Source organism: Zingiber officinale, chromosome 7A, assembly GCF_018446385.1.
Source record: "Zingiber officinale cultivar Zhangliang chromosome 7A, Zo_v1.1, whole genome shotgun sequence".
NCBI classification, from domain to species: Eukaryota; Viridiplantae; Streptophyta; class Magnoliopsida; order Zingiberales; family Zingiberaceae; genus Zingiber; species Zingiber officinale.
In genome coordinates this window covers 43,222,002-43,294,090 of record NC_055998.1, presented here as the reverse complement: position 1 = coordinate 43,294,090, position 72,089 = coordinate 43,222,002, and the positions used below count along the sequence as shown (strand labels likewise).

At 36.3% G+C, this 72,089-nt stretch overlaps 1 protein-coding gene across 1 annotated transcript; it reads left to right on the top strand.

The window, feature by feature from the left end:
• Positions 1-29,599: 29,599 nt before the first annotated feature.
• LOC122001356 (LRR receptor kinase BAK1-like) lies at positions 29,600-63,384 on the top strand. The gene is made up of 11 exons (XM_042556065.1): positions 29,600-29,995; positions 54,293-54,425; positions 54,501-54,572; positions 59,547-59,690; positions 60,513-60,584; positions 60,673-60,744; positions 60,831-60,943; positions 61,345-61,479; positions 61,549-61,890; positions 62,042-62,436; positions 62,798-63,384. Exons 1-11 carry the CDS (start codon positions 29,902-29,904, stop codon positions 63,110-63,112), a joined length of 1,887 nt encoding a protein of 628 aa, XP_042411999.1. The 5' UTR covers positions 29,600-29,901; the 3' UTR covers positions 63,113-63,384.
• The last annotated feature ends 8,705 nt before the right edge of the window (positions 63,385-72,089 follow it).

Below are 72,089 nucleotides of genomic sequence, written 5' to 3'. Positions count from 1 at the left end.
GAAAGTTTTAAACACAAAATTAAAACTTCCTAATTTGTTTCCGAAAATTTTTAAAATAAAAATTTCTCTTTAAAAATTCTCTTCATGGTTGGTTATAAAAGGAAACTTTTATAAATTAAAATCTCTCTATTAAAACATGTGGATGATTACAATAAGAAAAGTTTTATCCAAAATTAAAATCTTCCTTTCAATCTACAAATAAGGAAAGATATCAAACTTTTTCCTTAATCCTTTGTAGAAAGCTATAAAAGGAATGATTTAATTTTAAAACTATGGCTTCCACATAAGGAAAGATTTTAAAATAAACTCCTTTTATTTTTTATGTGGTCGGCCACCTAAGCTTGGGCTCCAAGCTAGGGCCCGCCACCACTTGGTCCATCCAAGGCTTATCTTGGCCGACCCTTGCTTGGGCTCCAAGCGTGGCTTGGCCGACCACCTAAGGATGGGTAAAAAGGTGGGTACATGTGGATATAAGACTTTATAAATAAGAGGCTACGATAGGAACCGAGAGGAAGAAGTGGTTTTGGTCTCCCGATGAACTTGAGCTTCCCGTGTTCTCCCCGAACACCCAACTCGAGTTCATTAATAATATCTCATTCCACTAAAGAGTTATTATTGAACTACCGCACCAATCCCATATTACTATATGGACTCTTTCTTATTATGAGTGTGTTAATCTCCCTGTCTTTAAGATATCGAATGCCCACTAATTAAATGAGTTACTGACAATTCACTTAATTAATATCTAACTCCAAGAGTAGTACCACTCAACCTTATTGTCATGTCGGACTAAGTCCACCTGCAGGGTTTACATGACAATCCTTATGAGCTCCTCTTGGGGACATTATCAACCTAGATTACTAGGACACGGTTTCATTCTATAATCAACAACACACCATATAAATAATTTCATTTCCCAACTTATCGGGTCTATTGATTTATCGAACTAAATCGCACCCTTTGATAAATTAAAGAAATGAATATTGAGTATATGTGCTCGTTATTATATCATGATTAAGAGCACACACTTCCATAATAACAAAGGTCTTATTCTTTTATGCAGTCAGTATAAAAAGAACTTACCTTAAATGGTCCTGCTCAATACACTCAGAGTGTACTAGTGTAATTTTATAGTCAAGATAAACTAATACCAAATTACACTACGACTATTCCAATGGTTTGTTCCTATCCATCTTAGTCGTGAGCTACTGTTTATAATTTATAAGGAACTGATAACATGATCTTCTGTGTATGACACCACACACTATGTTATCTATAATATAAATTAATTGAACAACTACACTTAGCATATAAATGTAGACATTTGACCAATGTGATTCTTTATTTCAAAATAAATGTTTACAAAAAACTAGGCTTTTAGTATATACTCTAACAATCTCCCACTTATAGTAAAAGACTATGTTGCCATATACCCTGCCAAACATCTGATTCCCAACCCCTCAACATGCCCATCAAAAGCTCTTGCCTTAAGGGCTTTAGTGAAAGGATCTTCTGGTTATCATCTGATGCAATCTAGGCAGCAACAACTTCTCCTCGTTATACGATGTCTCGTATTGGGTGGTACTTACGCTCTATGTATTTACTTACCTTATGGGCTCGTGGTTCCTTCGAGTTTGCTACTGCACCAATAATTTTGGACAAATAAGGAATCACATCTAAATTCATCATGAAGTTATTGAGTCATTCAGCTTCTACGGCTATCTCCAAGACTGCCACATACTCAGCTTCTATGGTGTAGTCTGAAAAAGCATCTATGCTTAACACTCCTCCATTGTTATGGCTTTACCTCCTGAAGTAAACACAAAACCCCAAGGCTAACTTACTATTTGTCCCTTATCTGATTGGAAATCAGAATCCGTGTAACCCACAGGGAGCAGATTATCTGCTTGGTATACCAGTATATAATCTCTAGTCCTTCTCAGGTACTTTAATATATGATTTACAGCAGTCCAATGTCCCTGTCTTAGATTACTTTGATATCTGCTAATCATGCCCACGACAAAATAGATATCCAATCTCGTGCACATCATAGCATACACTAGGCTTCCTACAACTGAAGCATAAGGAACTGCCTTCATCTCTTCTATCTCTTTTGATGTCTTCGGAGACATCTCCTTAGATAAAGATACTCCATGCCTAAAGGGTAGAAAACTTTTCTTGGAGTCTTGCATGCTAAAATGAGCTAGTATTGTATCGATATATGAAGCTTGGGATAAACACAATATTCTTTTTTTGTGATCCCTTATTACTTTGATCCCAAGAATATGTGCGCATTCTCCTAAGTCCTTCATATCGAATTGCTTGGACAACCATACCTTTACTTCTGACAACACTTTGATATTGTTTCCAACTGACAAAATGTCATCTACGTATAGTACAAGAAATACCACCACATTTCCATCACACTTCTTGTATACACAAGACTCATCCGGACATTGAATAAATCCATATGACTGGATTACCTCATTAAACCGGATGTTCCAAGACCTTGAAGCTTGCTTCAGTTCATAAATAGACCGATTGAGCTTACATACTAGATGCTCTTTGCCTTTTGCAATAAACCCTTCTGGTTGCTTCATATGGATGTTTTTTTCAAGACTTCCATTAAGGAAAGCTGTCTTGACATCCATTTGGCAAACCTCATAATCCATATGAGAAGCAATAGATAAGAGTATCTGGATAAACTTAAGCATAGCTACTGGTGAAAATGTTTCCTCATAATCGATTCCCTCTTTCTAAGTATACCCCTTCGCAACAAGGCTTGCTTTGAAGGTTTCCACCTTTCTGTCTGCCCCTCTTTTCCTTTTGTAGATCCATTTATATCCAATAGCTTTTACACTATTTGATGGTTCTACTAGCTCCCAGACTTTGTTAGAATACATAGATTCTATTTCTGAATTCATTGATCTTTACCAAGATGCTGCATCTTTATCTTGGAGTGCTTCGTCATATGTTCGGGGATCAGGTTCATGTTTACCTGGGATCAATTCCGACAACTCTCCCAAAAATATGAATCTTTCAAGTTGCCTAACAACCCTCCCACTACGACGAGACACTGTCTATTGTTGTGTAGTGATATGTGTTGCAGTTTCTTGTGATATTTCATCTTGCACTGTTGGTACTAAAGTAGGCATGCCCTTTCTCATTTCTTCTAGAACAATTTCACTCATGGGCTTATGGTTTATTACATAATCTTCCTCTAAAAATCGAGCATTGGTACTAACAATGATATTCTGATTTTTAGGATTATAAAACAAACCACCTTTCGTTCCCTTAGGATATCCTACAAACAGATAAACTTCTGTACGTGATTCCAACTTGTTAGTATCTCCCTTCAGCACATGTGTTGGACTACCCCATATCCGAATATGACTCAGACTAGACTTATGTCCATTCCACAATTCCATGGGAGTAAAGGGTACTGATTTAGAAGGTACTATATTCAGAATGTACACTGTTGTTTTCAAAGCATATCCCCAAAATGAATTTGGTATCTGAATAACTCGTCATCGATCTAACCATTTCCATAAGAGTTCTATTCCTTCGTTCTGCCACACCATTCTGTTGGGGGTGTACTAGGTGCAGATAATTGGGATTGAATCCCAACCTCTGGTAAGTAATTCCTAAACTCTCCAAAGAGGTATTCGCCACCACGATCAGACCGTAGTGTCTTAATACTTTTACCATGACGTTTCTCCACATCAGCCTTGTACTCTTTGAACTTATCAAAGCATTCAAACTTGCAGTGCATCAAGTAAATGTACCCATATCTCGAATAGTCATCTATAAAATAGATGAAATATTCGAAACTGTTGGTGCAGGAAGCATCCGACGATCGAACTCGTGTTTTGATAATGGCAAAGAATTCAAAGTTAAGATGTTTTGTATCTAACATGTTGAATGAGTATTTCAGGAAAGTCCTAACTGCGGTTAGGCAAAGGGATAAACCCTAGGGGGTGGTAACCTTAGGTCATAGGGGGTGGTAACCCTATGCGGAAAGTCTTGGCAGGTCGATGACTTCAGGCAAAAAGTCCTAGGGGGTGGTAATCCTAGGTGGAAAGTCCTGGTGTCGCGAACCAGGTGAAAGACTGGACTAGCCAGGAAGCGGATGTCCAGCAGAAAGTCCGGAAGCGTCGAGTGCTGAGCAAAAGTCCAGTCGATCTGGAGGATCGCACTGGCAACAGGTAAATCTCCTGAGTGGAGTAGGTGAGGACGCGTTCCCCGTAGAGGGAACAGTAGGCGTCGGGTCGACCTAGGGTTTCCGGGCGGAAACCCGAAGTCAGACTCGGACAGTCCAGAGACTGTCATTATCACTTCTATTATGTTTTATGTGCTAACTTTGTGCTGCAGGGTATATTTGGGATTAATGTATCTTGCAGGGACCAAAGTGCAAAGATTAACCTCGGATAAACAGTGTCCGAGGCGCCTCCATGGAGCTTGGAGGCGCCTCGGGTGCAAAACCTAAGCTGGCTGTGAAGCAAGCTTCAAGGCGCCTTGAACAAGTTGATGAAGGCGCCTTGGAGAGGTTGGAGGCGCCTTGAACAGGATAGAATTCGACTAGGTCGGTTCTGATCCACGCGAGTGATGCGGCCAGCCTGGAGGCGCCTTGGAGGGGTTTAAGGCGCCTTGAACACTGTTTATAAAGGGGATTCGACCAGCAGCTTGAAAATACAACATTCAAGTCTTCCTTCTGCATTTAGCTGCTAACGAACTCGTCCCGAAGTGCTGTAACTCGACACCGACAACCCGAAGCTTCAACTTAGTATTTTCCATTGTCGGTATAAGATTATTTACTGCATTACTTGTAAATCATCTTTGTATACTTTCGAACTTATAGTTGTTGCCCACTGGAAGCGATCAAGGATCGCGGGCCTTCGAGTAGGAGTCGCCTTAGGCTCCGAACGAAGTAAAATCGACCTATGTCTTTTGTGTTGATTTCTTTATCTATTCCGCTGCGTTTTGTTTGTTTTTATTCTGATACAAATGAAACTTCCGCGAGCGCTATTCACCCCCCCTCTAGCGCGATCTCGATCCAATAATTGGTATCAGAGCGGGGTCATTTTGAATCGGTGCAACCACCATTCAAGACAATTTTCTCGTGGAATTTTTAGATTTTTTCGGAGTCGATTAGAATTTAGCCTCATAGCTATATTCTAATTCTTTTTCTCGAATCGATTTTTTGCTCGGAGTTGGTGCAACACCACTCGAGTTCGTGATTCTTTTATATACTTCCCGCACTACTAATCCAGGACCAAGTCCTGGGATTTTCTTGTCATTTTTTTTCTTCATAGTTATTTTAAAATGGCTCTACAAGAAGGCTACAGTACAGCCCGACCCCCACTCTTCACCGGAGAAGACTTTGGTTACTGGAAGGGCAGAATGGAAAACTTTCTGAAGATCCAGTTCGAGACGTGGATGATCGTCAAGACTGGTTTGGATCTGCCAACAGATAAAGATGGAAATCCTACTCCTTACGAGGATTGGGAACCAGCACTGATCAAGAAAGTGGAAGCAAATGCCAGAGCAACTTGTACCCTCCAGTGCGGACTAACAAAGGAGGAGCTAAACCGTGTCGGTCCGTTCTCAAGCGCCAAGGAGCTATGGGAGAAGCTGATCGAGCTTCATGAAGGAACCACCGATACCAAAGTAAGTAAGCGTGATTTATTATTCAATAAATTGTATAATCTAAAAATGCAGGAAGGTGAAACGGCAAGTTCACTACACGCGCGCATTCAAGACATCCTCAATTCTCTCCACAGAATCGGACAAAAGGTAGAGAATCGGGACGTCATAAGGTACGCACTAAATTCGTTTCCGAGGAGCACATTGTGGGCATCAATGGTAGATGCCTACAAAGTCTCCAAGGACTTATCTGCTTTAAAGTTAGATGAATTATTTAGTGAATTTGAACTTCATGAACAAACTAATGCACAGCCATCCGAGAAAGGTGTAGTTTTGCTTGCAGGGACAAGTAGAACGCGTGAATCGAGATCCTGACAAAAAATCGAACCGGAATCAGAAGAAGAACCCGACTCAGAAGACGAACTGACCAGCGAACTCGTGAACCTCGTGAAGAGGCTCTACAAGAAGAAGAAAGGCTTCAATAAGAAAGATCTGAAGAAGGCAGTTCAATTCAAGGAGGCCCAACCTAGTCCGAAAACAAAATTTGAAGTTACCTGTTATGGGTGCAACCAGAAAGGGCATATCAAAGCCAATTGTCCCAACCAAAAGGAGGCCAAAAAGCAAAGAAGAAAGAAGGCCTTGAAAGCAACGTGGGACGAATCTTCTTCGGAGGACGACGACAACGAACTCGATCAGACAAGTTTGCTCACATTGATGGCCCGAGACCAAATCATCGAATCTGAGAGCAGTCGGAGGCCGAGTCCGAGCGAAGTTGATGAAGGCGCCTTGGAGAGGTTGGAGGCGCCTTGAACAGGATAGAATTCGACCAGGTCGGTTCTGATCCACGCGGGTGATGCGGCCAGCTTGGAGGCGCCTTGGAGGGGTTTAAGGCGCCTTGAACACTGTTTATAAAGGGGATTCGACCAGCAGCTTGAAAATACAACATTCAAGTCTTCCTTCTGCATTTAGCTGCTAACGAACTCGTCCCGAAGTGCTGCAACTCGACACCGACAACCCGAAGCTTCAACTTAGTATTTTTGTCATGCACTAGGTAGTCCCTATCCGAAGAAATTTCGACAGCATCTCCCCTGTACGAGTGACAATATGAATCTCAGTATACATATATCTATACCTCGGCCACACTCGGCCGGAGCAATACACACAAATAGTAAATAATTCACGCAGTTATATTCAACATTTCTACACAGATATAATATGAACAATCCACGCAGTTATATAAAGAAAAGATGATATAGAAATCAACGAAGATATACGTACACATCCTACTCCACTACAACGAAGAAACGAAATCCACGAAGTAATGAAATATTCGCAGCGGAAAACAAAGTAACAAACCCGAATGTTCGATATAAAGTCCATAATACAAACTCACATCACAAGTATACGTATAAAAGCAAATACAGAAAACGATATCTAGAAATCCTCGCGACAAAGGGGCTAGCGACTGGAATATCTCCCGACGGCCTCAACCTGAAAAATAGTAACAACAGGGTGAGTTCAAAGAACTCAGCAGGTAGTCCAATAGATATGTGCAGCAACATATAACCACCAGTAACATCCTATGGTACAGTACACTAGACCATAGAGCCTACAGTACAGTCTCCTAATAGTATAACCTACGGTACGGTCTCCTAACAGTATAACAGATATGCATAGCTAAAATAAACTGTAATAACCAGCAATAGGCATAAAGTACAGTCTATAGCAAGAATAATAAGAAAATGCATAACTGAAATAAACTGTACTCACCTGCGAGGCTTGGGCAACTGACTGTCAGCATACAGAGATAAAAATAGTCAGAGCAAAAGTATGTATCCTGTATGCATGTCAATCATATGCAATCACCAAAATGTATCAATCATAAAGAATGCAATCCGTGCATATGATGCAATATGACATGGTCACCCCTGTCAACCAGTCAGCCATCTCACACACAATGGTGAGACCGAGTGGGTAGGGCTGTGACACCATGCACTCTGCCATCACTGCCCCTAAAGAGTGACCGAGTGGACGAGATGCTGTCGGAGTACACCTATCCTCCTACCTCAAACATAGTGAGGGAGCGCAATACTCTCATCTCCCGGTACGCGATGACGGAGAGAGATCCCGGCTGCAACCCCGCTGTATCGTGCTACCCATGAGCACCCCGGCAGTGCACCACAGAGCAACCTGCCATACACACCCTGAGTGCTGTGTCACTACCCATGCAGTGGTCACGCTGTGTGCAGGCCCTCATGTAGCCGGCCGACGAGCTCAACAATAATGGAGTCGTCAATCACCCAGCATGCAATCATGCAATATGGTGCGTGCGGCTACAGTATGCCATACCTGAACATATCCTCCTCCGTAGGTGCCAAAAGGTAAACGCATATATAACAGAGATATAAGCAACATAAATCCAACAACATATAACAAGTACCTACAGCAACTAATCAAGTGTAGATAAGCATCATAAATATCCATCTCTATGAACATATACACATGGCAAAGGATAAAAGCATCCAGTTCTAAAGTAAAGCAACTAACAGAAGAAGCATGTGATAGGTATCAACTAAGCTACGACTAGGGAAGAGATAAATCTACCATCTACCACTAGTAATTATATATAAACTATACATATCACAAGACAGTATCAAAAGATAAGTCAAAGGGTACCCGCCTCATATAGAAGGTACAGTATCACGCCAAATCCAACGTCGAGACGCCTGTCTCGAATCAAAGTCCTGTATCAAACAATATATATATTTTATTTAGCTAAATCCAAATGAATAGCTAAATAAAATCCTTAAACTAAATTAGGGCAAAACCCTAATCCATACAATCTCAACCTACCTAATTAAATCTAACGGTCAATTAGGGTTAGTTATCTAATCCCTAATCACCAATAGATTAGTAATCCTAACCTAAATTAAATCCAATAGTTGATTAGGGTTAATTACCCTAACCCCAATCATTCCTAATCCAATACATGAATCTACTTCATCAACATTAAACCTAATTCCTCTAGAACATGTATCAATTAATACACAGTACCTCAAGCTCAGCCAACAAGAGTGCTGCCGAAAGGAGGTCCTGCTGAATGAGCTACTGGATCAATGAGCAACCCACAACACAATTTCCAATCCTCGGAACAGATCCTCACTGGAAACTATCTCGACAATCAGATCAAGTTGAGGAGATCACTGATCGAATACAAACCTCCTAGACTCTGCCCGACAACTCAAGAACAACCTCACGGAACCCCTCCAATCTGTGACCTAATTCAGCCACAAAAAGAATGAGGATCAAGATCTGATAGGGTAAAAAATCTAGCACCAAAGATCCAAAGGCAAAGCTCCGGCGATGGATCTAAGGCATGGATTGAAACAAGAACGCAACAGAAGGTTCGATTGCTTACCTTTGAAGCCCTAATCGCCCCTTTCACGCCGGCGGTCGGGTGGCACGGCTCGATCCAGATCCGGCCAGTGAAGAGGTGGATCGCACTATGAGCAGCGCGAGGAGAGAAGAACGGAGGTCGATCGGTTGGGTGTCGGCGAATCTTGCTCCTCACCGTGCCCTAGCCACCTCGCCTTGACGCTTAGCCGCAGAACTCACCGGATCAGGACCCCTGATCGAATCCAGCTCCTCGGCACCGTCGAGCTCCGATGGTGAGTCTCCTTCGGCCTCGGCGCCGAGTGATCCACGAGAGAGGGAGAGCACAGAGACGGAAGGGAGATCGGGGAAGGAAGGAGAGGAGGAAGGCTCGGGTGATCGGCGTCGGGTTTGGGGAAACGACACTTGGGAAGGGAATTTAAAGAAAAGAAAATGATTTATAATTAAAAACATTTCCTCACTTAAATGGGTATCCCAAATAGGCCTTATCTGTACCCAGAATTGATCCCCTCAAAACTCGTCGTACGAGCTCTGAAAAATTCCCAGAAAATTTCTAAAAATTCCGAAAAAATATTATAAGGCTATTTATGAAATAACCCTATTTATTTAAATTTTCCGAGATCTCACAATTTTCCATTGTCGGTATAAGATTATTTACTGCATTACTTGTAAATCATCTTTGTATACTTTCGAACTTATAGTTGTTGCCCACCGAAAGCGATCAAGGATCGCGGGCCTTCGAGTAGGAGTCACCTTAGGCTCTGAACGAAGTAAAATCGACCTATGTCTTTTGTGTTGATTTCTTTATCTATTCCGCTGCGTTTTGTTTGTTTTTATTCCGATACGGACGAAACTTCCGCGAGCGCTATTCACCCCCCCCTCTAGCGCGATCTCGATCCAACAGAAACTACCTCTTGCCTGGATAGTTATAGGACTACACAAATCAGAATGAACTAGTTCCAACACATCTTTGGCTCTATATCCCTTGGCCTTAAAAGGTCTCTTGGTCATTTTTCCTTTCAAGCAAGATTCGCAAGTTGGAAAGTTTTCCAACACTAATGAACCCAAGAGTCCTTTGAATCCTACTCAAGTTAATATGATTAAGCCTTAGATGCCAAAGATATGTTTGGTTCATTTCCGAAGATTCCTTTCTCTTATTAGAATTAGAAGATGTGCTATTAATTTCCATTTATTGCATCATGGGAGTTATTGGATTTAGAGTATACAAATTGCCAACGAACGTACCAGAACAAAGAACTGTAGGAGGATCGGCTGCCGGCTTGAAGGGGGGTTGGATAGTTAGGCCACCCCCAAATCAATTTCTTCTCTACAAGAAGGTTAGTACGCAGCGGAATATACTAAATAAAACAATGAAAACACTCAAGGAAAAATACAAACGCTAACAAGCTCGATGTAACGTGGTTCGGAGATTGCTTACTCCTACTCCACGACGTGTCCTTGAGGTGGACGAGCCCTTGATCCTTCGGTGGATCTGTCCCCGAAAATCTCCGGCTAGAGCTTCTCCTTCTCGGTGGAGCAAATCTCTCACAAAGAATCTCTCCCTCTTTACAAGATGAAGTTTAGGTTTAGGAGGAAGAGAGTGAACTTTGGAAGCTTTGGGCAGAGACTAGAAGTTATTCAATGTGCATGAGTAACCTCCTTCATGTCCCAAAGCTCCCCTTAAATAAGTGGAGAGAGCTGATCAACAAATCAACTCAACCCCGACACCAGTCGACTGGTCCAAGCACCAGTCGACTGGTGTACCATTAGACCCAGCCAACGACTCTCTGCAGAAACCCAATTTCTGCCAACGGCTATGTACCAGTTGACTGGTCCCATGACCAGTCGACTGGTCCCTGTAGTCGACAAGCACAGAATCATTCTGTGCATTTTGTGAAATAGGATCAGTCGACTGGTCCAATGACCAGTCGACTGGTCCCAGTACATTCTCACACACTCATCCTCGAAGTTGCCTTTGAAGTCCTCTTCCTCGGCCTTTGATAACGATGTCAAGTCTGTCACACCCGTAAATCAAATTAACAATGTATTTTCCACTGAACCCCTTTACTACACAATCATGTTGTAATAACGAGCCCAGGATTGATCCTCGAGGAACAAACGGTAGGATGTAATCTAGGATTGTATTTTATTCCTATTTTTGGGATTTTTAACATGAAAATGGGGGTTTAAGCTTGAATCTAAATCTAACAAAAGTAAAGCACAACAAATAAGAAATTAATCTAAAGTAATAATGAAACCTAAGTAGATGCCAATGATCAAATCATAACGCATTGTCACCCTACGTCATAATTAAACCATCAACACACTTAAACTAAATATGAAATTACGAGACGCAATTAAATCTAATCTTAAGCATAGAATAAAAGAACAAGACATAAAATAAATCTGATCTAAAGCATCAAATAAACCCTAGCTTAAAACTTAAACATTAAACAATTAACCAAGCATCAAATAAACTTCAACAAGGAAAGAAATACTAGATTACTTGCTAAAACAACTTAACAAACATCAAGAAATCTATGACAAGCTATAAATAGTAACAAAATGAACTAAAAAGGGTAAACCAATCCATTTCACAATCAATCTAACAAGCAACACTCTCTTGTCGTCACACAAGAGGCCGGAGACGAGAACACCCAACTCTGGACCTCAATGAAGAACTTCAGCTGCGTATCAGTTCAAGGTAAGCTCAAGAATGCCGGCGAACCACCTCCAGTGAGCTAGAACAACCCTAAACCCACTAAAGTGCCGAAAATGCTGGAAATCTACAACCCGGAGCTCTTTGAATCTGGATGAAGGTGCGGATGACGATTTGCTGTCGGATGGAGCTCAGGAACACTGGAAAACCACCTCCAAATGTTGCTGATGAGAATCAGAGTCGTCGATTGGAGGAACATCTCCAACTCTGGCAAAAATAGAGGCTTGCCGAGAGAAGACTTCCGCCGGAGGGAACACCCGCCGATGGATCCAGATGATCGGGATGACGATGTCGTGAAGCTCTACAATGAGGTTGAAGCTTGAAAGAGTTGATCGGAGAAGGAAAGGGGTCAGAAATCCTGGGAGAAACCGCGCGACGTGAAGCTCAATGAAGGGGATCGACAACCAGAGCTACTGTAGCTTCTGGGTTTAAATCAGATCTGAGATCCAAACCGACGGCTGAAATTGATTTGGAGCTTGATCAACGGTGGAAAGTCACCTAAAATCCGATCCGGAGGTACTGATCTTGATCTAGGGTCTGGATCTACTCTCCCTTAGGTCGGATGGACCAGATCTTCACTCTGGATCTACTCTCCCTTAGGTCGGATGGTTCAGATCTATCAAATCTTTGATGAATGGCCCATAATGCTCCGCAGCTTGATCTTCTCGTTTAACTCCGGTTTGAGCACAAATTTAGTTCAAATAGATCCAAATCCAAGATCCTTTGATGCTTACAAAATAAGAATCAAATATTAGCATCAAATAACACCAAAAATAAGATAATTTGTAATTAGGTCCAAAAATAAATGCAATGCATAAAATGTGATGTAACCATGATTTAAACCTATGAAATCAACATCAAACCATGCATATATGAATCAAAATAATACAGTAAAATCATGGTTATCAGCCTTCGTCCCTCAGATGCACCCGAGCCCGTGGCTCCTCTCCGTGCCATCCTTCACGTTGCCTTGAAGTCCACTTCCCTCGGCTCCACTCCATTGCTCCTCGTCCAGCGGTCCCTCGGATGTTTTCCACGCCATCCTTCACCGACTCAAGGATCCGAGCCCTTGGATTAGCTTTCCAATCTTGGTCGAACCAAGTTCCTCATGTGTTTCACCAAGTCCTGCAAGACTCAAACACAAATTAAACACATATGAAAGTCTAACTTAAATTCTTGACACACACATCAAAACCTAGGTCGATTGCACCAACAATCTCCCCCTTTTTGATGTGTGACAATATGTTTAAGTTAGGCACAAATAATAACTTTGAAAATTATAAGCAATATGTAAACATAAAGCATCAAAACCAAGCTCCCCCTTAATATATGCTCTCAACCGTAATTTTTAAGTTTCGCACACAAGTAGATTTCTAACTTAAACCTACCCATTTCTCCCCCTTTGACACCATCAAAAAGATTGTACCAAACAATCATACACTATATGGCATCAATTCCAATCAAATATTAACCAATAAATTGATTTCAAATACCATCAAAATGCTGGAAGGCTGGTACCAGTCGACTGGTACCTGACACAGTCGACTGGTACACTCTAAAACTGAATTTCAGCCTTTTTCAGTCAACTTCAAAAATTCATAAGAAATTCTAGAAAATTCGAGAAACCATGAAATTTGGATAACACATTTCTTGAAATATTCTTTAACTAGGAAAAATATGTTTTCATGAAAACTCAAAGTATTTTTGAAATATTGACCAAATCTCAAAAACCTTGAAAACATGTAATTATGTATCAATTTACAACCTAGTTTTGCAATCATATGTTTCAATATAGTAGTACCATAGTAAATAAAACATAGAATTGTTTTCAAAACATTTGAAATGTCCAACTATGATCTATGGACAAGATGTCCATTAATTAAACATTTGCTTTCCTCATAGTTGGCCTATGATCACTAAACTTTGATATATTTCATAACTCATCAAAATATCATAAGCATAAGTGAATTATTTGTATCATCCTAATATCTCACATTTATGGTTAGAAAATAATGCAAGTCATTATGAGATAAAGGTAACCTCTACTTAGCCCTTTTTAATCATAAATCTCTATCAAGGCTAAGTGCTCCCCCTTAAGGTCTTAAATCAACCATTTTTCAAGGATTTGAATAATTATTTCTATGGTTGACTTGACCTAAAATCCTCTAACCCTTGAGGATTGATTTTGGCACTCAATAGAAATTCTTTCTAATTGGGTTAACCAAATATTCCTTGGGGATCCATTTTCTATCTATGATCTTGGTTTTTGATTGCCCCTAGCAAGTAGACAATGGTAGGTCTTTTCATTGTTGGGTTCATTGTATCCTAACCCATTTTTCTTAAAACTTGTCCTTTGGCTCCCAATGATCATGTTTAGGGTTTTAGAGTCAATTTCAAATTTTCTAAGGGCATTGGTAAGGTATTCTATCTTTTCCCTTAATTTCTTATTTTCTTCTTCTAAACATGAATCATTTGAACTAGAAGAGGAAGAAGCATGCAAATCATTATCCTTAATAGACATGAATTCTAATTTCTCCTTAAGCATGAAAATATCATTTTTCAAAGATTTGTTTTTCCTTTTGACCTTAAACAAATCATCATTTGTACTTTGAATAATTTTAATTAAAACATGAGGAGGAAGATTGTATACCTCACTTATCGAGACGTCCGAATCTGATGTTTGACCTCCCCCTTCACTTGAGCTCCCTTCTTCATCTTCACTTGAGCTCTTTCCCTCTTCATTTTCGGATGAGGTGGAGGCTACATCATCAATTTCCATTAGAGCAAAATTGACTATATGGTGCTCTTCTTCCTCCGATGAAGATGGATCATCCCATGTTGCCTTTAGATTTTTTACCTTCTTCCCCTTTTCTTTTGTCTTCTTCTCTTCCTTCTTCTTTCCTTCTTTCTTCTTCAAGAGAGAACAATCATCTCTTATGTGTCCTTCTCCTTGACAATTGTAGCAAATGATCTTCCTTGTCCTACTTATGCATCTTGAACTTTTCCTAGCACGAGATTTGTTAGATGAAAAATTCTTAAATGCTCTTCTCATTTGTCTTACCATTTATGCCTCCTGATCGCTATCCATTGAGACACTTGACTCCTCAGAATCGAAAGATGATGGAGATGGAGATTTCTTCTTCTTCCCCTTTCCCTTGTTTGGCACAAGGGCTACTCCTCTTGATCTATTTGCTTCTTCTTCTAATCCTTCAACTCTTGTTTCGTGAAGCTCCATTGTTGAGAAGAATTCATCTACAGAGCTTTTCTCTAGATCCTTTGAAATGTAGAATGAATCTACAATGGAACTCCATGTCAAGGTTCTTGGGAAAGCATTGATAGCTTTCATTATGATGTCCCGGTTGGAGAGTTTCTCACCTACACTTGTTAGTCCATTTAAAATTTCTTTAATTTTAGCATGAGGTGTAGATACCTTATCTCCCTTCTCAAGCTTTACATTATTGAGTTGAGTTCGGAGGAGGTATCTTCTTGCCAATTTAGCCTCCGATGTGCCTTCATGAAGCTCCACTAGCTTTTCCCATAACTCCTTGGCGCTTGAGTAGGTTCCAACCCTTGTTACTTCTTGTTGGGGAAGGGTGTTTAGTAGATGATGTATGGCTTTAGAATTCGCTAAATGTTCTTCCCTTTGCTTCTTGCTCCACCTTGTTTTCTCAAGTATCTTATTGTCTTGATCCCTAGGCACTTCGAAACCATTTTCCATGATTAGCATTATGTCAAAATCGGTTTCGAAAAATACCTCCATCCTCTTCTTCCACCAAGAGAAGTACCCTTCGAATTTAGGTGGATGAATGTTTGAGCCGGCCATTTTGATGAAGTGCTCTTCTTGGCGATTAGTCTGTTGAAGGGCAACCTTGCTCTGATACCACTTATAGGAGGATCGGCTGCCGACTTGAAGGAGGGTTGGATAGCTAGGCCACCCCTAAATCGATTTCTTCTCTACAAGAAGGTTAGTACGCAGTGGAATATACTAAACAAAACAATGAAAGCACTCAAGGAAAAATATAAACGCTAACAAGCTCAATGTAACGTGGTTCGGAGATTGCTTGCTCCTACTCCACGATGTGTCCTTAAGGTGGACGAGCCCTTGATCCTTCGGTGGATCAGTCCCTGGCAATCTCCGGCTAGAGCTTCTCCTTCTCGGTGGAGCAAACCTCTCACAAAGAATCTCTCCCTCTTTACAAGATGAAGTTTAGGTTTAGGAGGAAGAGAGTGAACTTTGGAAGCTTTGGGCAGAGACTAGAAGTTATTCAATGTGCATGAGTAACCTCCTTCATACCCCAAAGCTCTCCTTAAATAAGTGGATAGAGTTGATCAACAAATCAACTCAACCCCGACACCAGTCGACTAGTGTGTCGTTAGACCCAGCCAACGGCTCTCTGCAGAAACTCAATTTCTGCCAACGACTATGTACCAGTCGACTGGTCCCTATAGTCGACAAGCACAGAATCATTCTGTGCATTCTGTGAAATAGGATTAGTCGACTGGTCCCAGTACATTCTCACACACTCATCCTCGGAGTCACCTTTGATGTCCTCTTCCTCGGCCTTCGTCCCTTAGATGCACCCGAGCCCGCGGCTCCTCTCCGTGCCATCCTTCATGTTGCCTTGAAGTCCACTTCCCTCGGCTCCACTCCATTGCTCCTCGTTCGGCGGTCCCTTGAATGTTTTCCACACCATCCTTCACTGACTCAAGGATCCGAGCCCTTGGATGACCTTTCCAATCTTGGTCGATCTTGGTCGCACCAGGTTCCTCATGTGTTTCACCAAGTCCTGCAAGACTCAAACACATATCAAACACATATGAAAGCCTAATTTAAATTCTTGATGCACACATCAAAACCTAGGTCGATTGCGCCAACAAGAACTTCCCTATTTATCTTGAGAACACCTTTGCTATCATAAATAGACAGAATATCTATCCTTGTATTGTTTAGAAACTGAAATCAAGTTCTTTCTAAAACTTGATACGTAAAGATAATTTCTTAAAACGAATATTTTATTCCTATAAACATCTCCCATTGCAACAGCTGCTACTTCTATAGCATTGCCCATGTAAACAGTGATTTCTCCTTCGTGTAGTTGTCAGGTTTCCTGGAACCCCTGCAATGATTTGCAGACATGATCAGTGGTTATCATATCTACATGCCAGGTACCGGTAGATAACACCACTAAACATGTTCCAACTACTATACCTATATTGTTATCTTCCTACGAGGACAACCCACCTACAAATGTCCAGACTGCTTGTAAATGAAGCACTTGCCTTCCAGCTTCTTCATTCCTGCTTTAGTCCAGTACCTAGAGATCATACAGTCTTTCCTGTCAGCCCAATTCTAGTGTCCGAAGAGTTCCTTGAGATTGTACATCATGTCATGGCCAGTAGACATGGTCTGATGCTGATGTTGCAGCACATTTGATATAAAAGCCAAATGTAACTCCGCGTCATCTCATCTGCCTTGACCCATTTCTTATGATACTCAATCTCCTCTTCACTAGAATCACTATTAGGCATATTAGGGCAGACCTCTAACAATACAAACTTATAGCCTTCAGCAGTTAGGGCAATGTCCAGGTTTCTTTTCCAATCTATGTAATTGGGACCAGTAAGTTTGTTCTCTTTCAGTATAATAGCCAGTGGGTTGAAAGTTATCCTAAGAATCATTAAAAAAAAAATTTTGGTCAAGACTCTAAATTTAGAATAATATTGATTCCTCAAACAATATTATTTAAATTTACCAACACCTCAAAACACCGTGAATTTTGCATGTCACGTTAGTGTGGACGTATACAAATTCAAACATTTGTAAGAAGAGGTTTTACCCATTAATTTTATTATCTTGTCATCCTAACTTTATGATAAATAAAATTAATAGTTGGTATTCCTTTGGTCACACAAATAATAGCAGTGACTTCGTTGGGGAGGATACTATTAAATGTGTCTAAGTGTGTACCATTACTTGATATTTAGTCCATTAAATAGGATTGTGCCCCTTCAGTTGGAGAAGATCACACGCTCCTAAATAATGTCCTATAACCATCCATAAAGGAAGTTTGATCTAGTGATCTGTAAACAAACTAATTCGTTGTGGAGGGAGGCACTCAGAGCCAACACGCAAGTTTATTGCATTACTTATAAACCAGTAATGGAGACCATAGAATTTATTTACTAATCCCTCTCCCACTTAGTTATTTAAGGTGAGGAATTTTAACATGCACACACACATCATAGCAAATAAAGCAATAAATATGGAAAAACAATTTTTCAACTATTATGGCCTTTTCTATCACTGCCCTCCATGTGCTGCCAACCCTAGCTACTGCTATCTTTAGCCACCGCAATCGGATCTAGTTGTCGCATCTATCTTGCTTCTTTTTCCGTTGTGCCTCTGGTCCACAAATAGTACCATGCCTCACAAGGATACGATCCACGACAAAAATAGAATTTTACATATATTGATCCTATATTCCACAAAGGAATGTACATGTAATCTAGATCGAAACAAAAATGTAAAATCCTAAAACTAATATATAGCTCCCACTGTATTTAATATATACAATCATGCACACACATAAAATGCTCTCGACATGTCCGAGGGTCCAATCACACACAATCACATTAGGGCCATAATAGTTGGATCTAGGATGCCTGCAACCACAGAGTTAAATCTATTTGCACATCCTACTATTATCCTTCCTAAAATATATATAATATGTGCATATAATTAAACTGAAAACCAAGCACACAGAGGCAAACCCTAGCTCTGATACCAATTGTTGGTTGCTACTCGGAATATCGTATCGGTTCCCCTATACAAAAATTTTGTACAAGTCCTTAACCTTTCCTAACAACCTATTGTGTTCTTTAGAAATTAAATTAGGAATTGCAAACAGAACTTAACATTATTGATTCCAAATTCAATTTATCTATTCTTAAAGGTTTAGACTTGGATCGCAAACGATGCTTAATATTATTAATTCAAATCCACCTATGTTACAAATTTGATTAAATATTTATTTCAGAGATCGGCTTTCAGGTTAAACATGGCGAGGCACTAGGCCTTCTTAGTTATGGGAGCATCCACCACTTCCTAGACAAAGCCTTTCAACAAAATTCAATATTTAATCTCCTTATAGTAACCCTAGGTTTAACCAATAAGAACAATCGAATCACAAGATCAAAAAAATAAAAGAAACATAAATTCAAATCATAAATCTGAAACCTAGAAACGTTAGCCTCTTGTGTTTGGTATTTCATAATCCATACAAAGAAAACTAGTATGATGCGGAACAAGACAACTAGTTATACTTTTCTTTGTAGCTAATAAACCTCACGATCTTCTATCGTATTCCTCTTCTTATCTTAAATGTCGTGTGGGCGTCGATCTACCGAGATGAGAATCCACCCAAGCCTCCTTCTTCTCCTTGCAAGTTTTAACCACGAACAATCTCCTAGAGATGAAGAACTTCGGCCACCAACCAAGCTCCAAGGGATACTAAGAAACAAAGCCTCCTTTCTCTACTTCTTCTCCAACCAAAGTTCGCCCACCAACAAGCTCCTTGAGAGTTGATGCTGCCGGCCACCAAAGAAGAAGAAAAGGAGGAGAGGAAGAAGATGAGGGTGGGCCACCACTAAAGAATTGAGGAGAGGAATAATAGATATGTTGTTGTGAGATGAGACACCTCTACTCTCTCTTTTATATTCCTTGGTCTTGGCAAATAAGGAAAGTTTTAATTAAAACTTCCTTAATTTCCTTGCCAATGAAAGGAAAATTTAATTAAAAAAATTCCTTTTATTCTATTAATGTGGCAGGCCCCTACAACTCCTCCAAATAAGGAAAGTTTTAAACACAAAATTAAAACTTCCTAATTTGTTTCCGAAAATTTTTAAAATAAAATTTTCTCTTTAAAAATTCCCTTCATGGTTGGTTATAAAAGAAAACTTTTATAAATTAAAATCTCTCTATTAAAACATATGGATGATTACAATAAGGAAAGTTTTATCCAAAATTAAAATCTTCCTTTCAATCTACAAATAAGAAAAGATATCAAACCTTTTCCTTAATCCTTTGTAAAAAGTTATAAAAGGAAAGATTTAATTTTAAAACTCTCTTTTAAAATCATGGCTTCCACATAAGGAAAGATTTTAAAATAAACTCCTTTTATTTTTTATATGGCCAGCCACCCAAGCTTGGGTCGGCCGCCACTTGGTCCATCCAAGACTTTATAAATAAGAGGCTACGATAGGAACCGAGAGGAGGAATTGGTTTTGGTTTCCCAATGAACTTGAGCTTCCCATGTTCGCCCCAAACACCCAACTCGAGTTCATCAATAATATCGCATTCCACTAAAGAGTTATTATTGAACTACTGCACCAATCCCATATTACTATATGGGCTCCTTCTTATCATGAGCGTGTTAATCTCCCTGTGTTTAAGATATCGAATGTCCACTAATTAAATGAGTTACTGACAACTCACTTAATTAATATCTAACTCCAAGAGTAGTACCGCTTAACCTTATTGTCATGTCAGACTAAGTCCACCTGCAGGGTTTACATGACAATTCTTATAAGCTCCTCTTGGGGACATTATCAACCTAGATTACTAGAATACAGTTTCATTCTATAATCAACAACACACCATATAAATAATACTATTTCTCAACTTATCGGGCTTATTGATTTATCAAACTAAATCACACCCTTTGATATATTAAAGAAATGAATATTGAGTATATGTGCTTGTTATTATATCATGATTAAGAGCATACACTTCCATAATAACAAAGGTCTTGTTCTTTTATGTAGTCGGTATAAAAAGAACTTACCTTAAATGATCCTGCTCAATACACTTAGAGTGTACTAGTATAATTTTATAGTCAAGATAAACTAATATCAAATTACACTACGACTATTCCAATGATTTGTTCCTATCCATCTTAGTCATGAGCTACTGTTTATAATTTATAAGGAACAGATAATATGATCTTCTGTGTGTGACACCACACACCATGTTATCTACAATATAAATTAATTGAACAACTACACTTAGTATATAAATATAGACATTTGACCAATGTGATTTTTTATTTCAAAATAAATGTTTACAAAAAGCTAGGCTTTTAGTATACACTCTAACATATATGTCTCTCAATTCTCACATCTCACCAAAGTTTACTTTTAAAGCTTGACTTTGCTGTATGATCATTTATTATCAGGCTATTAGTCTCTTAGATGCATTGATCTTATAACTCGCTCTATGTGTTATGCTTTACCTATGTTCCTTTATTAGTTGTTGTCAACATTGCCCTTAATGCTCTTTGTTTTGCAGCCCCTCAAATGCCTCATTTAATCCTCACTAATCTCTACAAATTTCAAGCCACCTAACTGCCCAGGTTCTAAAAAGTTGGGGGTGCTAGACCAAATTGTTGTCAACATGACCCTTAATACTTTTTTTCTTTTTTATTTATTCAACAATCTATCATTAAATTGGATAAATACTAAATTATTTTATTGGTATAGTTAACACCAATGATCAAACTTATATTTTGATGAATGACAAATGGTTAAAATTAGGTTCTGGGTGATCTAATGTTCTTACCAAGTATACAAGACTTGACAGATCTGGATGACCTGACATCAGGCTAAAATCTGGCTAGGTCTGTTGGACCTGATAGCTTGTGGGAAGCCTAGATAGATCTGGAGGACTTGATATCTAGCGGTATGTTCGGCTGGATCGGCGAGACCTGGCAGCTGACTGAAGTCCAATTGGGTATGCAGACTTGACAACTGGTGGGAAGACCTAGTGGGTCAAAGGAGAGTCAAGAGATTTTGCATGGTAAGTGAGGTAAGTCACAGGAGGTGAGTAATCTAGTGAGAACGAGTCCCAATTAGGGACTTTAGGTGCTAGTCTAGCTTAGATCTATTTTAAAAGTATAAGATGAGACCAAGGCTAGGTCTTCGTCTAGAGGAAAGGATGTAATTAATAATGCTTATAATTGTGCTAACTCTAGTTGTAGGTTCTATTATTTTCTGTGCACTAATATGTCTTTACAAGAGTTAGAAGTAAAAAAAAAAGTCTTAGATACTATTCACCCAAGACACCTTGGATTAGTTTGGGGATGCCTTAAACAACTAGCCGAAGCCTCAACATTGGAGGCACGGAGGTGCCTCAGTGGCAGGGAGGCTCCTCAATGCTAGAGATGCGGAGTCACCTCAAGAGGAAGAAGGTGCCTCCCTACGCAGATAAGGACTACGACCGATAATAATAAAGTCTCGACAAACCAAGGTGCCTCTACTAGGAAGGAGGCGCCTCTGTACGAATAAGAGTTATTATCTTCGGTGAAGATCAGATCAACCGTAGGCGCCTCCAAGGGAAGGAGGCACCTCGGATCATTTATAAAAAGAAGGTCATGAGCAACCCTAAAGATATCTCTTCTACGAGCTACTACGATCAATCTGCAACCCCGACTACACTGTACTGCTATTGTGCTACTGCTTCATGACATCTGACAGCTGCTAGAAAATTGACACCAACTCACGTAGATTTCATTCTCTGAAGTGTTGGTAACGATTTTATTATTATATATTTTTCATACTTACAAAAGGAAAGTGTAAGGTGTTACACTTTCCTCATCTTTGTATTCAGATCACTCTTCTGGCTATTTCAAAAGAGAATCTAGTGGATTACCCATCGATATGGTATGAGGAATCGTGGATCTTAGAATAAGAGTTGCCAAAGACTCTGAACTAAGTAACCAACCGAGTTTTTTTGTTACTCTTTCATACTTACTTTTTCCACTGTACTACTTTTAAAGTTGTTAAAAATACTCTGTTTTTAAAACACACGTGATTCATCCCCCCCCCCTCCTCCCCCTCCACCTCCCTCATGCATCACGTGCCTACAATTCTATATATTCAACCTGTTAATATCTAACTTATTTCTTTTTTTTGTATAACTCTTAAAAAGAAGAGAGAAACTAAATATTATAGTTAGTAACATGAATATAAACTTTAAAATTAATACTTTACTTTAATTGAAGACTTAAAGTTTAAAATTTACTCCTTCAAATGTATTTCAATTTATTTCACACTTAGATAAACTTGTAGTTAAACAAAGTATCCTCAATATCACAATTAGTAAGTTGGGTGTGTGAGCACTGTATGTACTCCACCATGAACATGGACCAAATGTATCATCATTTTTTTTACATGTTTTTACTACCAATGTTTTATCAAATAATTCAGTCTTGTCTCTATATTTAACAAATTCCTTATTAATAATTGTATCTTGTAGATCAAACCCATTGGCAAGAAAAATTTCTATGCATTCAAAAATCCCCGTCACGACCTCCTCTTTTAGAGCAATAAAACTATCTTTATAGTAAAAATAGAGATTCAATAAAAAGATAGTGGTATACAATGTTGTATCAAGTTTATCCTTCATTTTTGACTCAATAATTACTATGATAAGCTGATAATTTGGTTCTATGTTATTCAGGACCATCTTGATATCTTCTTTAGCTTGAAGAAGCTTCCCATATAAAACTTCATAGATGACTTTCTATCTCCATCTACCGGTCAAAGAACTCTTACCAAAGGAGCAAATATTTTTAAACAAAATGTCACTCCATCCAAAAACTCATGCTCATCACAGTAGAGTAAGTCAATTTCCTTTTATTTATTTTTGAGCATTTATATTTCTTCCACATATCACTTGTAAACATGACCCTTAAACTAGATTTTTTTTAATCAAACTTTGACATGTGAGGAAATTTTATGCAAACCTGGTAACTCCTGGCTGGACTATGTCTCTCTTCTTCATGAAACTTCTCATCAATGACAAAGTCTTATGGTGAGCATTAATGAAAATAGTAAAAGATTTGGCTTGCTCAATAACCTTTTTATATCGTAGAAGCTTGCCAATATTTGCAAGTATGTGATGAACAGTGTGAGTTGCATATGAACTCCAAAAGATCCCAAGTTATTTTTCTCTCATCAATTTAGCTATAGTCATATTATTGGTGGCATTGTTAATTACAATCTGAACAATTTTCTAAGCTCCTACTTATTCAACACACTTGCCAATATACTTAAAAATAAATTCAGTTGTATGTACACAGGGCCGGCTCAAGGCATAGGCCATTAAGGCCTATGCCTAGGGCCCCTATTATATTGGGGCCCACCAAATTTCATATATATATATAAAGTAGTTTATTAAATATTTAAAATTATGCGTAAAATAAATTTAGTTGAGATTTCTTTTTATTGATAAATTTAATTGTTTTTTGCTAGTCAAATTATATTTAGTCAGTAATTTTAAATTTTTTAAATTTAATCAATAATTTTTAATTTTTAATAGATTAAAATCTAGATCGTTTTTATTTTTTTTCTCTGGTTTTCACCGTTGATCTTTATTAGTTAACTATTTTTCATTAAATAAATTTTCTTAATACTTTATCAAAATTAAAATTAATAAAAAGATATAATTTGATTTATGAAGCTCCCTCTAATATCCTACTAGGATAGAACTCTTGTGCAGTTAAACCTTCTAGCTGTCTAGGCTCTGATACCACTTGTAGGATCGAAAAAATTTAGATATCTCCATAGTTGCATGATATTTCCCACTTTGGACTTAAACCCTCATGGTTTAGCACTTGTGCTCTCCCCAAAAGGCCTCATACCAATAGAATTATCTTTTTTTTTTATAAACCCATGATATTTTCCATGTATTTTACAATGTGAGACTATATTTGTAACCTTACAAATCCAACACTCGAACATATTCTCTCGGTTACATACAATAATTTTATTGTTGTGTCAAGACTTTCTTTCCTCAAAATTGATTGATATTTTTTTAATTAGCAATAAAAATGTATATTAATAATATTATAATAATTTATTACTCGTTTCCAAATTAGTTAACATAAATATTTTTATTTTTAAAATTTTACTAATAAAGAAGTGATGTTTGATGCAAAATAAAGTTATTGATACATGATTTGTCACTACTTTCAATTGTATAAATTATTATTGACAATATATAAAATTATTCTTTTAAATTTTACTAATAAAATGAAATATCACCCTCGGGACATGGTTGAGTTGGCTAATGTACAATGGAAAAGAGGTTGAATCTCGGTAAAGTCGAAAAAATGCTCTTCTCACAATAGTCAACTACAGCTTCTTGATTTACCTCCTTATATAATCGTAAAATTGGCCGTGTTAAACTGCTAGGGTGGCAACTTTTACTTTTTACTATAACTAATAAAATTAAACATCGCTAATAATAGTTATTTTAAAAATATTAAGGTCTTATTTTTTCTGCCTAGGGCCTTAAGAAGGGTTGAGACGGCCCTGTATGTACATCATCTGAAAACTCTTTAGACTCTAAAAATATAGTACTCTCCTTGCAATTAATATACAAATTTAAGATGCATCTTCTTTTTTATCACTCCATGCATCTGTCATGATCAAACACTCATTCTTTACCTATTCTTCTTTATGTTTCTTCAACAGTTACTTTGTTCTTTCAACTTCAGCTTTCAATAGTGGCTCCCTATATTGATATATTGAGTCATGTCTCCTTAATTGCTAAAGTTATTATTATCAACAATATTGAATGAGATTTCATTTTCATAAACTGGTCTCCCAACATATTGTTAAATTTGTTGAGTTCTCTATTTGAAAAGTGTCTCATTTCTAGTTTTTTGGTGAAGCACTTTACTCCTACTTGAACCTACATTTTCTGGAGCAATTACCGATGCATATATATCCATGGGACCAATTGGAAGAAGTTTTTTAATTCCATCTATCCCTTTAATTTCATGACCTTTTTCTTCATTTGAAGAAACAGTCACATCTACTCTACAATTTTGTTCTTCCATTATTTTGTTCTTTTTTCTGTTCCTCCTTTTTAAAATAGTCCGTTTGCACTTATTTCTATCTTCTTAAGATACTTTTAGACAACTAGATATATTTTCAACTTTTTTTTCTATGTGCTTCTTGATCCTATTCACTCCCCTTAATATCGTTTATCTCCACAACTTGTATTTAATTTTGTCAAGGTTTTTAAGATTAATCAATATTCCAGACTCTCATCCAATGTCATTTGACTTTCTCCTAAGAATCTCAGATTTGGGTTGAGCGACGAATGTTGTCAAAATAGTTTGCTTGCCATTGTGATAACCTGAAAAGTGATTTAAGAATAACTTTAGGAACTTTATAATCATTAACAAGTCTGAAAAAATATATATATAATAATTAAGATATAATTATATAACAAGTCTGAGAAATAAAAAAAATATTTTATATATTTAAATCTGATTTATATAAATTAATTAAATTTGTTATATTTTTTATTTTAAATATATTTGTATATATTTAAATTTGATTAACTGATTTATATAAATTAATAAAATTTATTAGATTTTTTATTTTAAATATATTTTTTATATATTTAAAATATGATTTATTAGATTTTTTAAATTTTAAATATATTTTAATCTAATTTATATAAATTAATAAAATTTATTAGATTTTTCTAATTTAAAATATATTTTAATATTTTTATATATTTAAATTTGATTAATATGAATTAATAAGATTTATTAAATTTTTATATTAAATTTATTTTTTATATATTTATTTTTTCATGAAATAATAAAATTTATTAAAAATCTTTTAAATATATTTTTATATATTTAAATTTGATTTTCATGAATTAATAAAATTTATTAGATTTTTTATTTTAAATATATTTTAAGATATTTTATTGGGATAATTTAATTAGACTTTCTGAAAGTTTATTAGAACTATTTTATTTAAATTATGAGTTGATTAATTAATTAAATGTATACATAAGTTGAACTTAAGGAAAATTACGAGAAATGCTCAGTACCGTTACTGGTGGCTTGCCTCGTGATTGCGACACCTCCGGTGCCGTCAAAGGCGTCCCATGGTGATTCGAATGATTGAAGAAGAAACAAAGAAATTAACTGAAAGAAATTAACAAGATTATCTCAAATGATTGAAGAGGAAGAGATGATCGAAGAAGTAGAATCCGCGGTGGTGAGATGAGAGGCAGACGAAGATTCAAAGAGAGTTTAATTTGGGCTTTAATTTATATGGATGGTTGGACTGCTTAAGCTAGCAACCTATTATCATTTCGATGTAGTTAACAACCACTTAGTGATGAGGTGGTACCTAAGCGACCACCTAATATGAAATTTAGAACACTGTGAACTGGTCTCCTTAAGACGATTTAGTAGCTAAGGCATGAGGTACTATCAACTTGAGGTCTAAGGTTTGAATCTCGACATAGCCGAGGTAAATGTCTTCTTCATGCGCCAGCCACTATTCCAAGGACTAGTAACCATCTATAATTTACTTCCTCCATATTGACTTTGGGATATATTGACAGTACACCTTTTACCCACTAGAAGACTTTTAACTGTCCATTTGAGTGTGCTAAGTTATGCTCTAGCAAGGATGGAGCCACGTTTTGGTTTGATGGGGTAGCTGCCCTACTTCAATTTTGTGTAAATATCTTTAGAGATGTATAAATTATAAAAATATTAGAATCTTTCCATACTAAAAAAATAAAAATAAAGACAATATTTAAAATTTAAATGATTTTCTATAAGTTAATTATTCTTCCTTCATATCTCTCCTTGCAACCTTTGTCCCCACTCCCCATTTACATATTTTCTTGTCCCACTCCTCATTTACATATTTTCTTGTGAGCACAAATACTAGGATTGGTTTTTCATTCTCTAAGTGTTGGATGATAACAATTTTTATCCACTTGATATAAGGGGCCTACAACATCACTTTAGTGCTTCTCACATGTGATGCCTTAGTTACATCATGCAACTACTTTAATCTCCATGACCTTTCAAATCATAAACTCTCCCTACTCCATGTATGTCTAAATCCCAGCACAATTATTTATATATATATATATATATATATATATATATATATATATATATATATATATATACCCACAAAATCTAAAAATAGAATATTTTACACAAACATCAAAATCAAAATCAAAATCGAACACATTGGATATAGTTGTGCAAACCATCGAAATATAATCATGACTTGAGTCTAAATAGTCAAAATCTAAACGTATTACATCAGACAATATTGAAAAATGTGATATGAGATTCGTCATGATAAAATTAAATATTATAAAATGCAAGTTGAGTGTTTCAGTTGGCTTTAGAAAGCAATAAATTATATCTTGATCTATCTATCTGATAAGGGTCATAGTTTAATAAGGGTTGTAGTTTAATTTGTAGAAAGGTCGCTATCAAATGTTATTTATGACAAAAGATCTAAAACATAGAGTAGAAGACTTTTAAGCACAATATTGCTATGTTTCTCTTAGAAATGATTGTTCATTTCCATGGTCTTCTTTTATTCATCTTTCTCTCTCTAATTCTAGTTGTTTAGAGAATTTAGTGAACTATTCGGTAAAATCTAGATTTATTTATAGTTTAATAAATATAAACGTGCATGATTTTTCTTCACAGATTTTTGTTTAGGATAATTTGTCATTTGCTCATTGCATAATTTTTGTGACTAACCAAAAAGCATTTTGGATTTTTTTTTTAGAAAAAGCTATTTGTCTTTGTAGACTTAAGGTAGACGAGAGTAACCTTTTAAAATTTTTTATATCATTTATTCAAAATATATAATTTTTTTTTATAAAATATTTGATGAGTTATCATGATTTAAGTAAAGTACCTAAATCCATGTTTATAGTGGTAGACCTACATAACAGGCCCATCAAATACCAATATGTGGTAGTTCTATTTCTATTGCGTTTTCATTTTTAAAATTTCCTAAAAATAAAATAATTATCATACAAGGCAAAATGCACTCATTTTACGTAAATACAATCAAACACGAGGGCGATAACAAAAGGAATTGTGCACCGTGAGATCCTTCAGTAATAAAATTTAAAATTTAATTACAATGTATTACTAAAATTTTTTTCTTTATACTAATAAATTTGGAAATATTGACTATTAGGATGGATTTTATATCTATTTTTTATTTATTCTTTATTCTTACAGTTAATAGAAAGTTATTTTATAAAATTAAATTAATCGTCTATTCAACATTATGACTTATTTATTTATTTATAAACAGAATTGTTATATGCAAATTTTCCGCTGACAGATTTGGTATGGAAATCTCTCAATTTCAAAGAACGTGTGCTCATTATTTTTAGAAAGTGACGTAGGCATGGTCACACAAACGAGGGATGTGCACTTCAATTAATATAAAATATTTACAAACTTTAAATTTTTATACTGCAATTTATAAAATAACTAACTACAAATCAAAGATAAGAAAAATGATTCGAAGAGTGACAGTGGTAAATCGGTACACTAGGTGAGTAAATTGCCCTAATAATAAAAGCTAAAAAGAAAAGTGACCGCACTGATGACGCCAAATATACCCCGGAGACCGGGACCCACCCCTTACTTTAATCATCTATTCCACCCTCTTGCACTTTTGTTTACTCTCCGTGTGGGTACCCACCCAAACACCCACCGCTATGCTTTTAGGTTCCTCGAGCGAGCATAGATCCGAAAAGGTTTGACTTGATCTAGTTTGACTACGCACCGGATCAGTATACGGGAAATGGGACAGGGACAGGAAACTCCGACTCACAACGCAATTGTGGCCGTTGGATGGCGTCAAGTTGGTCCAGATGTTGATGTTGATGGCTTTGTATTGAGCCAAATCCGTTCTTCCTGCTCGCTACGAGACAGCAACCCCGTCCAGGTTGTGCCTTACCGAGCAAAGAGAAAGCTCCAAAACTGATCAAAAGTAAAAGCGAAGCGGGGAAGGGGGAAGCAGATAAGCGCTCGTCGTCGGGGTCTTGGATTCAATCCCATCCCGTTTCCTAGTTGCATTGATATCCTGTGCACGGTTGCCTCCACCACCGCGTCCCGCTTCCATTTTTGGTGTCCGGCGGAGTTCTGTCGAGGAATGCCGGAGGATGGTTGTTAGTTGAGAGGTCCTTGCATCTGGAGCTGTTCCTTCTGGAGTTCGGGATGGGTTTCCAGTTCAGGTTGCTGTAAGAAGGCACGGGACGGTTTGAGGTGAAAATGGTGAGAGTGGTGTGGGAGCTAATGCTGCCGGGGTTCTTTTGGTTTATCCTGACGTTCGACACCTTCTCGACGGTTCTCTCCAACATGGAAGGTATGGAGCGATCTTTCCTTGTAGACTCGTGCCGGTACTGGGTGTTTTTGAAATTTGGGGTTTTGTGAGAGTGATAAAATTCTGGATTATTTTTTTTTTTTGGTTTCCCCGAGCTCCTTTTCTCCCGGAAGTTTTAACCACTGGAACATACGAGTTACGCCGCAGGCTCAGCAGGATTTGGAAATGGATATTAATGGTTGGACGGCTATCTAAATACTGCTAGCCTTAGTTGATAGTTCTCGTAAAACTTAAGCCGCATGATTCTAAGAACCGTATAAGAATTCACATATAGAAAATGCAAGAACATAGAACTTGATTGAAGAACCATCATTGTCTTTAGCGTCGTCTAGAAATAATCCCTGTGAAAGAAGATGCAGCGGAAAGAAAAGGAAAGTTTTCCAAGGAGCTTAGGGGTGATAACGCCAAAAAGTTTTAGGTCAATGGGGAACCAAAAGCTTTGTCAAGATTATTCCTAAACCCTTGGGGACGAACCCTATATATAGTGGATATCTATTATCAGTCCATAGATAATAATAGATGCAGGACTATAAGTTCATATATATACTGAATATCTATTATCAGCATATAGATGATAATAGATGCGGGACTAAAGGTTCTATACATATGAGATCCACATCCAATTACTCGAAACCCACTAGACATAATTTAGATCACTTTAAAGTGTTCGGATGATATTCACATGTGCAACTTACAAATAAACCCACCTAATAATCCAAGAATCTCCCACTTGGGCTATATGTGAGTTGTATGTAAAATACAAGTAAAACTTTAGTTGATATCAAACTTGATTGGTATAAAATATCCTTATAAACAATCTGGTTCATTAACTTCATTGGTATAGGACTAAAAAGATCATAACTACTGTATATGATCGTAACAAGCCCCAACAGTAATCACAATACCAATGTCATTAATGACATAGACCAAGATGTAGATGTGTAGAGTGAAAATTACATGAAATGTAATCAGTACATGCCAATTTTCAACTAGTCCTAAGATGACCTCAAAAGAGGTCAGATCATATTTGCAAAATACTTTATGCTAAACTGCAATAGCAAATCATAATTTAAATTATATGATTCCAAAAGGAATCTATATCTTATTTACCGACACTAAATGCTAAATAACAACAGTAAATAATGATATCATAGTCACAGTGCCAAACAAACATATAAATTCCCATTAATGTTTTGAACTTTAAGTACGTACAATAATGAAAACAAATGTTTGTCTTTATTAATCAACATAGAGCAATAAATACAGACTCCTACTAGATGAGTTATTCTTCCATAAGAAGGACTCTTATATCCATAACATGCACATGAAACACCTTAGGCACTAAGTCTTTGGTGAGTGGATCGACCAACATGAAATCTGTGCTGATGTGCTCTACCATAATCTGACGACTCTGAACTCTTTCTTTAACCGTTAGACACTTGATGTCGATGTGTTTAGACTTTGATCAAGTACGATTTTTCTTGGCATAAAGTTCTGCGGCTTTATTATCACAGTAAATCCTCAATGGCCTGTCAATGCCATCAACGATCTGCAATGCTGTGATGAAGTTCCGCGGCTAAATCCCGTGATTAGATGCTTCATAGCATGCTATCAACTCTGCCTCCATAGTAGAAGTGACTATTAACGTCTACTTGATACTCTTCCAAGATATAGCCCCTCCAGCAAACATGAAGATATAGCCCGAAGTGGACCTCCTGCTATCCAAGCATCTAGCAAAATCAGAGTCTGAATATCCAATCACCTCCAAGTGATCTGATCTCCAATACGTGAGCATATGTTCTTTAGTTCTTTGCAAATACCGCATCACTCTCTTTACCACTTTTCAGTGTGACGGTCTTGGATTACTAACATATTTGCCTAACATTGCCACTATAAATGCTATATCTAGTCGAGTACAAACTTGTACATACATGAAACTTCCCACTACTAACGCATATGGGAATTGCTCCATCTCCTTTATTTCAAGTTCAAGCTGTGGACACTGCTGCAAGCTGAACTTGTCACCTCTTGACACAGGTGTATTACTAGGTGTACAGTTCCGCATACCATACCTTATAAGCACATTTTCAATATAGGCCTGTTGTGAAGTCCAAAAATACCTTTTGAACGATCACGATATATCTGTATGCCTAAAACAAAAGATGCTTCACCAAGATCTTTCATTTCAAAATTAACAGATAGAAATGACTTGGTTTGATGCAACATACCTTTATTATTGTTCGTAAGCAATATATCGTCCATGTACAAAACAAGTATAATAAACTTGCTCCCATTGAACTTGACATATATGCATTGATCAACTAGGTTCTTTTTAAATCCAAATGAGATAACCACTTGATCAAATTTTCGGTACCACTGATGGATGCCTGTTTTAAACCATAAATGAACTTCTTTAATCTACATACTAGGTGCTTTGAGACTTTAGACTCAAAGTTCTCTGGTTGCACCATATATATAGACTCCTTTATGTCTCTATTGAGGAATGTAGTCTTTACACCCATTTGATGTAACTCCAAATCATAATGAACTACAAGTGCCATGATTACTCTAAGGGAGTCTTTCGTTGACACAGGTGAGAAAATCTTCTTGTAATCAATGTCTTCTTTCTGAGTGAATCCTTTGGTAACAAGACGAGCCTTATACTTTTCGACATTGCCCCTTGAATCTCGCTTGGTTTTAAATATCCATTCACAGCCAACGAGCTTCTTTCCTTCAAGCAATTCGACAAGTTCCCAAACGTCATTGTCCGCCATAGACTTCAACTCTTCTTGCATGACGTTAATCCACCTTTCAGGGTTAGAGCATTGTTTGATTTCTTAGAAAGATGTAGGATCACTCTCCAACCCTATGTCAAAATCATGCTCATGGAGATAAACATAATTATAAGAATTTGTGGTTCTTCGTTCCCTTGTGGATCGTCTTAAATCATGCTCTTGGAGATAAACATAATCACAAGAATTTGTAGTTCTCCGTTCCCTTATGGATCGCCTTAAAAGCACTTGTGTTTGAGGTGGTTGAGGTACTTGTTTATCAATATGAGACAATACTTCAATTTCAGTGGTAAATTCCTTCAATTGCATTGGAGATGTCATGGGAATATCTTGGTTCACTACACTCACTGATGTGTGATACCCATAATGTGTGGTATGGTAACCATACCGCTACTGATCGCACTAGTAGTAACCACAGGAGGATCACCAATGCTTTCCTCAAAAGATACTTCCCTGATTTTATTACTCTCACTATCCTTAATGAACTTGACATTTCCTGTTTCGAAGAAGGATCTATTAAAGGGATCATAAAATTTATACCCTCTTGACTTTTCAGAGTATCCTACAAAATTACAGCTAATCGTTCTTGAGTCCAGTTTTCTTTTATTAGGCTTATCAGGCCTAGCTTCAGCTGGATAACCCAGACGTGTAAGTGCCTAATGCTAGGCTTCTTATCCGCCCACATATCGAATGAGGTTTTAGTTACTGCCTTACTAGGTATTCTATTGAGTAGGTAAACTGCAGTCTTGAGTTCTTCATCCCACAAGGACTCTGGTAGAGAAGTGAAAGCCATCATACTTCTTATCATGTCTTTTAGGGTTCGATTACGACGCACAGCTATACCATTGTGACTGGGTGTACCAGGCATGGTATACTGAGGCACAATTCCACACTCAGCAAGGTAATTCGCAAAAGGTCCTGGACGTTGTTCACCTGATCCATCATATCGACCGTAATATTCACCTCCACAGTCGGATCAGACAGCTTTAATTTTCTTACCTAGTTGAAGTTCAACTTCGGCTTTGAAAAATTTGAACATGTCCAAAGATTGCGATTTCTCATGAATAAGCTACAGATAACTAAATCTGGAATAGTCATCTATGAAGCTAATAAAATATGTGTGTCCATTCCAAGATGCCTTAAGGAATGATCCACAAATATCCGTATCTATTAGTTCCAAAACATCACTACAACGGCTAGTCCTCTTATTCTTTTTGTTAGTGGTTTTCCCCTTAATACACTCTATGTAGATATCAAAGTCTGACATGTCAAGGGAATCGAGAATTCCATGTGACATTAATCTTTCTAGGCATTGTTTGGATATATATCCTAACGCCTATGCCACAACATGGAAGAATTCTCGTCAGTTAATTTGCGTTTCGTACCTATACTATGCATTATTACGTTGTCAACCGTAGGAGTAAATGTGTTCAATTTATAAAGCTTATCAACCAAGGAACCATTGCCAACCAACACTAATTAAAGAAAATACTGAAATTTCCATTTCTAAATGAATAAGAATAACCTGATTTGTTCAAACAAGAAATTGAAATTAAATTTCGTCGAAAAGACGGTACAATAAATGTATTTTCTAAATCTAGAAAGACATTGGTTCCTAAACAAAGCCTAAAAACACCAATCAACTCAACTTTAGCCTTCTTTCCATTTCTTGTATAGATGTATCTTTCACCATCAAGAAGAAGTCGGCTCCTGAGACAACCATGCATAGTGACACTTATGTGAGTAGTAGTATTGATATCTATCCACCAAGTGTAAGTGGGTATAATAGCTAAATTGATTTCCGAACTAACAAAGTTGAGAAGTTTACCTTTCTTTACACGCCAGTTGGCGTACATGAGGCAGTCTTTCTTCATATGACCTTTCTTCTTGCAAAAGAAACAAGTAGATTCCTTATTCTGCTTCTTGTGCTCCTTATGGCCATTGCCTCCAGAATTTGCAGTTTGTTTTCCTTTTCCTTTGTTATTGATCCCCTTTCATTTCTTGCTCGCATTTTGAGAACCAGATGCTAAGTGAGCACTCTTAGATGTTTTAATCTTTAGTCTCCTTTCCTCTTTCACACATTGAGCTATAAGCTCATTCAATGTCCACTTTTCCTTTTGAATATTATACGATATATTAAAAGGAGTGAACCGTGCAGGCAGAGACATCAAGACGAAATGCACTAACATACCCTCAGACATATCGAATTTTAGTGCTTTCAGACTTATCGCTATATTGGACATCTCTATAATGTACTCTCTTATGTTTCTTTTACCATTATACCGCATGGTCACCAGCTTCGTAAGAAGTGTGGTAGTCTCGACCTTTTCATTTGAGGTGAATTGGTCTGCTAATTGGTCCAGGAAACTCTTAACATCTCCTCCCTCTGTTATTGAGTCCTTTATTGATGTCGGTATAGGAAGTTTCATGATACTTAGACACATGCGATTTGATTTCTCCCACAGCTGAAATTTAGCCCTATGCTCTATAGTACTAGTACTGGTCAAAGGTGTGGGACGATCACTCCTTAATGCATAGTCTAAGTCCATGCAACCTAAGACTACGGTCACATATTCTTTCTATTCAGTAAAATTCGAACCAGTTAGTGTTGGGATGTTATTAATGCTGGCAGTTACAGATTGCACTGAAATTTAAGAGAGAAATTTATTTAAGCTCACGATTTAACTAAAGCCAAGAACATATAAGTAATATCAAATTATCTAAATAAAATAAAATTTTAAATGCATATAAATGGACTCTTTATGAGATATCAAGTACAACATAATGTGCCTTCCTTTGGGTCGACACATTATTTGTTTGCGATACTTTCTAATATAACTCAAACTTTAATTGGCCACACAATGTGCCTTCCTTTGGGCCGACTCATTGTGCGTATAATATGATATTCTATATGAATTATATTTTGGTTCATAGCTTACAACAACTTTAATCGGCCACATAATATGCTTTCCTTTAGGCCGACATATTGTGTGCATGATCTGAACAAAATAATATCTTGTTCCATAGTTGTAAGCTACATTATGTATATATCTGGCCTAAAAGTAATCTTCCTTTGGGCCGATTACCTTTAGCATAGATATACGTCTACCAACATAAAATGTACTAAACCTACCTAAGGTGTCTTCTTTTGAGCCAATACATTAGTTCAACTTAGTAGCACATTGTGTGGATAGACTTAAGAAAATTTTAGGAACTTAATTCGAACAGAAATTATTTAATCAGCCTTAACAAGTCTAAATTAGACTTATCAATCAATTGATACCATATGACAGTTGATTGGTTTTATCCAATCAATTATCACAATCGATTTAAAAGTCTATTATATGCCACTACATGATCATATATAGAACCCTCCTTTAAGAAGCTAAAACTCCTTGTAAGTTCTATTTCAGAATTTTTTTTAATTAAAAAAAATCTTAATCGATTATAAAAAAAATCAACAATCTCAATCGATTAAAAAAAAACTTAACCAACTAAAATTGACATAGTCGCGAGTCTAAAACGGGAAATCAATTAAGAAAAATTCTTAATCAATTTCTATTGATTCTGTTCGATGTTTTAGGTTTGGTAATCGATTGGTCGACCAAATCAATCGATTAAACCATCACTAATGAAAGATCAAGCCTTGCCTAGATTTTCTATACAAAAGATTTCGATGATAAAAAATTTGTATTAACTAGGAAAAACTTGATCTAGCATACAAACAATAAATCGACAAAAAATATATATTATATTGCCATGAAAACATGAAGAAACAGAGCTTTGGTTATGATACCAATTGATAGTTCTTGTAAAATTTAAGCCGCATGGATTCTAAGAACTGTATAAGAATTCACATATAGGAAATACAAGAACATATGAGCATGGATCTTCATTTCATCAATTAAACATGACATAAAAAAAATATATATAAACAAATATGACAAGGAACCTGATTGAAGAGCCATCATCGTCTTTAGCGTCCTCTAGAAATAATCCCTGTGGAAGAAGATGCAGCAGAAAGAAAAGGAAGGTCTTCCAAGGGGCTATTTTAGGTGAATGGGGAACCAAAAGCACTGTCAAGATTATTCCCTAAGCCCTTGGGGATTAACCCTATATATAGCAGACATCTATTATCAGTCCATAGATAATAATAGATGCAGGACTATAAGTTCACATATATACTGAATATCTATTGTTGTGAGAAGCAAGGGTAGATAAGTCTTTTTATCTTTTGTAAATAAGTTGATGCTCAGGGTTGTGTGGCGATATAAGCATATGTAATTCTCCTGAAATAAGATGAATATTAAAAACTCTTTATTCCAACATAGTATCAGAGCAAAGTTCCGATCCCTAACCCTAACCCTAGCCGTCGGCGCGTCTTCTTCCTCTTTGCCCTAGCGCCGACCAAGCTTTCCTCTTCCTTTCTTCATCGCGATCTCCTGGCGCCGACCAAGCTTTCTTCTTCCTTTCTTCATCACGATCTCCTGCACTTCACTCTCTCTCGAATTCCTTTTCTTCAGCCTAGTCTACTGCCACCGCCCCTTCCAGAAAAATTTTAATGGCGGACAACGCTAGCGAAACCTCGGGGATTTCTGCGAACCCTATGTCTTCTTCAGGACAGGTACAACCGGTTTTCACAATGGCAGACACTGGAGGGTCCGGTCTTCAGATAGTATCAGAAAAATTGTCTGAGACAAATTATGCATCTTGGGCAGTTGCCGTTGAACTTTATGTCGAAGGCCATGATAAACTTGATATTCTTCATGGCACTAAAGTGAAACCAGATGAAAAGGATCCTAGCTTTCGCACTTGACGGCGTGACAATATTCAATTAATGACTTGGATGCTTAACTCTGTTAATTCTGGCATCAAACAAGTCATTCTTCATAACAAAACAGCGTACGACATATGGAAGACACTGGAGCATATGTATGGACGTCGACATGATATGCTGCGTACTTATCAGATCAGCAGTCAAATTTTCAAACTTGAACAAGGTTCTATGTCAATCACCAATTATTTTGCTACTCTGAAGGGACTGTGGGATAGTTTGACTACTACCGGATGGAAAATTGGAGTTCCACTGATGATCATCAGAGATATTTAAAGCTTCTGGAAAAAGACAGAATTATTAAATTTTTAGATGGACTTACTACAGAGTTTGAGGTTTTAAAAGGGCAAATTCTTGGTCTTGATCCTACTCCTTCTCTAGAACAAGTTTACTACAAAATTCTAAGTGAAGAAGGTAGAAAAAGGACCATGAACAACAAGGGGATTTCCACTGGAGGTCCTCCGATTGGGGAGACCTCTGTCTTTATTGGTTCTGCAAACAAGTTTCGGCCTGGGGGAACTAAAACACAAGGGGACAGTTTTTGTCGGCACTGCAAGAGAACTAATCATGATTCAGATTTCTGTTGGGAAAAATATCCAGAAAAGAAACCTGAAAAATTTAAGCACAATGCTAAGAAGGCTCCTAATAGTAGTAATATTGCTATCCAAAAGTTAGAAAGTGAAGAGACTATTGGTTCCTCTGTGTTCTCTATCACGGGATTGTCTTCTACTGATATTGTTAACCTCCAGCATCTTCTCTCTCGGCTTCAGGCTTCATCTTCGGCCTCTACTCCTACAGACTCTACTCCATTTCAAGCGCACACAGGTATCCGTGGCCTGGGATTAAGTGTTACTGGTCCCAGTTTTTACAGCCCTGGGTCATTGATTCAGGATCTACGGATCACATGACAAATGCTGCTAACTCCTTTATTTCTTATTCTTTATCCTCTGGGCAGGAGAAAGTGATCATTGCAGATGGAACCAAAGCCACTGTTGCTGGCAAAGGTTCCATAAAACTTACAGATCATTTTTTCCTTTCCTCTGCACTTCACGTTCCTTCCGTCTCTATTAATTTACTTTCTGTTAGTAGCATTACTAAACAACTACACTGCTCCGTAACTTTTTTCCTTGATCATTGTGTCTTCCAGGATTTCGAGACCAAGCAGACGATTGGGACTGGCCGTGAAGTAGGGGGTCTTTATTATTATCAGCTTGAAACAACATCTGCTCTGAAATCTGCAGCCAAGTGTTTGGGAACTAAGCATCAAGAAATTCTTTTATGGCATTCTTGGTTGAGACATTTGTCTTTTCAGTCTTTGAAAATTTTATTTCCTAGTCTGTTCCTTTCTATTTCTCTTCAGTCATTTCAATGTGAAATCTGTCAGTTATCCAAACATTGTAGAACACATTTTTCTGAGTCTTTAAAGAAGAGTTTGTCTCCATTTGATCTTGTTCATTCGGATGTGTGGGGGTCCTCTCCTGTGACTTCTTTGGATGACTATCGATATTTTCTCTCTTTTATTGATGACTTCACCCACTGTACATGACTTTATTTGATGAAAACCAGGGAAGAAGTTCCTTGTCTCATTCAAAATTTTTGTAGAATGGTTGAAATCCAATTTAACTCAAAGGTGAAGATTCTTCGTTCTGACAATGCCCGTGAGTACTTTACACAGTCTCTAAATACTTTTCTTGAAGACTCAGGAATTCTTCATGAGTCATCTTGTCCCTACACACCACAACAAAATGGAGTGACCGAGAGAAAGAATCATCATATTCTTGAAACAGCCCGTGTACTATTATTTCAACGTCACTTACCCATATTTCTGGGTTGATGCTGTTCTTGCCGCTGTTTATCTCATCAATCGATTGCCATCTAAAGGTCTCGGGAACCGGTGTCCTCTCACTATTCTTCATCCTAGCGTAGAGTTGTTCTCCCTTACACCTCGGGTTTTTGGTTCACTTTGTTTTATACATGTTCTTGGTCCCAAATCCTCTAAACTTGATCCTCGTTCTATACGAGGAGTTTTTATAGGGTATTCCACTTGCCAGAAAGGCTATAAGTGCTTTGATCCTATTACTAGGACGAGATATATCTTGAAGGATGTTACTTTCTTTGAGTCTGAGTCTTATTATTCTTCTCCGTCTCATCCTCAGGGGGAGAATATTACCTCTTCCTTTGTGCCTCAAGTGGTTCCTCAAGTTCCTCAAGTGGTTTCTTCTACTATTCCACTGGATGTCATAGAAAATAGAAAAGATGCCCCATCACTGGGAAAAGATGCTCCATCACTGGGAGCACAGTCTTCACCAGATATTATTACTTATAAACGACGAAGACACAAGCAAGAACCTACTATTGATCGACTAGTTGAATCGGATGCTCTGGCTCTTGATCCTGTGAAGCAGTTATCCTCATCAGTTGAGCTAACCACACCTCCAAATATGAATGAGCTGAACCTTTCGGTTGCTGTTAGAAACGGTGTCAGGTCATGTACTCAACATTCTATCTCCAACCATGTTTCATACTCTCGTTTGTCTCCTTCATATCATGCATTTGTTTCACAATTATCAAATCATGCTATACCTTCTTCCTATTATGAAGCTGTAAGGGATTCAAGGTGGCAGGAAGCAATGAACGAAGAAATGGAGGCTCTTAACATAAATGGTACTTGGGAGTTAGTTGATCCCCCAAAGGGGAAGAACTTGGTTGGTTCTAAATGGGTCTATGCTATCAAGTATAACTCAGAGGGTGAAGTGATTAGATATAAAGCCAGACTTGTTGCCAAGGGATTCACCCAAACATATAGGGTAGATTACTTGGAAACTTTCGCACCAGTTGCAAAGCTGAACTCGGTCAGGGTAATTTTTTCTTTTGCTGCTCAATATGATTGACCTCTATTTCAGTTAGATGTTAAAAATGCCTTCTTGAATGGTGACCTTTATGAAGAAGTATACATGTTGCCACCGCCTGGAATTGAAACAAAAGGAAAGGTTTGCAAGCTAAGAAAAGCTTTGTATGGGCTTAAACAATCTCCCAGAGTATGGTTTGATAGATTTTGCAAAGTCATGATATTGTTTGGTTTTAAACAAGGGAATGCTGATCATACACTCTTTATAAAAAGGAAAAAGGACAGCACTACCGTTCTTTTGGTTTATGTTGATGATATGATAGTTACAGGGGATGATGAGGTAGAAATCCAGGCTCTTAAGTCCAAGTTAACATCAGAATTTGAAATTAAAGACCTTGGATCATTGAAGTACTTCCTGGATATTGAAGTCGCTTGATCAAAGAAAGGAATCTATGTATGTTAGAGAAAATATGTGTTGGACTTACTCAAGGAGACAGGGAAGCTGGGTTCTCGACCAGCATCTACTCCTATAGAAGTAAATCATGATCTTACTAGTTCTAGTGGGGAAGATCTTACAAGTCTGGAAAAGGGAACGTATCAAAGGCTGGTTGGAAAATTACTCTATTTATCTATGACTAGGCCTGACATCACCTATGCTGTTAGTGTAGTAAGCCAGTACATGCATGCTCCTAAAACTATCCACATGAAGGCTGTTGACAGGATTCTAAGGTACTTGAAATCATGTCCTGAAAAAGGCTTGCTGTTTAAAGGAGGTGGTGATTTGAAGGTGGAATGCTATTCTGATACAGACTGGGCTGGTTCTCGAGATGATAGAAGGTCTACTTCTGGCTATTGTACTTTTTTGGGAGGAAACTTGGTAACTTGGAGGAGTAAGAAACAAAATGTTTGTGCACGGTCCAGTGCTGAAGCTGAATATCGAGCCATGGCACATGGTCTTGCAGAGATGTTGTGGTTGAGTTTTCTGTTGAGAGACATAGGATTAAAGGTTGAATTACCTCTCAAGTTGTATTGCGACAACAAGGCAGCAATCAATATTGCAAATAATCCGGTACAACATGATCAGACTAAACACATTGAGATTGATCGTCACTTTATTCGGGAGAGACTTGATTCTGGAGAGCTATGTCTGCCTTATGTTAAGTCTGAGGATCAACTTGCTGATATGTTTACAAAAGCTATACCCCAAGTTGTCTTTGACTCTTCTCTTAGCAAGTTAAACATGTTTGATATATATGTTCAACTTGAGGGGGAGTGTTGTGAGAAGTAAGGGTAGATAAGTCTTTTTATCTTTTGTAAATAAGTTGATGCTTAGGGTTGTGTGGCTATATAAGCATATGTAATTCTCCTGAAATAAGATGAATATTAAAAACTCTTTATTCCAATATCTATTATCAGCATATAGATAATAACAAATGCGGGACTAAAGGTTCTACACATATGAGATCCACATCCAATTATCCGAAACCCACTAGACATAAGTTAGATCATTTTAAAGAGTTCGGATCATATTCACATGTGTAACTTACAAATAAACCCACCTAATAGGGATAATTATATCCAACATTAGTATCCGTTTGGATCATTCAGTTTGCATGACTACTTGGCTTGTTTGAGTACCATAATTGTGACACAAAGTGAACTTAGATTTGTTAGAGAGGTGAAAGGATATGGGATCCGTCTTTTCTCTTAAACCTTTTCATTATGATTAATTAATTAACTTAAACATTTTCATTATGATTAATTAATTTAATTGATTAACTATTTACTTAATTTATTGTAAATATTAATTAATCAGTTAATTACACAATGATTAATCTTTTAATCAATCAATTAATCAATGAAATTAATTATAATTTCATATCCCTCAATAGTTTCACATACCCGAGCTAGTGTTCCCATGAATTCAACTCGTACGCGAGTCAAACTTTCGTCCGATCATATCAGACCAATCCTTCATTAGACATTAATTTCTCATGTTTCGAGAAATTGGTTTACGATGGTCTATTCGCGAAATAACCGTCTTATTCCCAATGGTCACCAAAACTAATCTCCCACATGAATGAAAATTATGGATAAGTTTCACGTCTCAAACAAGAGTTTCATCGGAAGACTATTGCATCAGGAGAGGTAGCTTGTGGCTTTGAACTTTCTGTAGTGGAATACGATCGGATTTATTTGGTTGTCTAATGAACTATGTTTTGAATTGTTCAGCCGTTGGTGTAAACCAAGACAATCATATCCACACAATAGCCCTCAGGCTTTTACCAGTTCTCTATCATGTCCGTTTTGGCCATGGACAAAGCTTGAGATTCATAAGTGTTTCAGTGAAGCGGTCTCTCTTCACACTTATATAGGTGATCTTCTATTAAGAGTATCTTGCAATACCCTATTATACCTTTTACGGCATAATATAGGAATTATTAAGAACTTTTGTTCATCCTTTACTCATTTTACAGGTTGCACCTTTTGTCTCCAGGAATGAGTTGGAGTAATTACTCCTAGGTGCCTCGAATCTTATAGCTTAGTTGTCTCTTTTAAACTATAATCTTGGGATCTCCCGTCAACATGGTTGGGTTACCACTACTCGATTTAAATGTTGAATTTTAGACTCATTCCCCTAGACATGCAGTATAATTCATCTTTTGGTAAGCCTAGTGGATTTGCATAATTCTCCATATTCAATAGAGATTTTACCACTAGAGATCTATTGCTTTTAATGGTATTAAGTCATTTCAAAACTTATCATTTTATACTAGTGTCATTCTCATAATTTCTTAGATATCATAATATATCATATATATTGGCATATTAGTTAACCTCCACATTTATAGGCTTCATTAGAAGGTTCGTGACCTTTCAATGTCTTATAGAGATTTTTCATTTCTATCTCACTGAGGCCTTGTGGTTTACCAAGAGGGTAATTTCCTCTATAATTTTCAGGATAAACCCAAAACTTATCAACATAGCTTTATCATCTTCTCAATGTTTAAGCCACCATTATTGAATTGAGGTGAATTTGATATAGTCGATTATTGAATGCTGCTCTTCCTTAAGAAACATTCCTTAAGCAATATCCTGCATTCTCTCCCTCAATCATCATGGATGATCTTGCTTAATTGATTTTTTAAACCATATTTCTAGTGTTTTATAAACACTTCTGACCTCAATCTTGCTTAAAAGCAAGTCTTCATAACTCCAATCTTCTGATTTTATCGAGTTAAAACTCCGGTTGTCTAATCAGAATGATGATCACAATTACACTTGTTGTAAAAAAAGTGCTCAATATAGAAAGTATGTATCACTTGGTCTTCCAATTTCACTGAGCTAGAGCTAGGATCGTCTAATTAGAGTGTTGACCAGGATTGACTCAAGAGGTATACATCTCTTAGTTTTCTAATCTCATCGAACCAAACTTGTGGTCATATGATCGGAGTGCTAATCTAGATTGTATTTACTCTTCGAGAGACACTCGACTCAAGAAGTATATATCCTTTGGTCTTCCAATCTTATCGAGCCAAAGCTGCGGTTGTTTGACTGGAGTGCTAACCAGGATTTTATTACTCTTTGAGAGATATTTGACTCAAGAAGTGTACATCCTTTAGTCTTCCAATTTTATCAAGCCAAAGCTGCGGTCGTCTGATTGGAGTACTGACTAGGATTGTATTACTCTTCGAGAGACATTTGACTCAAGAAGTATACATCCCTTAGTCTTCCAATTTTATCGAGCCAAAGCTACCGTCGTCTGATTGGAGTACTGACTAGGATTGTATTACTCTTCGAGAGACATTTGACTCAAAAAGTATACATCCCTTAGTCTTCCAATTTTATCGAGCCAAAGTTATGGTCGTCTGATTAGAGTGCTGACCAAGATTATATAACTCTTCGAGAGATACTTGACTCAAGAAGTATACATCCCTTGGTCTTCTAATCTTATTAGCCATAGCTGTAGTCGTTTGATTGGAGTGTTGTCCATGATTGCATTTATTCTTCGTGAGACACTTGACTCAATTCTTAGTCACTTGCAACACATGTAATGCAATCCTTCTAACTCATCTATTTTGACCTCCACTTAGGTTTTATTGAGTTAGACTCAAGTCCAACTTTTTACTAAGTGGACTTAATCTTCTATCTGAAGACTTTCATTAGCCCTCTTTTTGATAGTTTAAACTGACTATCCTCAACTTTGTGACTTTAGTCAAATGACCTTCACAAAGTCTTGACCATCATTGTTACATTATACCCATGGTATAATTTTGTTGTCCATCCTTTTAAGACATGATTCTCACATAGGAAAATTCTATTCTTCCTTGCGAGTAACTCACATATTATTTGATGTTCACTTTTAGATACGCTAGGACATCTTTTAATAGTAACCTTAAAAAATACATTTTCTTCAAGTGATACAGTGTCTTTTGTCTGTCATTGCTTGAAGACGATTACGGAGAATTTCTCCAATTTCTATCCATAGGAGTGAGACTCATGATCATTATAAAGTCGCAAAAATATCGTCTTAAGATTGTTAGAAATTCTGTATATGTATATGCATTTGTGGTATTGAGATCCAACAGTTCGGCTCAGTTAGTCATGTCGACGATGAGTCGATAACTCTAACTGGTGGAGCTCGATATGGCGATGTGGAACTTGTCTCATTTATACTCTTGATATCCCCTTTCGGTTATCGAAGTACCCCTTCAGGTCAGAGACATACCCTTCTTAGTATCGTCGTTACTGACCTAATCTCGTCGGTTGTTGAGTTATCCCTTCGAATATCGACACAACCCCTTTGGGTAAACTTATCCTTAAAGATAAGAGTATTAAGGTCGAGGTGAAGGCTAGACCTTCTTTCCTTAAGATGATATTGTCCCGCCCAGGTTCTTACGGTTTATTGGCAATCGTTTTCTAAGATACAACGACTTGCGTCTCGAAATAGGAGCACTCCAAATTTCGAGTTCTGTTAAACTTTTGAAGCCTTGAAACTCTTAAGAGAGGAGAGAGAGAAGAGAACTCAAGAGGAGAATTCATAACTTGAGAATTGAGTGAGTTGAGTAGAAGGAATGAGGTTTGTTTTATAGGGATGAAGGGTTACTTTCAAATGAAACATTTCGTCCAAGATTAATTGCTATTAATTTCTATTTTACCTTAAAAAATTAGTTTACGATGAATTTCTTGAATCCAGCCTTTTCCTATTGTATTTCTTCTCGAGAGATTCCCATAACTATTTTGCCGTCTCGGAATATATACGTTATATAACGTGTTATCCAAGCCATTAAGGATATAATGCGCATATAAAATATCCATGATATAACGTATCGTAGGAGTATAGTTTTCCATAAAAGTCACTATGTCCCCAGGCATCATATGTCGTCCTCTTTCCTTTATCAGTCTCGTCTTGAGATATAGAGGGGGCATCTTCATGTAAGAATCTTACAAGATTCAATGTGGTTAGGTAAAACAGTATCTTTTGCTGCCACCTCTTGAAATCCGTACTTGTAAACTTCTCTGGCTTCTCTCCATGCGCCGGTGGAATAGGAGCCGTCGATGATGAATCCATTAAGATTGACAGAGAAATTCGTCTTAAAATTGTTGGGATCTTGTATTGGCGCAATCTAAGTGCGGGCGGAATGACGATATACCACCGTTTTGGCGAAGTCGAGGCTAGAGTTAAACTCTATTTCTTTAAAACGAATTTGCCTCGCACACGGTGCTCATGGAACACGATAATCGTCTTCCAAGATACAACGACTTTATCTTGCCATAGCAGCACTGCAAATCGCAAGATCTTCGAACTGAAGAAGCTTCTCGAACTCTCCAATGCAAGTATGGAATGAATGTTTGCTTTGCTTGGAAGGAATTGAGTGATTGAAATGAGGATGTGAGGGACCTTATTTATACTAAATGAAGGGGTGTAAGAACCTCTTGGTTCAATTAGATCTCATCTATCCATTTTGAATTGGATGATGTAGCTCGTATCCTTTCCTAAGAGACATACTATCTCTTCATTAGATGTCAACCTTTAGAAATCAATGAATGAGATTTAGCCATCCAAAGGGCACTTAAACCTTTCAAGTTGAATGAACAAGATTTGTTAATCTTGATCCAACGATCAATATTTAATTTTTCATTTACATTAAATTTTCAATTGACTCTCATTAGTGATAAATGCATACATTAATTCATCAAAGAGAGGGATTGATGGAAATTTAATGTAAATGAGAAATTAAATCTTGATCGTTGGATCAAGATTGACAAATCTTGTTTGTTCAACTTGAAAGGTTTAAGTGCCCTTTGGATGGCTAAATCTCATTCATTGATTTCTAAAGGGTGACATCTAATGAAGAGATAGTGTCTCTTAGGAAAGGATGCGATCTACATCATCCAATTCAAAATGGATGGATGAGATCTAATTGAACCAAGAGGTTCTTATACCCCTTCATGTAGTATAAATAAGCTCTCACATCTTCATTTCAATCACTCAATTCCTTCCAAGTAAAGCAAGCATTGTATTCCATATTTACATTGGAGAGTTCGAGAACTTCTTCGGTTCGAAGGTCTTGCGTTTGCAGTGTTGCTATCACAAGATAAAGTCGTATCTTAAGGGCTGATTGCCATGTTCCGTGAGCACTGTGTGCAGGGCAAATTCATCTTAAAGTGATAGGTTCTAACTCTAGTCTCGACTTCGCTAAAATGGTGGTATACCGTCATTCTGCCCATACTCGATTGCACTAATACAAGATCCCAACAATTTTAAGACGAATTTCTCTGTGCAATCTTAATGGATTCTTTATCGACGACTCTTGTGCCACCTGCGCACGGCGAGAAGCCAGAGAAGTTTACAGGTATGAATTTCAAGAGGTGGCAGCAAAAGATGTTATTTTACCTAATTACGTTGAACCTTGCAATGTTCTTAGGTGAAGATGCCCCCTCTATATTTCAAGATGAGATTAATAAAAGAAAGAGGGCAACATATGATGCTTGGGGACATAGTGACTTCTTATGTCGAAATTATATCCTCAATAGCTTAGATAACACATTATAGAATGTGTATATTCTAATGACAATTGCAAAGGAGTTATAGGAATCTCTCAAAAGGAAGTATAAAATAGAAAATGCCGGATTGAAGAAATTCATTATTGGCAAATTCTTAGATTTCAAGATGATTGATTTCAAAACTATGATAACTCAAGTCCAAGGGTTGTAGTTAATCCTACATAATTTGCATGCCGAGGGCATGACAATAAATGAGTCCTTTCAAGTTGCTGCGATAATCGAAAAACTTCCACCTTCGTGGAAGGAATTCAAAAATTATCTAAAGCATAAGCGAAAGGAGATGAGATTTGAGGATCTGATTGTAAGACTACGGATTGAAGAAGATAATTGCAAGCAATCAAAATTAATAAAAATGCCTATATTTGTAAAGACAAATCTGCTGGAACTAAACACTGTAGGAAAAGAAAGTATCTCGGCAAAGGACATAGCCAAGGGAGAGCTTAGAAGCTACAAGAAACATGCCACAATTGTGGCAAACCGAAGCACAAGGCTAAAGACTGCCGACGTCTAAAGAAAGCCACTCAAGTGCACATGACTGAAGATAAGTTAGTGCCAATAGATATGTCAGAATTAGACTTGACTGCCATTGTATTTGAAGCTAACTTGGTGGACAATCCAAGGCAGTGGTAGGTCAATACTGGTGCCACACGACACATTTGCTCTAACAAGACCCAATTTTCAACTTATACCCCTATTAATGGGAGAAAACTAATGATGGGTAATTCTACAACTTCCAACATTGTTGGTCTTAGCAAAGTGGTACTAAAGATGACATCACTAATTGATGTGCTTCATGTTTTCGACATTCAGAAAACTTTAGTGTTAGGGTCGGCTCTTGTCAAAGTTGGATTCAGGCTAGTGTTTGAGTCAAATAAATATGTATTGACAAAAAATAGTTAATTCATTAACAGAGGGTTTATAGAAAACGGTTTATTCAAAATGAATGTAATGACTGTACATCGTGAATTTAATGAAAATAAAATTATAAATTCTGCTTATTTGGTCGAGTGTTCCAATTCATGACATGTTAGACTTGGACATGTAAATTATAATACTTTGCGATGACTTATAAATTTAAATTTATTGCTAACATTTAATGCTGATCCAACACAAATGTGAAATATGTCTTGAAGTTAAAATGGCAAAGTTGTCTGTCCATTCAGTGGAAAGAAGCACAACCCCTCTAGAATTAATTCATGTGACATATGTGACTTAAAATTTGTGCAGACTAGAGGAGGCAAAAAGTACTTTGTTATTTTCATTGATGATTGCATTAGATACTGTTATGTGTATCTATTAAAAGGCAAAGATGAAACTTTAGAAGCATTCAAAATTATAAGAATGAAGTTGAGAATCAAATTGGTCAACGAATTAAAAAAATTTGAAGTGATCGAGGAGGAGAATATGATGGTCCATTTGATGAATTTTGTGCAGAATCTGACATTATTCATCAAACGACAGATCCTTATTCTCTTCAATCAAATGAGATTGCCGAGCGTAAGAACCAAATTCGTAAAGAAATTATGAATGCTATGTTGATAAGTTCGGGTTTACCCTAGAATTTGTGGGGGGAAGCTATTTTATCGGTAAACTGTATTTTCAATAAAATCTCTCACAATAGGAAAGATAAAACTCCTTATGAGTTATGGAAGGGTCATAAGTCTTCTTATAAATATCTGAAAGTGTAAGGGTGTTTGACTAAGGTAGAAGTGCCTAAGCCAAAGCAAACCAAAATAGGACCAAAGACAATTGATTGCATTTTTATTGGATATGCTAATAATAGTAGTGCATATCAATTTTTGGTGCACAAATCAACAGTCCTTGATGTACATGTTGGAACAACAATTGAATCAAGGAATGTTGTATTTTTTAAAGATATCTTTCCTTGCAAAGATAGGAAAGAGGAAAGTTCAAATAAAAGAACTTATGAAACTACGAGTAATCTTGAAAATAATGAAGAACCAAGACGCAGCAAGAGGGCCAGAATAGTAACTTTATTTGGTCATAATTTCATGACTTATATGTTGAAAAATGATCCAAGGACAATAAGCGAAGCCTTATCAAGTCCCGAGGCTCCCTTTTGGAAAGAAATCATCAATAGTGAAATAAATTTCATCATGCAAAATCATACTTGAGAATTGGTGGATATTCTACCTAGAATCAATCCTTAGGATGTAAATGGATCCTAAAGAAGAAAGATAAGATTGATGGAATTATTGAAAAATATAAGGCAAGACTAGTGGCAAAGGGATTCAAACAAAAGGAAGGCCTTGACTTCCTTGATACATATTCACCAGTAACAAGGATCACATCCATTCAAATACTCATTGCTATTGCTGTAATACATAACCTCGAGATATATCAAATGGATGTGAAAACAATCTTTCTAAATGGTGAATTAGAAGAAGAAATATATATGAAGCAACCTGAAGAGTTTGTGGCTCCAAGATAAGAAAATAAGGTGTGTAGATTCGTAAAGTCACTATGTGGACTAAAACAAGTACCGAAACAATCGCATGAGAAATTTGACCAAACTACGATCAAATGGATTTAAAATAAACGAGTGCGATAAATGCATATATATCAAAGGCACACCTGACTCATTTGGCATTATCTGTTTATATGTAGACGATATGCTCATCAGGGGTAGTCATCATGATATAATCATGACCACTAAGAAGATGTTGACCAAAACCTTTGATATGAAAAATATGGGTAGCGGACATTATACTCGGGATTAAGATCAATAAGACATTAGATGGAATTATTCTTTTACAGTCTCATTATATTGAGACAGTACTAAGGAAATTCAATATATATGATCTTTCCCTGTAAAAACACCGATGGACTTAAACTTGCACTTAGCTAAGAACCATGGTGAACCTGTATCCCAATGGGAATATTCATGGATAATTGGCAGTTTGACGTATATCACTATATGTACATGCCCGGATATTATCTATGCGGTCAACAAATTAAGTAGATTTACAAGTAATCCAAATGATGATCATTGGAAAGCATTAATAAGGGTTCTTAAATTTTTAAGATATACCTTAGAGTATGGATTATATTATACGAGATATCCAGCGGTACTAGAAGGTTATTGTGAAGCAAATTGGATACAAAAGACTCTAAATCCACCCGTGGATATGTATTTATCATTGGTGGTGGAGCAGTGTCATGGAAATCCATGAAACATACCTGCATAACTCGATTAACTATGGAACTCAAAGTTGTAGAAGAAGCAGAATGACTTCGTAATCTCTTAGAAGATATCCCATGTTAGGAAAAACCAGTACCTGCCGTGATGATATATTGTGATAATAAATTGGCAATTGCAAGGGCACAAAATAACTTGTATAATGGTAAGTCATGACATATTTGTTGATGATACAACACCATTGGGCAATTGATCTCTAACGGAGTTATCTCTATTGATTATGTCAAATTAAAAGATAACTTGGCGGATCCATTTACAAAAGGTTTGAATAGAAATCAAATATACTGCACATCAAGATGAATGAGATTAAAAATCTACAAACAAGAACATTCATAGTAGTCACCTAACCTTGTTGATTGAAGATCCCAAGATCTTGGTATGACAACGAAATTATGAAAGTCCGCGTGAGCACTTGAACCAGTTCTCCTCTCATTCCTAGGATGGAAAAGTGCTACTTATGATATGTAGTGAGGTTAAGTTATAAACTTTTAATAACTCCTATACTTGAAAAAGTAAAGTATGGTAGGATACTCTTTATAGGAGGTCACCTATATAAGTATGAAGATGGGTTGCTTCAATGAAATACTTATGAATCCAAGATATTGTCCATGGTCAAAACGGACAAAACAGTGAGAACTATAAAGAAGTGAGAGAAGTTATTGTGTAGGTACCATTGTCTTGGTTACATGAACGACTGAGTAGTTCAAAACATTATGTTCACTAAGCAACCTAGTAAATTCGATGGTACTCTACTGCGGAAGGTTCAAAGTCACAAGCTACCTCTCCTGATGCAATAATTTTCGATTGAACTTTCCTTAGATGATAATATGCATGTATTAATTTTCATTTATGTGGGGGATTGTTGGAAATTTAATATAAATGAGAAATTAAATCTTGATCGTTGGATTAAGATTGACAAATCTTGTTCATTCAACTTGAGAGGTTTAAGTGCTCTTTGGATGGCTAAATCTCATTTATTGATTTCTGAAGGGTGACATCTAATGAAGAGGTAGTGTGTCTCTTAGGAAATGATGCGATTTACATCATCCAATTCAAAATAGATGGATGAGATCTAATTGAACCAAGAGGTTCTTATACTCCTTCATTTAATATAAATAAGGTCCCGCACATCCTCATTTCAATCACTCAATTCCTTCCAAGCAAAGCAAGCATTGCATTCCATACTTGCATTGGCGAGTTCGAGAAGCTTCTTCGGTTCGGAGGTCTTGCGATTTGAAATGCTGTTATCGCAAGATAAAGTCGTTGTATCTTGGGAGATGATTGCCGTGTTCCGTGAGCACCGTGTGTGGGGCAAATTCGTCTTAAAGATATAGAGTCTAACTGTAGCCTAGACTTCGCCAAAACGGTGGTATACTGTCATTCTACTCGCGCTCAGATTGCACCAATACAAGATCCCAACAAGATTTTAGGTCATTAACCAATTAGTAGAAACTCGAATAGAATATGGAAATTGAGATTGGAGTCTGTTTTGGTATTTAATTTCTTATTTGTGTTTTTGGTCGATTTCCCTATTAGATTTGGGTCTCTAGAGAGCGATGGTGATGTAATGATTTCTTTTCTTCCAAATGTTGGTGGATTTGGTAGTGAATTCTTCACTTTCTGTATCAGTTGAGAGTTATTTTTGTCAAAGATGATCCAATCAGCTATCAGATAAGCTAACGGAATAGTTTGGATAAGGAGTTTTTTGTTTTCAGGGAAACTTCTCTTTTTATCGATTGTTTTCATCAATTATGCTCTAGATTTTTGTTTCTTAGCCTCTACATCAAGTTAATTTGAGGTTAGCTTTTTTTTACAAGTACATTATAGATGCTTCAATCACCTAGCATTTTTGATACAAGGAAATTATAGATGCTTCAATCATAGTTAAATACAAGGTCAGATGGCTAAATTTCAAATTTTTGGTCTTTCTGAATTATCGGTAAATAGTTAAACAAATTAAGTAAGGTCAGAATGATCTTCCTTATAGGCATCTTGTTTCTTGCTAGTGATTCCTAATTTACCTTTGTTTTAGTTCGTAAAACAGTGTTAGGAGGATGATAATTGTACTTCCGAATTGGTGATCATGAATTAGTGGCAGCTTTTGGACAATTTATGACAATTTTGTTTATCCAAAACGGAATGGGCATGATAATGCATTTCCCTCCACTATGTTTTTAACTGAGGAATATGTTAAATTAGCTCTTATATCATTTTTTCAATGATAATCTACCTAGATTCCTATTGGAACCTTTGACATTCATGATCAACTGGAGTCAATTTGGAACCACCTCACTGTATTTTTATAATATCTTTAAACAAAAATAATTTTAAGAATTTTTGGCAAAATGTTGCTTGATTTTACTTTGGGTTATTCAACTTTTGCAGACCAAAGCTTATTTTATGTTATCGTGAATTTTCATTCGATCTGGCTGATTTAATTCCATTTTGCCTGATTTGAAGTAGAATTGATAAATTTTGAAAAATATTCCTCAACTTCCCTTGGACATTTTGGAATGAGAATTTTATGCAGATACCTTGCAAATCATTTTGGTAAAGTAAAAAAAAAATAACAGCTCTAGTGGCTAATACATTCTTTTGGTTATCCTTGAGATTAGATACTTCAATGTTTGTGTTTTAATGTCAAAATTTCAATCTTTAGACACAACTGGCTTTTCCACACAACCTTTACAAAGACCTTTGTATGTATTCTATTTTAAGAGTTTATCAATACTAATCTATGTAATAATTCCTTTCTAGTTGTTGTGGACATATCACACCCTGCCTGTATTTAGTCCATTGCAAGGCAGATTTTGCTTGGCGCGGATGATCTAAAATAATGTAATAACAAATGACATAACTAAACAACATACCTTTAATGAGAAATCACAACCAACCTGCAACTGTAAGTTCAAAAATAATAGTAAATAAGTCCCGATGTGTAAAACTGAGGTTCAAGATAGATATTGCATGAATTTTGTCTTCTAAAAAGAATTTGACACAATAAACAACAGAAAACAAAATAAATTTGTTTCCTAATTTAATTATATCAACTTATCCACGTTTAATTACCCACTATTCATCCATGTTTTGGATATCATTTATCAATATTTCCAATTTATATAACTTTATTAAGGTGTAAATACTATAGCCATATCTGTTGTATATATATATATATATATATATATATATATATATATATATATATACAATAAAATAGAACTGCATGAACTAACACTATTTTGCTTGATTCTTGATTAGGTTGGATTTATTGTAAAAATTCAATATAAGGGGTTTTGTACTATTTCTTAAGACAAATCATTGATAGATAAAATTTCTCATATTCTCCTTTGTTGTCTGGAGATTGCCGATCAAGGCATGGGGTTTGTATGTGTCATTGCTATTGAATTAGTCTTATTACAATGAGTCGAATGCTATTTCAACATATTCTTATCAACAGAAATACTTGTGCTTCCATATCTATATGTTCTTGTGTTAGATACTCAAATTATGTGTACAGGTGATGCTTTGCACTATCTTAAAACAAACTTAAATGATCCTAATAATGTGTTACAAAGCTGGGACCCAACCCTGGTCAATCCATGTACATGGTTCCACGTTACATGCAATAATGACAATAGTGTTATCAGAGTGTAAGTTCACTGACCTCTCTATGCTATCTGGTAATTATGTTGCTTTAGTAATTGACCATTTCCAATGTCTTTCAGTGATCTTGGAAATGCACAGCTATCTGGTACTTTGGTTCCCCAACTTGGTCAATTGAAAAATCTGCAATATCTGTAAGTTTTTCATTAGATGTTTTGATTACATGAATGTTGTCATTTTTTTAATGTCATGACTCAGCGACTGAGGTGTAATTTCACTTACATGACAATATAATAACTAATCAAGACTTAACAAGAATAGAAAACTCAAGGTAAACAGGAGATATTCAACAAAAATATATATTCATTCCCTTTGTTATAGAAAGTATAGAAAGGATATATCTATATATACAACAAAAAAGACAAACAAACAAACAAAAAGTAAAACCGTTCGCGGATCTTTGATCAATTCTATATACCAATCAAGGCTTCAAAATCAACCCTTGCCTTCTAATACCCAGGGTTGCAATGTCTCAGCCTCATCACCTCACCTACCAAACTAGAGGCTAAGGAAATTGTGGCATAAACACAAATTGCTAAGTAGGCAAATATGGAGTAGGATGCATATGAATTTTAATTTGATTAAAAAGTTCAAAAGTTCAAATAAGTCATCCAAATATTAGAGTTCTAAATGTTGTATTTATTTTAATATAAAGTCATCTTTTATCTTTATTCCATTTAATTATCACCTATCATTCTAGTTATTTATCACTGTTTAGTATCACAAGTCATTCCATTTATCACCATTTATTCTCTATAAGTAACTTCATTTAATTATCACTATTTAGTATCATAATTGAATTCACTTTTAATTATCTTCCTCTAATCATTACCAATAGACTCATGAAAAAGTGAATCATTGAATCTAGGTCAAAAAAATATTGATAGTGTCATCTGGCATGCGGGCTAAAGTCCTCACCATTGATAAACAATGATGTAGTTCTCTCATGCAAATAAATAGAGACCACAGGCAAGTCAAATTGCTACATCTCTATGGGTGGTCAAAATAATTTTACTTTTTAACCATACGTATTTCACTTTAAGTCTTTATGCAATAGTTATTCCACCTTAAGTTTCACCGAGGGGTTATGACCGAGGGTTTCAATGTAGGAAGGAAATAAGGAAGGGGTCAAATTTACGTATATAAAGATATCAAGAAACTGAAGATCAACTAACTTAAGAATATAACTAAATCTAATCCAAATCATTCAACATGGTTCAACCCTAATTCATTGAAATTGAGTCCAAATTGAGATTTGTTTGAATCATATCACTCCTAATAACAAGATCCACTTATTATATCCTCTAGCATTGAAAATTGGATTACAACTTGACCCAATTTTTACCAATATTAATTTGGCTTAGGTCTAATTCGACAACCTAACTCCATCTGAAGATCAATTCGAACTCAAGGTGAATTCACTATACATTTAACTAGAACCTCAAAGCTGATACAGATTTATATCAAATTTATTATATCGAGGACCATTCTTAGACACAAATAGTGATCCATATAATTTATTCAAGTTATCCCCAACATGCTCACTGCCCTTCAATAGATCACAGAGTTTTCAGTTTATGATATTTGTTTTTTGTCATTTATTTTTTGAAATATAATAAGTATTGTTGGTTCTCGTATACATATATATCAAACCATAACATTTAACTTTCATGCTCAAGGGAGGATGATCTTCATTGAAGCCAGCGATTAACACAAACAAGAAAATATAAGCAAATGGATTAAAGGACATAATAAAATATCATACCATGAATTAATCTAAGAGGGAAATGAATCTTGCCTTAGTGAAGATAGGATAATCTTGCCACTCGCAAAAACATCTCTGATTCTATCTACAAGAATATTTGCTAATCTTTAGCAAAATAGAATTATGCACAAATTATCATGGTTTACAATTTCAAGCTGTATCAGAGTTTCGATCTATGACCGGAATGATATGATTTTGGTACTGTATTGTATCGATATAGTTTCGATATTTTTTTAATATAAACTATATTAATAAAAATAAAAAATTAACTTAAATATTTAAAAAATAAAAAATATATAAAAATAAAAAAAATAAAAATGAACATGAGATCTATTTTATGATAAATAAATAAATAAGATTATTATATATTTTTAGAATTAAAATAAATAATATATACAACAGTGATCTGTTGTGCGCCTGTGTGTGCGATTGAGAAGGTGCGCCCACGTGGTAGTCAGTGGTCGATGCTGCCACGAGGCCGCACCCTCTCAGTCGCGCATGCTGGTGAGCACCCACAGGCGTGCAACAGATCAGACATCTCTCTCTCTCTCTCTATATATATATTAAGTTAATAGGATAGTTTTATTAGGTTTAATTAAACATATTTAGATAATCCCTACTATAGTGGGGAGTTAATTAAAATTATTAGATTAAGTTTTAATTAAAAATTAAGTTTTAATTAAAAATTAAGAGGCACCCTTACGAAGCCGGCGCAACCCAGCCAACCCAGCTAGCAACTAAAAACCGCGCGCGGGGATTAAGTGACCCCTCTGTTGCAGCTGCGGGGTCCCGCAACCCCTCCGCAGTGGTCACGAAGGCCGTGGAGGTCGTATTATGGCTCGGCGGGGCATGTTGGTCTCTGCGTCGTACCAGTCGATGGGCGGAATGAAATGTTTCACCTATGTTGCTGGTATGACACAAGATTTTAAACCAAATTATCATTAAACACAACAATTAAAAGTCAAACCTTCCCTTACTATTAATTGCAAATTCTTGATAATATAACTTTATTTAAAACCAGAGTATTCTGTTACGGAATATTCATCAAGGAAAGATCTGAACCTCCAACTCAGAGAAGAAGGACGATGAAAGATCCTTGTAGATGTTGCCTTAACTCAAGAAAGGCTTTCATCAATATGTCAATGAAGGAAAACCTATAGGACAAACTAAACAAGCTATAACACCAATACATCACCTTGTCACACCCACCATTAGATTTTCCTCTATTGATGCAACAATGCTGCACACAAGAGAGGGAAAGCACGTAGCATTCTACTATCTACATGTGACACTCTACTTGTTGCACATAACATTTGCTCGTGAGAAATCATGAGGGAAAGATGCTTTTGGAGGGATAGAACTTGGCAAGTAACTGATGGAGAGAAATAGAACTTGATGCACACTGTAGAGGAAATCTTAATAGCCGAAATTATATGACCTCATGATATCTAGTTAAATACTATTAATACCCAACTATCATAGGCCAACAATATTTTGAGTTGTGCGATCTTTGGCTAGATAGCATCAAATCATCATAGACCCATCACTAAGGCCATATGGTCTTAAATAAGCTATTAATATATACCATAATACACCCACACTGACAATATCTTTTTTAAAATCACTTGTCTGTTAAACATCAATGATCCTAACTATCTCAAGCAATATATATCTCACTTAGCTAAAATCCCTTCAAATGAGTCTAAGCTGCATGTGCCACACTTCTCTTACACTGATTCATAATTCTTTTCACGTATGAAAAGTACACTATCAATTCTCTAATCAGTGTGTGTGTGTGTGTGTGTCTCATAATGTATTCTAGAATAATTAGTAGTACCAAAGAATCTCTTAATATGCATCATGCATAAAGATAACACCTCTAAGCATGCAACTTTAATATGAGAACAATACTCTAGCAAAGTAAAATAAACATGATAAAGAAAATAGTAGGTGTATCATGCATGCATCCAATAGTAATCATCAAGTCTTCTATTGCAACAAACACTTGGAGTATATAGGAATAGTACCATGGATTGATATATATGTTTTTGCTAACCATAATACTTGCAAGAAATAACACTACATAATGCAATTTTGCCAATGGATCAAAAGGCATAAGAAAATCTCATGCCACAGATTAGTGAAACAATTAAAATAATCTTGCTTCATTTGGAGATTGGAAAGTCTTGCCAACCACAAAACACCCCTAGACACTTCCAAACTCGATCTACAAGCATAGTCACTAATCTTAGGGATTAATTCAATTTTACATAAATTACCTCGGAAAACAAGAATTAAACAATTACCCAGTCTTCCAAATCACAGCAAGGGTTGGGTATAATCAATAGTTTAGATTTCCTAACCATTAATCACAAGATCTCAATCAGATAAGCTGATCTACAACCAAAACCATGAACAATCATCTAACTCAAATAAAAGATACAATCTATAATGGAATACTCACTAAGGAAGTTTTTGACCATCCAACTTAAAGAAATATTCTGCTCTCTGCACGTGACAGCCTACTCACTGCATTTGACATTTGCTTGCTGCATGCAAAATTATGCCTGATGCATGTGACATATTGGACAAGTCGTGAAGAAAGACGCCCATGGAGGGAAAGAACTCAGAAAGTAATTGACGGTGATAAAGAAAACTCGCTGCACACTGGAGAGGAAAGCATGCATAGAAGAAGAATCATCCTTCTCTAAAGAGTTGATCGTGATTAGGAAAGGAGAGGAGAAGTTCAAATTGGATTAAGAGGAACGAATTGTTGAAGTAGATGAATTGTCATGGTGAAAGGAAACTCAGAGGGTACATGAACAAGAAACCTATATTCTTAATTTAACAATTCAATTAATTTTCTCGCATGGAACTGAACTGATTAAACTCTGGCAATCTCTTGTTCTGTCTAAACACAACCAAATTAAGGTTAGATCAAACTTGATTTGAGCCCAATTCAAAGAAAAGTTGATCCACACCTAACCACAACCTCAAAGATCCATCAAATGTTAAATTGAACCCTGATCAATCCAGTTACATATAATCACCCTAAATAAACAACTCAGCTATAATTCCTAGGATTCAACCTCAAATTTAACCACTAAACCGTAATTATCTACCATATCAATTAATTGCTGTTAATTAACCCCTAATAGGATTGGAGATATAACACACTGAATCTAATTGTACAGGCATGCTTGAGTAGCTTCTGTACCAAATATATAGTTTCCATCTAAATAGAATCTTATGTGATCAAGTGTGTTTCAGCTATCAATTCTCTTATTAGAATTGCAGCACTTTGTATCTTATTGTGATTTTTATTTATTCTTCAAAATAACAGGGAGCTTTACAGTAACAACATTAGTGGTACAATTCCTAGTGACCTTGGAAACCTGACAAACTTGGTCAGCTTGGATCTCTACCTAAACAACTTCACGGGTGAAATTCCAGATTCACTAGGAAAGCTAACAAAGCTGCGATTTCTGTATGACTTCGTTCTCTTCAGAATGATTATTGGGCTTTTAGATACCTGATATTGTTATTTTCTCTTTTTTTTTTTATCATTTATATTTTGTTGCAACTTAGTTATCTTGGGGTATTTTTTTGAAGCATTAGTTAACAATTGTGAACTGCGGCACTAATGCTATCTCAACAATACTTGCATGTAGAAAAAAATGCCAAGAATCAACAGTCTGCTCTCTTTTCAGAGAAAAATTTTGTAGTTTTTACCCACTAAAGATTACTTCATAAACAGTCTTCAATGTCAACCAAATGTACTTGGGAATTCGTGATGTACAAAAATTATAACGCAGTGTTTAAACATTGATATGAATTTGGCACATAAAAAGTGTAGGCATCTTCTCTAAACTTTATCGTATGTTTTTGTATAATGAATCATGTAATTGATGCCTAAAAATGTGGAAGAACCTTATGCTAGAAAAGAGAGAAATAGTTGTTACCTTATTTCTTAATTTTCCTGATAGATTATGAGGTATGAAATGATTAGAGTCAAGGTAAGATACTTGAATAATCTTATTCTTTTCCAATAAACAGGATTGTGAATGACATTGCTAAATTAGTGGAAATTAAATGAAGATTTAATTGATGTTTACTTGTTTATAAAATGTGTGTTTCCAGGTGTTCCATTTATTGTCAAATTAGCTACAGGAGCATGCTGCTTGGTGTTATTTATTAGAATTGAATTAATGACTGATCTCCCCTGTCATCGATATACTTGTTCAATGTTGAAATATTTCCCTTTATCATTTAATTCTTGTTATTTTTGGAAAATTCCGTTGAAGGATAGCCGGCTTAACAATAACAGCTTATCTGGTCCTATTCCCAAGTCTTTGACTAATATCACTGCCCTCCAAGTTCTGTAAGTCATGGATCCTTGGTTATAATAGGTTAGACACGTGTGAACTATTTTATTTGTTATTATCTAATATTATTTTATTGAAATACAGGGATTTGTCAAATAACAACTTGTCCGGAGAAGTTCCATCAACAGGATCTTTCTCTCTGTTCACTCCAATCAGGTGCTTTCTAGATTCACTGAAATTGCGAACATTGTTTTCTTATTAGTGAATATATAGCTTGCTAATTATATGTTCTCAATATGCAGTTTTGCTAACAACCCTCTTCTATGTGGTCCTGGGACAACAAAGGCCTGTCCTGGTGCTCCTCCTTTATCCCCGCCACCTCCATTTGTTCCTCCAATGCCACCATCATCTCAAGGTAAAAATTGATATGCTCATTTATCTTTGCATTGTAAACCTAAACAATTTCATTGGAGATACCAACCATGTTCAGTTTTCTTTTTCTTTCCATTTACAATGGAATTCATTTGAAATTTAATATCTCAATCATTTATTTAAGCTTCCAATCTAAGATACAATTTCATGTTTGCCTTATTGGGCAATTAATTAATTTTTTGGTTGAAACAAATTAGGGGAATGAATGGTGTCAACCAACTATTTTCCTTTAATGTGTGCTAGCAACTTTGGGTAGTTTCTTACTTGGGAAATATTCTTTTCATATTTTTACTCTTTACATGCTTCTCTTTGCATCTTTGATTTTAGATTGAGTTGGATTTACACTCTTGTCTGGATTAAATCTAATAGATTGTTATTGAACAGGAAGTAGTGCCTCCAGCACTGGAGCAATTGCTGGGGGAGTTGCTGCTGGTGCTGCTTTGCTTTTTGCTGTCCCGGCAATATTGTTTGCATGGTGGCGTCGCCGTAAGCCACCAGAACATTTCTTTGATGTACCTGGTTAGTATAAAACATATACATAAAGGGATTATGGTTATCTCCGTCACTTATCAAGGACTGTTTGTGCAGCTGAAGAAGATCCAGAAGTTCATTTGGGTCAGCTAAAGAGATTTTCTCTACGGGAATTACAAGTCGCAACTGACAACTTCAGCAACAAGAACATTCTGGGAAGAGGAGGATTTGGGAAAGTATATAAAGGGCGACTTGCAGATGGTTCACTTGTAGCAGTAAAGAGGCTAAAAGAAGAGCGAACTCCTGGTGGGGAGCTTCAGTTCCAAACTGAAGTTGAGATGATTAGCTTGGCTGTGCATCGAAACTTGCTTAGGCTAAGAGGGTTTTGTATGACTCCCACTGAAAGGTTACTTGTTTATCCTTATATGGCTAATGGAAGTGTTGCATCACGGTTAAGAGGTACTTACTTCATTGATAATGTCAAAACAAATTTGTTTTCTAGAAACTTAATATTCTGCTGCTTTAATCCTAACATTTCTGAAGGAATCATTTCCATGGCTACTAAGAAACTAAATTCCTACAGTTTCTAACTTAGTTGCTTTATTTGTAGAGCGTCCTCCGTCTGAGCCACCACTTGAGTGGGTAACTCGTCGAAAGATTGCACTTGGTTCCGCAAGAGGGCTATCCTACTTGCATGATCATTGTGATCCTAAAATTATACATCGTGATGTCAAAGCCGCAAATATTTTGTTGGATGAGGACTTTGAGGCCATTGTTGGAGACTTTGGCTTGGCAAAACTAATGGACTACAAGGATACCCATGTAACAACTGCAGTTCGTGGAACTATAGGACATATAGCTCCTGAGTACCTTTCAACTGGAAAATCCTCAGAGAAGACTGATGTTTTTGGCTATGGAATCATGCTTTTGGAACTGATTACTGGGCAAAGAGCATTTGACCTTGCCCGGCTTGCAAATGATGATGATGTTATGTTACTTGATTGGGTAACCACTGTTCACAGTTTTTTCTAAAATAATCATTAACTTTTAAAATGCTAGCAGAGTGGATTTAAGTTTGGCATTTTCCCCTCACGAAGAAGATTTGTCAATGGTTTCAAAAACCACATTTCTAGTTGCTTGTACAATTGAGTTTCTCAAGAAGGCTACAAGTTTAAAATATTATATCGGTCAATTGTCCTTTTTTGAGTTTGTCTATGTATGTTACGAAAAAGCAAATGATACTGGACTCCAACCTCAAGCATGTACAGAATTTTTGTTGACTTTCCCTAGATTCTTGAGATATTACGAGCATCTAGTTTGATATTGGTCCTATTTAAAGAACTAAGCCACCACTTATTTGTTTCAGGTGAAAGGACTGCTGAAAGAGAAGAAGCTGGAAATGTTGGTTGATCCTGATCTGCAGAATGACTACGTGGAGGCTGAAGTGGAGTCCCTCATACAAGTGGCTTTGCTATGCACTCAGGGATCACCTATAGAACGACCAAAAATGTTAGAGGTGGTGAGGATGCTTGAAGGTGATGGTCTTGCGGAGAGATGGGAGGAATGGCTAAAGGTTGAAGTGGGACGACTGGAGGAGATGGCTCCACGGCTTCTAACCAATGAGTGGATTTTGGACTCTACCGACAACCTTCGACCAGTTGAGTTATCAGGACCAAGATAACCATTAGGTCAAAATGCTTGTGATCCATGATTTTCATCTTTCTTATATGCATTTCATGTCGTTATGTGTCCTCATTATAAATCACAGGAGAGTGAAAGTTATGTAAATCTTTGGTGTCGTATCATCCATGTTATGGTTTAGTATGTAATTTTTTTAGTATGTGCAAGCTTGCTTCTTGTAAGCAAAATTGAGCTATGCAAGAAGGAATACTAGACTTACTAACTCGAGGTTTTTGTATCAATAGAATGTACTCCCTTAAACACATTAACGTAGATACTTCTAGCAAACCTGGTATCTAATATCTTTTTGTATTTAGACAGGAGATTAAAAGATTTGTCCATGAGCATTGGATTCATGTAATTAACGCTCAAATGCATTATAGTGGAGAATAAGACCATTATAGCAAGGACGCAATCACTAAAAAGAAAAAAAAAAATAATGAATTAGGGATGAAATTTAGAGACAAATAGTTTTTCTCTTAAATTGATAACAAATTTAGCGACAATAAAAATTTATTCCAAAATAGCAATGAATTTTACAATTACCAACAAATAATATTTTGTTAAAAATCAAATTGTAATGAAATTTAATTTTCGTTTCAAATTTTGTGACAAATAAAATATTCGTTGCAATTTTACAATGAAAATGAGATTTGTTAGAAATTCTACGACTAATTATAATTTATCGCATATTTTGCGACGAATTAAAAATTAGTCGTAAAAACTTAATATTTTAATGAAACCAAATTTGGGGCAAATAAAGGATTCACCCCTAAATTTGGACGAATTCAGGATTCGTTTCAGAATTAAAAAAATAAAAAAGAAAAAGAAGAGAATCAGAATCCATAAATATGGACTTAAAGATGTCATATTTTCATTAAACATGTTTTTAAGTATTCATATTATTATCCTGATCATAAAAATGTTTTCATCTATAATTTTGATATAATATATTAAGTATGATATTTTTTTTAATATGAATTAGATTAAATTCTTATTAAAAATTACCACACTCAATATATTAAATATATTAAGTCAAAATTATGGATGAGGATATTTTATAATCAAGAGAATAATACAAACACATAGAAACTTATTTTATGAAATTACATCTTTATGCCCATATTTAGGGCTTTCATTTTTTTTTAATTTTTTTTTTCAATTTTAGGATGAATCCTAGATTCGTCCCACATTTAGGGACGAATCTAAGGATTCGTCGCCAATTCTAAGACTAATCTAGGATTCATCCCAGAATTAAAAAATTCTAAAATAAAAAAAAATTAGAAGCCCTAAATATGAACCTAGAGATGTCAAAATTTCATCAAATAAGTTTCTATATGTTCATATTATTCTTCTGATCATAAAAATATCCTCATCAATAATTTTAATCTAATATATTAAGTGTGACAATTTTGTAATAAGAATTTCATCTAATTCGTGTTAAAAAAACACTACACTCAATATATTAGGTCAAAATTATAAATGAGGACATTATAATGATCAAGAGAATAATACGAACACATAGAAATTTTTTTATAAAATTCTGATATCTCTAAATCTATATTTAATGAAATATATATAGTTTATTACTAATTAAGAAAGTTAATGTTCAATGCATGTTCGTATAAGTGTCCGAAACCTTAAATACGAACATAGAGATGTAAAAATTTATAAAAAAAGTTTTTATGTGTTCGTATTATTCTTTTCTTAATAAAAATATCCTCATCCATAATTTTTCCCTAATATATCAAGTGCGATAATTTTTTAACATAAATTTATCAAATTCAGATAAAAAATTAACACACTCAATATATTAGATTAAAATTATAGATGAAGATATTTTTATGATCAGGAGAATAATACGAACATATTGAAACTTGTGACATGAAATTTTGACATTTATACCTCCATATTTAGGGCTTTCGAATATTTTTTTATTTATTTTTTTATTTTTTTCAATTCTGAGATGAATCCAAGATTCATCCCAGAATTTAAAAATTAAAAAAATAAAAAAAATAATCGAAAGCCCTATTTAAGGACATAGAGATGTTGAAATTTCATGAAAAGTTTCTATGTATTCGTATTTCTCTCCTGATAATAAAAATGTCCTCATTTATAATTTTTGCCTAATATATTGAGTGTGGTGATTTATAAATAAGAATTAGGTCAAATTAGGGTTAAAAAATCACCACACTTAAAATATTAGGTTAAAATTATAGATAAGGATATTTTTATGATTAGAAAAAAAATATGAACACATAAAAACTTATTTCATAAAATTCTAACGTTTCTAGGTCCATATTTAGAGCTTCTAATTCTTTTTTTTTTTATTTTCTCAATTCTGGAATGAATCCATGATTCGTCCTAGATTTAGGGACGAATCCTAGATTCATCCCAGAATTAGCGATGAATCCATTGATTCGTCACCAAATCTGGGATAAATCCTGGATTTGCCCCCAAATCTGGGACAAATCCTGGATGATCTTAGAATTAAAAAAAAAAGAAAAAGGAAAAAGAATCGAAAGCCCTAAATATGAACCTCGAGACATTAGAATTTCATAAAATAAGTTCCTATATATTTGTATTTTTATCCTGATCATAAAAATATCCTCATCAATAATTTTAATATAATATATTGAGTGTAGTAATTTTTTAACCAGAATTTGACCTAATTCATGTTAAAAAATCACGACACTCAATATATTAGGTCAAAATTATAGATAAGGATGTTTTTATGATCAGGAGAATAATTCAAATACATAGAAACTTAATTTATGAAATTTCAACATCTATAGGTCCAAAAATAGGGCATTCGATTATTTTTTTAATTTTTTTTTTATTTTTCAATTCTGGGATGAATCCTGGATTCATCCCAGAATTGGAAAAATAAAAAAGAAAAAAAAGAATTGGAAGCCCTAAATTGTTAGCAATTCGAGCCACAAAAATCACTTTTTGCGTTGCGAAAACCCCGAATTCTAGCCACGGATCCGTGCGAAGATATATTTAAAATTAAATCATGTACATGTTTCTACACTAGATCTACCTTAGATCTACATGAAAAGAGAGTATACCTTTGTAGCGAAGCCCTTCGCTTATCCCGCTCGTCCAAAAGGATGCCGTATCTCATAGAGTGTCAAGTGAATACTCCTCTACAAGTATCCACACGGACAAAAGGTGGAGAAGAACCACTTAGAGTGTGCTAGCACTCTTGGTGGTCACGGCAATGGAGGATGAGAAGGAGAAGAGAGAAGAGAGGAGGAAGAAGAAGACTTCAATTAGCACACAAAATGCTTAATGCCCACCATTAAGTGGTCGGCCACCTTATGAGAGGTTATATACCTCCATGTAATACCAAGAGTCATGACTCTTGGTCTCCCTCATCCCTTGGACATGTCAAGGGCATTATTTTGTGTATGCATGATTGTATATATCAAATACAGCAGGAGCTGTATTAGTTTTAGAAATTTACTTTTTTGTTCGATCTAGAATACATGCATATTCCTTTGTGAAATATAGGATCGATATATGTAAAATTATATTTTTGTCGCGGATCGTATCCTTGCGAAGCGTGGTGCTATTGGAGGACCAGAGGCGCAGCAGAAAAGGAAGCTCGATGGACCCAACGACATGGACCCGATGGCGGTGGCTAAAGATGGCAGCAGCCAGGGTTGGAGCACACGAAGAACAGTGACGGAAGAAACCATAATAGTTGGAAAATTAATTTCCATATTTATTACTCTTATTTACTGTGATGTGTGTGTGCATGTGATGTATGCTTGATAGGTTAAAATTTCTCACCTTAAATAACTAATTGGGAGAGGGATTAGTAGATAGATTCCATGGTCTCCATTACTGGTCTGTAAGTGATGCAAACAAACTTGCGCGTTGGCTCTGAGTGCCTTCCTCCATATCAGATGAGTTTGTTTGCAGATCACTAGATCAAACTTCCTTTATGGATGGTTATGGGAAATTATTTAGGAGCGTGTGATCTTCCCCATCGGAAGGGGCACAATCCTACTTAATGGACTTAGTATCAAGTAATGGTATACACTTAGACGCATTTAATAGTATCCTCCCCATCGGAGTCACTGCTATTATTTGTGTGACCAAAGGAAAACCAATTATTAATTTGTCATAAAAATAGATTGACAAGTTAATAAAATTAAAACCCCCTTTACAAATGTTTGAATTTGTATACGTTCACACTATCATGACATACAAAATTCACGGTGTTTGAGGTAATTTTATTTGTCATAAAGATTTATTGACAAGATAATTAATGGGTAAAACCTTCCTCTTACAAAATTTTGAATTTGTATACGTCCACACTATCGTGGCATGCATAATTCACAGTGTTTGAGGTGTTGGTGAATTTAAATGATATTGTTTTGAGGAATCATTATTATTTTAAATTCAAAGTTTTGACCAAATATTTGATCAAAGATAGACCAACTATTAATTTTGTTTGCCATAAAGTTAGGTTGACGAGATAATAAAAATAATGGATAAAATCTCCTCTTTGATTTTGTATACGTCCATACTATCGTGGCATGCAAAATTCATGGGGTTTTTAAGGTGTTGGTCTTGACCAAATATTTTTGTGATTCTTAGGATTTCAAATGTTTGTCAATCCCCTAGCTGTTATACTATAGAATAGACTTAGTAGTCCCAATTATGATTGGAAACAAAACTTGGACTTTAAGGTGTACTGTCCTCTCAGAAATGAGAACAATAAAAGTGTATTTAATTCATTAGTTGTTGAAACATGTTTAGTGGTGTTATCTACAGATACCCTGGTGTGTTGATATGGGAGCCACTGATCATGTCTGAAATTCATTGCAGGGGTTCCAGGAAACCTGACAACTATATGAAAGGGAAAATACTGTCTACATGAGCACTGCTGCAAATATAGCAGTTGTTGCAGTGGGAGATGTTTATCCTCTAATAGGAATAAAACATGGATTTTGAGAAATTGTCTTTACATACTAAGTTTAGAAAGATTATGATTTTGGTTTCTAAACTATTAAAGAATAGATATTCTGTCTATTTTGGTAACAAAGTTGTTATCGAGAAAATATAAAAGTTATTTGTTCTGGTACGTTGGTTGGCAATTTAAAATCTAATAACTCCCACGATGCAACAAATGAAAATTAATAACACATCTTCTAACTCTAAGAGAAAGCAACCTTCGGAAATGAATCAATCATATCTTTGGCATCTAAGGCTAGGTCATTTTAACTTGAGTAGGATTCAAAGGATAATAGTCAATGAACTTTTGGGTTCATTAGTGGTGGAAAACTTTCCAACCTGCGAGTCTTACTTGGAAAGGAAAATGACCAAGAAGCTTTTTAAGTCTAAGGGGTAAGGAGCCAAAGATGTGTTGGAATTCTGATTTGTGTGGATCTATGACTATCCAGGTAAGAAGTGGTTTCGAATATTTCGTCTCTTTTATAGACGACTATTCGAGATGTGAGTACATTTACTTGATGTACCACAAGTCTAAGTACTTTGATAAGTTCAAAGAGTACAAGGATGATGTGGAGAAACATCAAAGTAAAAGTATCAAGACACTACGGTGAGATCGTAGTGGCGAGTACCTCTTAGGAGAGTTTAGGAGTCACTTATCAGAAGTCGAGATTTAATCCCAACTAACTACACCTGGTACACCCCAACAGAATGGTGTAGTAGAAGGTATAAGACTCTTGTGGAAATAGTTAGATTAATGATGAGTTTTTTAAAATTACCAAATTCGTTTCAAGGATATACACTGGAAACGGAAGTGAACATAGTACCTTCTAAGTCAAAACCCTTTACTCCCATAGATATGTAGAATGGGTGTAAGCCTAGTCTAAAGCATATTTAGATCTGGGATAGTCCAGCACATGTGCTGAAGGGAGATACTGATAAGTTGGACAGGAGTTCACTTGTTATCCTAGAAAAACGAAAGGAGGTTTATAGTCCTAAAAATCATAAGGACATTGTTGGCACCAATGCCTGATTTTTAGAAGAGGATTATGTAATGAACCACAAGCCCATAAGTAAATTTGTTCTTAAATAATAAAGGACACGTCTAATTTAGTACCAACAGTACAAGATAAAGTATCACAAGAAACTGCAACATGTATCACAAATGATACACAATTGCACAAAGTGCCTCATCGTAGTAGGAGGGTTGTTAGGCAACCTGAAAGATTCATGTTTTGGGAGAGTCTTTGGACTTGATCCCTGGTGAACATGAACCTGGTCCCCGGACATGAAGCACTCCAAGATAAAGATGCAGTATCTTGGCAAAGAGTAATGAATATAGAATTAGAATATATGTATTCTAATAAAGTCTGAGAGCTTATAAAATAACCAAATGGTGTAAAAGCCATTAGGTCCACAATAGAAAAATAAGGACAGACGGGAAGGTTGAAACTTTCAAAGCAAGGCTTGTTGAAAAAGGGAAATTTTTTATCGGTAGCCATGCTTAAGTCTATCTGGATTCTTTTATCTATTGTTGCTCATATGAATTATGAGATTTGACAAGTAGATGTTAAGAAGCTTTCCTTAAAGGAAGTCTTGAAGAAAGCATCTATATGAAGCAACCAGAGGGGTTCATTGCAAAGGGCAAAGAGCATCATGTATGTAAGCTTAATCGGTTTATGGACTGAAGTAAAGCTTCAAGGTCTTGGAAACATCCGGTTTAATAAAGTAATCCAGACCTATGGATTTATTCAGTGACCAGAGGAATTTTGTGTATACAAGAAGTGTGATGGAAACGTGGTGGTATTTCTTGTACTATACATAGATGATATTTTTGGTAGTTGGAAACAATATCAAAGTGTTGTCGGAAGTAAGGGTATGATTGTCCAAACAATTCAAAAGGAAGGACTTGGGAGAGTGCGCACATATTCTCGGGAACAAAGGGATCACAAGAAAAGAATGTCGTGCTTATCTCAAGCTTCATACTATCCTAGCTCGTTTAAGCATGCAAGACTCCATGAAAGGTTTTTCTACCTTTTGGGCATGGAGAATCTTTATCTAAAGAGATGTCTCCGAAGACATCAAAATAGAAAGAGGACATGAATTATGCTTCGGCTATAGGAAGCCTAATGTATGTAATGCTGTGTACGAGACTGGATATCTATTTTACCTAGGGCATAGTTAGCAGATATCGAAGTAATCCAGGACTGGGACACTAGACTGCTGTAAAGTATATATTAAAAGTACCTTAGAGGGACTAGAGATTATATGCTAGCTTACAAAGCAGACGATTTACTCCTTGTGGGTTACACGGATTTTGACTACAAATCAGAAGGGACAATAGTAAGTCAATCTCGGGGTTTTGTGTTTACTTTAGGAGGTGAAGTCATAACTATGGAGGAGTGTTAAGCATAGGTGTTTTTCGGACTTCACTATAGAAGCTGAGCATGTGGCAGCCTCAGAAGCAGCCATAGAAGCTGAATGGCTCAGTAACTGTTGATACAGTCTGACCTGGCTGTTGTTTTGATGTTGACACTGATTTAAGTTTATATCAGATATTAATTAAACTCAGACTGATTGATGATCAAGGTTGATCATGAGGAGAGGAAAAGTCCAAGTACGGATACATGACACGCAAAGTCAGAGAGGGCTCGGTAGCTCGTTCTCTGGACCGGACGAAGTCGGAGAGGGCTCAGCAGCTCGTTCTCCGGACTAGGTCAGAGAGGGCTCGGTAGCTCGTTCTCTGGACCGGACGAAGTCGGAGAGGGCTCGGCAGCTCGTTCTCTGGACTAGGTCAGAGAGGGCTCGGTAGCTCGTTCTCTGGACCGAACGAAGTCGGAGAGGGCTCGGCAGCTCATTCTCCGGACTAGGTCAGAGAGGGCTTGGTAGCTCGTTCTCTGGACCAGGAAGACGTTAGGGTTTAGGGCTGAGAGGCTTTAAAAGTAACATAAGGACATTGGATCAGTCTGTTGACCGATCCAGCGATACTCTGGTTGTCTGGATCAGTCGGCAGATAGATCCAGTGATACATGAGTCACCTGATCGGTCTCGTGACCGATCAGTGACCACACAGAAAGTCTCTGTGGGTTATTTGATCGGTCTGGGGACCGATCAGTAACCACACAGAAGTATTCTGTGAGTTATCTGATCGGTCTACAGACCGATTAGAAAGAAGCGATCAGAAAGACGCTGGGACTCAAAGCGATAGGGGGATCGGTCTGTGGACCGATCCACCCATAGGCTGATCAGTCTACAGACCGATCAGACTCTTCCCAGACCGATCAGGATGAGTCCTGATCGGTCTAGAGAGCTATGGATCGGTCTGTTGACCGATCCACAACATGTCGTTTGTTTCTACTGCTTCTCTGATATTTCTGATTCACTTCTGATTCACCTGATCAAATCATCTGCTGTGAGATTTTTAAGTTACAGGTTGCAGGTATCGTGCCATTGGCTAATTTCAAATGAAGCTCCACCAAAAGAATAAGAACAAGTGCCCTTTATGCTATATTTCACTGCAAGTGATGCAATTCGGGCTTCAACGTTCACTGGCCGCGATCAGTTGGACTCTTGCTCATTGGTTCGAGCTCAGAGACACCAGTGAAGACCATGGATGGTATTGGTGTGAGTTCAGAGAACCAGATGAGAAGGAAGAGTGATTGGCGATGCCTGAGTTGGTTGCAGCGATTCGACACAGGTGACAGTGATTCAGGACAGTGAGAAAGCAGAATAAGAAGAAGGAAGAAGAGAGGTTTGCAAAGGTTCTGGAAAAACTCTCTGTCGATCAAGAGGCTGTGTTGTTGAGCTCTTGACTGAAGACTTCCTTCTGTCTTTACGTGCATTTTGCTTCGTTGCTGTAAGTTTCACTTGCTCATTCCGTTAGCCACAAAACTCTGTAAGTCATTGTGCTTTGTTTTCAAATCTATTCTGTGACTTTTGTGGAGAGGTTACTCCACCGAGAAGGAGAAACACTTAGCCGGATTTTGTCCGGGGTGTGATCTACCGAAAGATCA

Bases quoted from the DNA above. Each gene is read 5' to 3' on its own strand.
- LOC122001356 (XM_042556065.1), top strand. From the start codon at position 29,902: ATGGTGAGAGTGGTGTGGGAGCTAATGCTGCCGGGGTTCTTTTGGTTT. The intron at 54,573-59,546 runs GTAAGTTTTTCA...TCAAAATAACAG, and splicing joins TTGAAAAATCTGCAATATCT to GGAGCTTTACAGTAACAACA. The intron at 61,891-62,041 runs GTACTTACTTCA...CTTTATTTGTAG, and splicing joins TGTTGCATCACGGTTAAGAG to AGCGTCCTCCGTCTGAGCCA.